At 44.7% G+C, this 72,089-nt stretch overlaps 1 protein-coding gene across 1 annotated transcript; it reads right to left on the reverse strand.

Moving 5' to 3' along the window:
* Positions 1–29,467: 29,467 nt before the first annotated feature.
* On the reverse strand, positions 29,468–51,409 carry LOC120393647 (butyrophilin subfamily 1 member A1-like). Its single transcript, XM_039518242.1, has 5 exons — positions 51,304–51,409; positions 49,403–49,741; positions 32,028–32,054; positions 31,584–31,610; positions 29,468–29,994 (listed from the first exon to the last, which is right to left on the reverse strand). The coding sequence occupies exons 1-5, from the start codon at positions 51,407–51,409 to the stop codon at positions 29,468–29,470; spliced, it is 1,026 nt and encodes a 341-aa protein (XP_039374176.1).
* Positions 51,410–72,089: the final 20,680 nt, after the last annotated feature.

Here is a 72,089-nt window from a genome sequence, read left to right on the forward strand (position 1 = left end):
AGCTCAGCAGTTTCTCTTTGAAGTCTGGTCCTAAAGTTTTTTTGCTGTAGGATGGCCACCTTAAAATCTGCTATTGTGTGGCCAGGGAGGTTGAAGTGTTCTCCTACAGGATTTTGTATATTGCCATTCCTAATGTCTGATTTGTGTCCATTTATCCTTTTCCTTAGAGACTGTCCAGTTTGGCCGATGTACATAGCAGAGGGGCATTGCTGGCATATGATGGCATATATTACATTGGTGGACGTGCAGGTGAATGAACCGGTGATGGTGTGGCTGATCTGGTTAGGTCCTGTGATGGTGTCGCTGGTGTAGATATGTGGGCAGAGTTGGCATCGAGGTTTGTTGCATGGGTTGGTTCCTGAGCTAGAGTTACTATGGTGCGGTGTGCAGTTGTTGGTGAGAATATGCTTCAGGTTGGCAGGTTGTCTGTGGGCGAGGACTGGCCTGCCACCCAAGGCCTGTGAAAGTGTGGGATCATTGTCCAGGATGGGTTGTAGATCCCTGATGATGCATTGGAGGGGTTTGAGCTGGGGACTGTATGTGATGGCCAGTGGAGTCCTGTTGGTTTCTTTCTTGGGTTTGTCTTGCAGTAGGAGGCTTCTGGGTACACATCTGGCTCTGTTGATCTGTTTCCTTATTTCCTCGTGTGGGTACTGTAGTCTTGAGAATGCTTGGTGGAGATTTTCTAGGTGTTGGTCTCTGTCTGCGGGGTTAGAGCAGATACGGTTGTACCTCAGTGCTTGGCTGTAGACAATGGATCTTGTGGTGTGCCCGGGATGGAAGCTGGAGGCATGAAGGTAGGCATAGCGGTCGGTAGGTTTTCGATATAGGGTGGTGTTAATGTGACCACCACTTATTTGCACTGTGGTGTCTAGGAAGTGGACCTCCCATGTAGATAGGTCCAGGCTGAGGTTGATGGAGGGGTGGAAGCTGTTGAAATCATGGTGGAATTTTTCCAGAGTCTCCTTCCCATGGGTCCAGATGATTAAGATGTCATCAATGTAGCGTAGGTAGAGAAGGGGCGTGAGTGGACGGGAGCTGAGGAAGCGTTGTTCCAGGTCAGCCCATAGCGGTGCCCATAGTGGCACCGCTATGGGCACCCGCATGGCATATTGTGGGGCCATGCGGGTGCCCATAGCGGTGCCACTGATCTGGAGATATATATTGTCATTAAATTTGAAATAGTTGTGTGTGAGGATAAAGGCACAGAGCTCAGCAACCAGTTGTGCTGTGGCATCATCAGGGATACTGTTCCTGACAGCTTGTATTCCATCAGTGTGTGGGATGTTTGTGTAGAGAGCCTCTACATCCATGGTGGCTAGGATGGTGTTTTCTGGAAGGTCACCAATGCATTGTAGTTTCCTCAGGAAATCAGTGGTGTCACGGAGATAGCTGGGAGCGCTGGTAACATAGGGTCTGAGTAGAGAGTCCACATATCCAGACAGTCCTTCAGTGAGAGTTCCAATGCCAGAGATGATGGGGCATCCAGGATTTCCGGGTTTGTGGATCTTGGGTAGTAGATAGAATAACCGTGGTCGGGGTTCTAAGGGTATGTTGATTTGTTCCGGTGTTAGTGTAGGGAGTGTCCTGAGTAGATGGTGCAGTTTCTTAGTGTATTCCTCAGTGGGATCTGAGGGAAGTAGCCTGTAAAATTTGGTATTGGAGAGTTGTCTGGTGGCCTCCTTTTGGTAGTCAGACCTGTTCATGATGACAACAGCACCTCCTTTATCAGCCTCTTTGATTATAATGTCAGGATGGTTTCTGAGGCTGTGGATGGCATTGCGTTCTGCACGACTTAGGTTGTGAGGCAAGTGATGTTGTTTTTCCACAATTTCTGCCTGTGCACGTCGGCGGAAGCATTCAATGTATAGGTCCAGACTGTCATTTCGACCCTCAGGAGGAGTCCATGTGGAGTTCTTCTTCTTGTGCTGTTGGTGGGAGGGTAACTGTGTATCAGTGCACTGTTCAGTGTTGTCCTGGAAGTATTCTTTGAATTCAAAGAATACTTCCAGGACAACACAGAACCAGACTAACACAGCTACCCCTCTGATACTAATCATTTTTGTTGCCCTCCGCTGGACTCTCTCCAATTTATCCACATCCTTCTTGTAGTGTGGGGCCCAAAACTGGACACAGTACTCCAAATGAGGCCTCACCAGTGCTGAGTAGAGGGGAATGATCACATCCCTCGATCTGCTGGAAATGCCCCTACTTATACAACCCAAAATGCCATTAGCCTTCTTGGCAACAAGGGCACACTGTTGACTCATATTCAGCTTCTTGTCCACTGTAACCCCTAGGTCCTTTTCTGCAGAACTGCTTCCTAGCCATTCGGTCCCTAGTCTGTAACAGTGAATGGGATTCTTCCGTCCTAAGTGCAGGACTCTGCATTTGTCTTTGTTGAACCTCATCAGATTTCTTTTGTCCCAATCCTCTAATTTGTCTAAGATCCTCTGTATTCTATCCCTACCCTCCAGTGTATCTACCACTCCTCCCAGTCAGTTTAGTGTCGTCTGCAAACTTGCTGAGGGTGCAGTCCACATCATCCTCCAGATCATTAATGAAGATATTGAACAAAACTGACCCTCGGGGCACTCTGCTTGATACCGGCTGCCAACTAGGCACAGAGCCATTGATCACTACCCATTGAGAATGATGATCTAGCCAGCTTTCTATCCACCTTATAATCCATTCATCCAGCCCATACTTCTTTAACATGCTGGCAAGAATACTGTGGGAGACTGTATCAAAAGCTTTGCTAAAGTCAAGTAATAACATGTCCACTGCTTTCCCCTCATCCACAGAGTCTGTTATTTCATCATAGAAGGCAATCCATGCTGACTCTTCCTGATCACTTTCCTCTTCACTAAGTGCTTCAGAATTGATTCCTTGAGGATCTTGAGATGCAATAGAGGTACACTGGTGGGTCTCTGAGGATAGAAGCACATGCAGGCACTGATGGGGGCCAGAGCCACATGGAGGGTATTAGGGGTTTCTCGGGACCAGTCACCTCGTAGAGGACAGGGGGAGTTTGAGGACTCTGGAGTCCTCATCTCCTAATGTGTGCCTCTTTGACAGAGTCGAGGGCCTTCTAGTGGGGTTGGAGCAGAGAGCAGGGGTCTGGAGGACTGAGCAGCTTGGGTGGAGTGGGGTGGAGCTTCTGAGGATCTTCGGGGGCCCAAACTGAGCTGCCTCCCAGGGCTAGGGGGTAAAGTGGGGAGTTGGAGTTTAAGGGGGGGTATTCTGGACAGGGAAATATGACCCAGACATTAGAATTGCCTAGATAAAGGGAAGCCAGGTATAGGAGCAGGAAGGTACTGGTTGGGGTGCTTCCTGGGAAGGATGGGATTTACACGGAACACATGGAAACACCATCTTTCTCCTGGGATTTGTCTGTATCTCCCTTTGAGCTCTACTGATGAAAACCACTCCACAGTAGCTAGGCACTATTGTTATCATTAGAAAGGCAAGACCCCTTGCTCTGCTTTCCTCACTGAGGGTAGTTTGGCTTGGTGTAGGCAACTGGTGAACCACTCCTGTGGGTGATGGGATATGTGCAGGGAATGAGTGAGTGTGAAGTGTTGGGGCTGGCATGTGGATTTCTTCTATTCATTTCTCTGTCCCTCCTCTCCACCCCATTTTATTTCCCAAGTTTTTCTCCCCCACTTCTTCCCTTTCACTCTCTCTTTATTTGGTGCTCGCACTCCTGAGCTATGCCTATCTTCCATCCTTCCAGTTTTCTTTCTTCTGCCTCCTTTCTTCTCCACTTACCCCTGGCCTCTTGCTGCCTCTCCCATTCTGTCTCCTCACTCTTCCTTTTCCATTAAATCTTTTCTCATCATGTGTACCACATACTCCTTTTCTGGAGTAACAGTGGGTGTAGTGAGAGAATTCACTGGGATAGTATGGCTTCTCTGAGACACAGTACCATTTGTATGGGGTTAAGGAACCTATGTGTGGGGATCAGAGATAACACAGTATGTTTAAAGGTCAATGGAAAGAAGCTATAATGTAGGGAGAAAGTGAGAAGAAGGGAGATAAAAGGATGAGTGAAAGCAAGGAAATCCAGCAGTCAGGAAGGGATGGTGTCATGTGGGCAGTCAGATAAATTGCAGGCTGAAATAGTTCATCCAGAGACTGGTATAAAGAAAGGAAAGACACTGAATAGGGTAGAAATGATGGGACAGAAATTGTAGAAGCTTCCACTGGAGAGTGTAAAGATTTTCTTAAAGAAACTGGTGGGAATTTGACCAGAACATGAGAGAGGTACATAATTCAATCATGAGGAGGAGGTAGATTTGGTTATCCAAAAAGATGATAGAACTGATGGAAATGTGGCCCCAAGATATTCTACAAAAGAGCTCAGGGGGCTGGAGCAAAGAAAGTGGGTGTGAGGAGTGAGCCAGAGCTGAGGAATGAGGGCATGACTAGAACTGTGAGATAGGGAAGTAAAGGAGAGCAGTGCAGAGGAGAGGGGGGACTAAAGGCAGAGAGCGTGTTCAGCTGCTAAGGAGACTTTAACTCTCATTTTCCATAAGAACATGAAAAAAGTAAGAACATCCATACTGGGTCAGACCAATGATCCACCTAGCCCAGTATCCTGTCTTCGAACAGTGCCAATGCCAGATGCTTCAGAGGGAATGAACAGAACAGGACAATTATCAAGTGATCCATCCCATGTTGTCTAGTCCCAGCTTCTGGCAATCAGAGGCAAGGGACTCCCAGAGCATAGGGTTGCATCCCTAACCATCCTGGCTAATAGCCATTGATGGACCAGAGCTAGGGTGATCATACATCCTGTTTTGGCCAGGACAATCCCCCTTTTTTAAGCGTTATCCCGGACGTCCTGACTTTTTTGGCAAAAATGGGCACTTGTCCCATTTGCTCTTGCCAGTTGCAAGTTGCTCTGATCAGTTGGCAGGAGCAATTGGAACATATGCCCAGTTTTGCCAAAAAAGTGGGTTGTGCCCCCTGCGGGGAGCACGGAGGTATGTTTGGGAGGCTAGTGGCAACACAAGGCACTGGGCGGTGGGGCTCGTGCAGTCAGCCCAGGGTGGTGTGGGGCTCAACCAGTTCCAGGTGGCGGGGGGCTTGGGCAAGCTGCAATGCCAGGTGGCTTGGGACAGCCCCGTGTGCGGGAGTGGGGAGTCTCAGGCAAACAGTCATGCCAGGTGGCTCAGGCCAGCTCCACGCCATATCATGATTTCATTTTGATAAATATGGTCACCCTAACCAGATCATGATATAAATGTTACTTTAATCACTATCAATAAATTTGGAGATTTCTGACTTTATTTTCTTAGGTTGTTTTTTGAAGGACACTTTTTTTAAAAAGAGAAAATGTAGTTTTAATATTTGGTTTACAAAATTCTGTCTTCATAACATCAGATCCTCACAAATAGCTGAGTAAATTTTTCTCAAGCTTTCCAGAAACATTCCCCTATAAGGGATGAAATAAGCATGATAAATTGCAGCCCAGGTGTTATTATTTCACTAAGTGATTAAAGGAGTCATATCCAATATCACTAGATTAAGGCATATTTATAGCCGAGAATTTAAGTGCTCAGAACTCAGGAAACGCAAATGTGTGGTTCCTCTGAGACCTGCTTTATAACACAGAGTACAGAATGAGATGATTTTTAAATGTTACATGAATGCAACAATGTCTTAAAATGAGAGCTAGAAAAAGAACTGTGGCTCATTCTGTCCCATAACTGTATCCAAGGGCATTGGAGGGGACTTTAATGAGCCACTCTGCTCTGTGACGCTGACTTTGTGAAGACAGATCTTTGGATCTCTCCAGTGTGACTTTATGTCCTATTGTGTTGGGAGCAAGAATTGGAATACATCCTTGTGTGAGAACTGACACAAGTTCTCTGGCTTTTCACTGGAAACTGATAAGAATGGACTAAATGTAATTCTTTCCCCAGATGCCTCGATTGTGGGACATGGAAGTGGTACAGTAAGTGAGACTATCAAAGTTATTTATATAAATCTTTCTATAGCACATGTCACCAGAAAATTGCAGATCTGAATCCAAATTGGAGTCTGGATTTTGGCTTTTAAATTTGACCAGAAACTGTTAAACTTTTAAATATTTAAAATACTTTTAGCTACTATTATTTGGGGAGGGGGTCATCCCAACAGCAAACACAAAGCTTCAACAATCTTAATCCTTCTCCCTAGCAAAAATAATTGCGACTCATTTTTCTGTGCTGTCTGAGATATCCTGGAGTTTGAATTTTAAACAAGGCCAAATAAATGACAATTGGATAGAATCTGGAATATTTGCTTTAGCTGGATGAACAAAGTCTCCCTCTGTTTTGTTTTTATTTCTGCTACTGTGTTCCTGTTGTTTTTTTAGTTTGGTTTGGGCAGGGGGGTTGTTTGTTTCTTTCCTGGGATTCTGTTCTGTGTTTGTCCCTTCTAAGTTATTTATTATAGCTGTCTCTGAAGAGCAGGAAATACATGGGGGTGCTATAATTAACGTTCACTTATTCCATGGCTGTGGGACTATGTCTTAAATGTACATTTCCAGGCTTTCTAAGATACAGTTGTTTCTTTAGAAGTATATGTTTACAAGGTTTAAAAATATCTATTTGGGTATAGTGCAATACGTTTTAATCTAAATTCAAGCTATCTTAATTAAGTTTTTATGTGTAGGAATTTCCCAGATTTTTACAAATTAAATGAGGCACCCTGAAAGTTAAACTCTATCTGGCATGAAATTCTTTACAGGCTGGATGCATGAAGTTGTTCTGGGATCCAAGTTTCTCAAGTTTAAGGGCTAAAGTCTCTTGCAACCAGGTTTCACTGAGTACTGCAGTACTGCCAGGGAGCTAGTTACAATTCCTTAATTCTCTTCCCAAGTGCAGGCCAGGTTAGAGCAGCCATGGGTCTGCTCTAATTTGCATCAGCCAGCTATGGGCTCTAAGGGTAGGACTCTCTATACTGCAGCTGGGAGTGAGCCTCCCAGTCCATGTAGACAGACTTGCACTAGAAGGGCTCAAGCTAGCACACTAAAAATTGTGACCCAGGCTGGAGCTTGGGCTCTCAAGCCAAGATAGTCGGGTGGGCTTCACAGCCTGAACTCCAGCCCGAGCCACAATGTCCACACAGTTATTTTCTGCACACTACTTCAAGCCCCACTTGTATGAATCTGTGTACCCAGGCTGGGAGGCTTGCTTCCAGCTTCAGTGTAGATGTAGCGCTAGGGACAGTCCACAGCTGGGAACTCCCCCATGTTGGGAATATCCTCAGCAGGGAAGTTAAGGGCACACGTCAGGCAGCACAAAGGATGTGAAATAGGCCAATAAACAAGAGGTCCTTGAGCTTTACCAGGCTGCTGTACTGTGTCCAGAATTAGGTGTCAGTAGATTGGGGTGAGAGAACAGGCAGCTTACATAAGAGATTGCCTTGTCAGTGAAGGTCCAAACCCCACAAGTGAAAATGTAACCCGTAAAACTTAAACCCACAAAACTGGGTGTAAAATGTGAATCCTATTTCAGCATTAAGTAAGAGAGAGCTAGGTAGTGTCACTCCTCAAAGAAACTTTCCAATGACTTTTAAATTCTATCAAAAAAAATTCTCATTTGGCTGACAATTTCTATTCCTTTTTAAACCTATGCTGCTTATTGTTTATGGTTCAATTTGTTCTAGATTCTAGAGGGTATTTTTCTTTCTTTTTAAAGACGAATTAAGAAAGAAATCACAAATTATTTTGAGTCATCACTAATTTTGTCCCCTTCTTTATTTATTAATGTATATTCTGACCTTTCTCCCTAGTTGTTTTCCTCTTGATAAATTAATAAATATAATTATTTTCCTTAATATTTTTGGCTGTATTAACTCATTCTGCTTTTAAAAAATATGGCTTATTTTTTTCTCTGTAGACTTTGTATAAATGCATTTTAGAGATGATTGATACCTTTGTTTATTGTTTTAAAGAGTTTTCCAATCAGAAGAGAAGAGTCTGTGATCTATGCACTGTTGACTTTCAAACCAAGGCAGGGAGTGGTTGATCCTCCAGATTCATAAACAGAACAGCCTTTCTTTCATCTCTCTGAGACTAGTAAGCACATCCTACTCCATCAGTTAAATATTGATATCTTCCCATGAATAGAGGATGAATAAGACCTGATCTACAATTAAAATGTTTACCATCATAGTTATGTTGGCCAGGGGAGCTATGGTGTTGCAAGAGTGCTTCTATCTTAGCTAAATGTCATTCAGGGAGGCGATGTTCCTATACCGGAAGAAAAATACCTTCTATTGGTGTATGCTTCATCTATGCTATGGGCCAGATTCACAAATTAACTTAGGCTTGGAGATGCTCTTCATCACCATGCCTAACTTTTAGGTATCTAGAAAATCACTGGGGGGCTGGTCTACACTGCAGAGGTAGATTGGCTTAATTACATCACTCAGGGTTTTGAAAAATTTCCCTCCTTGTGCAATGTAATTAAGCCAACCTAAGCCCCGGAGGTGGATTTACTAGAGCAATGAAAGAACCCCTCCTGTTACTGTTGTAAGTGTCTACTGTTCAGCAGCCCAGCTGCAGCAGTGCCACTGTAGCATTTCTGGTTCATACAGGGAGTCCTCGGACTTACGACACAATTCGTTCCTCAGAATTGCATTGTAAGTCGAAAAGTTGTAAGTCAAAACAGCTTTTCCCGTAATAATCAATGGTATAAAGGGGGTATTGGTTCCTGAACCAAGGCTTGATACACTATTTTCACCACACTAACCCAGATTTTTGTACTAAATGAATTATAGATGACTAACATTGCAACATCAATGTATTTACTCTACCCTGCATTTTGTAAACAGCATTGAAATAAACATATAAACTCACATATACTTTGACTCAGAATGCTGGCAACACGGGCTCAGCAATCCAGGGAGAATGGCACATATGCTGAGCCTCAGACAATCACTGTTCAAGCTTTCTGATTGGCTGGGACTGGAAGCCAATCAAAAACAAGCAGAAACGCTACCTGGCTGCCTTGAAGTCAATCAGAAGCAACCCCTTTCAGCTCCATACCAGTACTGTATAACACGCCCAGGAAGGGATATCAAGCAAACTTTATGCAAATGGCACGTCATAAGGGCAAACCAAGTGTCATGGGGTGAAACAAGCAGGCGATTGAAAAAGCATCATAAGTGGTGTCCGACGTAAGTTGGGCATCGCAAATCCGAGAACTTCCTGTACATACCCTGGGATTCATAGAGCCTGTGTTTGGTGCCCAGGTTCCCCATATTCTTTTCAACTTAGAAAAAGAGATGATTTGGGGGGGATATGATAGAGAGCTATAAAATCATTAACAATGGGGAGAAAGCAAATACAGTTTTATATACCCTTTCCCACAATACAAAAACCAAGGGTCACCCAAATGAATCAATAGGCAGAAGGATTAATACAAAAAGAGGAAGCACTTTTTTCACACAACATACAAGTATCCCATGGAACTCATTGCCATGGGATGTTGTGATGGCCAAAAGTGTAACTAGGTTCAGTAAAGAACTAGATAGGTTCATGGAGGAGGCGAAGTCCATGAATGACTATTAGTGAAGATGGTCAGGGATTTAACCCCATGCTCGGGGCCACACTAAACCTCTGACTACCAGAAGCTGGGTGGGGAAGACAAGGTTGGATGTCTCCATAATTGCCTTGTTCTATTTACTCCCCCTGAAGCTCTGGTACTGGCTATTGTCGGAGACAGGTTACAGGGCTAGAGGAACCATGGTCTGACCCCGAATGGCCATTCTTACAGAATGAATAGGATCCAACAAAGCCAGCATGCTAGGCAGCTCCTCACTTAAACTAGCCAATGGGAGGTGCTGTCCTGAGGGGTGTGTGCTAACCCCTGCCCCTTTCAGGGAGATAGTTGCCTAAATCCAGCACCACTCTGTGCTTGGGATTCCCAATTGCGAATCCGCTCTTGGGGTTTGGCACTTCCACATTTTCAACAAGAAGGTGGAGGAGTGGGTTCTCCCTCATAACTTTAGGGTACTCACCTGGGATGCAGGAGACCCCAATTCATGTCCCCCCCTGTGCCTGAGGGCAAGAAGGGAGAGGAGCAGTCCTAGACCACTTCTCACACGAGTGCCCTAACCTCTACACTCTGAGATATTCCAGTGTGGGGCTCTCTCATTCTCGCCTGCTGAAGCTCTTTCACTGTGGATAGCTAATGAGTTATTGGGTGAGCGAGAATGAGAGCGCATCCACATGCAAGAATGACTGTAGCTTGGTGGTCAGATCATGCACTCAAGACCTCGGCAACCCAAGATCCAGTCCACCTGCTCTGATGACGTTTTTTTCACCAGAGTGGAACAGCTTCAACAGCAGACACTGAGGCCCCCCTGTGAGAGTGCTCCATAGGTCAGTGCTTGGGGCACTCTCCTGAGGGGTGGGAGACTCCTATTCAAATATATTCTCCCTATGAGGTGGGGAGGAGGGGAGGGTCTTTCACATCTTAGGTGAGAGCCCTAACCACTGTGCTAAAAGTTAGGAGGGAGGGCCTCTTTCTCCCCGCACACCACTACCTGCTTTGCATGAGCTCTCTTGCATGGCTATATTCAGTAAGTGGCCATTGAATATGCCTATTACATCAGGTCCTCCACGTGGGTTATGGGGAGGAATATTTATCTTCCCCGGGTCCATGAAAATCTCTGGGGTTTTGAGCATCCAGTGCCTGGCATGGGACTGCAGTGCGCCTGTTCAGAGGCAGAAACATAGGCACCTCGGCAACGGCTACTGCAAAAATTTAGGTGTCGTGTGAGTTTAGGCAACTACAGGGTTTGGTGGTAGTTGAGCAGGGGCTTTGCGAAACCTAATGGTGCCTGATTCTGGGATGTTGGTGCCTAAAGTGGCAATTAGGTGCCTAAAACGTTGTTTGCTAGCATATATTCTATAGGATAGTCATAGTCCCAAATTTGGATTGGGAGCCAAATTTTAATCTGAACTACTCCAAAGTATGGGGAATTTAGCTCTCATTTACATGCCCATTATGAAGATAGGTCTAATTAGAGATGGTCAAAATTTTCTTTTCAAACTTTTACATGTATATAAATGACGTTTTCATCAAAATTAAAATGTTTAGAGAAAATTCATTTTGATTGAATCTTCCAATTTTTCAATGAGAAACTGGAAATTGAAGATGGATAATTTTCATTTTTTTTTAATAAAACAGCTTTTGAAAACTAAATGTTTGGTGGTTTAGTTTAGGCAGCTTCCTGCCCAGCATCCTGGGTTTTGCGAACCCAGTTTCTTGGTGCTTGTTTACCCTCATTCATTCCACAGGGAGCCTAGGTACCTACACATCATAGCTGTGGATTCCACTGGGCAGCTGAGCACCTAAAATTGGATGTTGCAATGCTAGTCCTCTTTGTGGAGCTCTCCCTTCATCGTCAATATAACATTTAACAATCTGTAGGTGATTAAGACACTAATGCTTAAAAACTAAGTGCAGGCAAAAAGGTCACTGCAGATTATGGAGCAAAATTCATCTCATATATATGTAATTATCATTTAAATTAAATATCTGAGGGCATAGATTATTGCAACGAGTCTGCTATGAAGATATGTTTTTTGACAGAGCTAGTTAAAAAAAATTGCATGAAACATTTTCACTTGAAAAATGTGGTTTTGTCAAAATCAAAATTTCCCATGAGAAAAATATCTTCTTTTTATTACTTTTTTAAATTCTTGGTCAGGAAAATGGAAATGATTTTCCCTTTATACATTTAGAAATGTTAATTCAATACAAAAAATTAATTTCAAATTGACATTTTGATGTAAAGTGTCATTTTAAGATGAATTTCTGAATATGCAGTTCGATTACTGTGAATGTTCACTTATATGGTCTATTTTCTCTCTCTCTTCCACCCTGGGTAGGTTCTGGCCTTTGATTAATCTTCTGAGAAAAGACTGGCACTGGATTCTTACCCTTGACACATTTTTGGATTTGCTTTTCTTCTTGAATAGAAGTCCATATGTAACATACTCTCACACTGAACATATTAGACATATTAGAAAAGTATATGAATGATAATTAGGGCCATTCCTGATAAATAGCTAATACATATCTGTTAGATAGACTAGAGCTTTGAAATGTAGACTTGTACTGTTAGAGCATTAGAAGAAGATAGTGATTGTATGTGTTTGTGTTTACGTATATCTTGTGAGATGTTAACAATGTAACCAGACGGTTCCTGTCTGTTACAATATTCTGTTGATTCAGAGATCAAAAGACAATATTAACATTTAGATTAAACTTGTGTGAAAGAGGTGGTTTGTGAATGGTGTGGAGAAAGTGAATAAGGAAGTGTTATTTACTCTTTTGCATAACACAAGAACTAGGGATCACCCAATGAAGTTAATAGGCAGTCAGTTTAAAACAAACTAAAGAATGTACGTCATACAATACACAGTCAGTCTATGAAAGTCGTTGCCACGGGATGTTGTGAAGGCCAAAATTATAATGCAGTTCAAAAAAAGTTTTAGATAAGTTCATGGAGATTAGGACCATCGATGGCTATCAGCCAAGATGATCAGAGATGCAACCCTATGCTGTGGCAGTCCCTAGTCTCTGACTCCCAGAAGCTGAGGCTGGATTACAGGGAATGGATCACTCAATAATTGCCCTTTTGTTCTGGTCATTCTTTCTGAAGCACCTGCCATTGGCCACTGTTGAAAGACAGGATACTGGGCTAGATGGACCATTGGTCTGACCCAGTATGGCTGTTCTTATGTTCTTATATAATGGTAGCACCCGCAAGAGCACAGCAAGTGTCAATTGTTTAGGTTGCCATAAGGAGGACTATGTCCATTTCACAGAGGCCTCTGTGCCTTAATCTGACCATAGATGGCTTCTTAGACTCCAATGAAGTATATGAATTTACACCAGCTGGGAATCTGGCCCATTGACTCCTAAGGGGTTTGCACAGATTTACACTAGTTGGCAATCTGGTTGCATTGACACTCCTGTTCTGCTCTGATTTATACCAATTGATGATGTGGCCCATTAACTCCAGTAGGGTTATGTCAGAGTTCAAGGAGAGGAAGGATTTGCACAGGTGTCTCCTGCCACTACAGTGAGTGCTGAAAACACTGGCCCATGGGATATTCTAATGTGGGGCTCCCTTTCACTCTCTCCTGTTGAGCTGTTACACTGTGTATAAATAACGAAAGAATGATTAGAGCAAGGAGACTCCCAGATCTCAGTGGGGGGAGGGGGCGGGGTTGTGCCCTAACTATCAGGCTATACACTAATTTCCACTTTCTTGCTCAACAGCTATTTATTTAAACACAGTGAAAGAGCTTCAACAAGAGTCATTGATGGAACCACCACCCCATCAGAACAGCCTGTGACCCACTAGCTGGTGCACTCTTCTGAGATACCAGAGATCTCTGCACAAATCCTTTCTCCCTTCAGGGTAGAGAGAGAAACTGAACCTGGGTTATCCACCTCCCAGGCAAGCATTCTAACCAATAGGCTAAGCTGAGCACCCCCTCCATATTCTCTAACAGCAGTGGGATTTTGAATGGGACCTGATCCAGTAGTTGTTTGCAGAGGCTGCCTACTAGATTGAGCCCCACACGGGATTTGGGCAGATGGATGCTTGTCTTTCCCTCTGTTTGTGAATCACTCTGTACTTAGATAGGAGACAGGCATTCAGACACCTAGAGTGAGACAGCAGAACTTTTACCCTAAAAACTTAGGTACTGAGTGAGTTTAGGCACCTATAGCATTCAGCGAGAGTTTTGTGGATTGCAATAGAACCTAAAACTGGGATTTAAGCACTCAAACCCAAGATTTAGCTGCCTGGGTCTGGGGTTTAGGTATCTAAGTAATTTTGTGGATCCCACGTAAGAACCTACATAGGGAACAAATATTTGATAGTGGGCTTTTCAGTCTGGCAGACAAAGGACTAACAAGATCCAATGGCTGGAAGTTGAAGATAGACAAACTCAGATTGGATATAAGGAGTACATTTTTAATGGTGATGGTAATTAACCATTGGAACATCTTACCAAGAGTCATGGTGGATTCTCCATCACTGACAATTTTTAAATAAAGATTGGATTTTTTCTAAATATCTGAGTGGGCTGCAGGCTTGCCGTGATATGGCGAGACAAGAGCAGGAGAGCAGAGTTGCTGCGGAAGCGGTGGATGACGACGGTCATATAGAGGACCTGTGAGGTGGATTCATGGCACCAGGAAAGCAGAGCTGCAGCAGAAGCAGTTGTTTGATGATGACAGTTAGCAGTCCTACTTCACCGTATGCTGAAAGCAGTATGGCATCTTCACGGAAAAAAGGCGTGAAACGATTGTCTGCCATTGCTTTCATGGAAGGAGAGGCGACTGACAACATGTACCCAAAATCAACTGCGACAATGTTTTTGCCCCATCAGACATTGGGAGCTTAATCCAGAATTCCAAGGGGCGACAGAGACTGTGGGAACTGTGGTATAGCTATCCACAGTGTAACACTCCGAAAATCAATGCTATCCACGGTACAGTGGACGCACTCTGCCGACTTAAGGTGCTTAGTGGGGACACACACAATCGACTGTATAAAATCACTTCCTAAAAAATTGACTTCTATAAATTTGACCTAATTTTGTAGTATAGATATACCCTTAGTGGATGTAGGGAAGCAGTAGACATGATAAACTGTGATTTTAGTAAGCCTTTTGACAAAATTCCACATGACATTCTCATAAGTAAATGTCATGGAAAATGTGGTCAAGACGAAACTCCTGTAAGGTGGGTGCACAACTGGTTGAAACACTGTACTCAAAGAGTAGTTATTAATGGTTTACTGTCAAATTGGGAGGATGTATCTAGTGGGGTCCCGCAAAGGTCAATTCTGAGTCAGGTATTATTCAATATTTTCCTTAATGGTTTGGATAATGGGGTGGAGAGTATGCTTATAAAATTTAGAGATGACACCAAGCAGGGAGTGGTTGGAAGCATTTTAGAGGACAGGTTTAAAATTCAAAGTGACCATGACAAATAGGAGAACTGGTCTGAATTCAACAGGATAAGACAAGTGCAAAATACATCTACTAGCAAGGAAAAAATCAAATGCACAATTACAAAATGTGGAATAACTGGCTAAGTGGTAATAGTGTTGAAAAGGTTCTGGGGATTATAGTGATCCACAAATTTTATATGTCAACAATGTGATGCAGCTGCAAAAAAGGCTAACATGATTCTGTTGTGTATGTAAGACACGGGAGGTAACTGTCCCACTCTTCTCAGCACTGGTGAGGCCTCAGTTGTGTCTAGTTCTGGGTGTCACACTTTAGGAAAGCTGTGGACAAATTGAAGAAAGTCCAGAGGAGAACAGAAAAAATTATCAAAGGTTTAGAAAACCTGATGTATGAGGAAAGATTAAAAAAACTGGGCAAGTTTAGTCTTGAGAAAAGAAAATTGAGGAGGGACCTGACAACAGTCTTCCAATATGTTAAAGGCTGTTACAAAGAGGATGGTGAAGGTAGGACAAGAAGTAATGGGCTCATTTGGCAGAAAAAGAGATTTAGATTAGATATTAGGAAAAAGAATAATAGAATCATAGACTCAGAATCATAGAACTGGAATGGACCTCAAGAGGTTATCTAGTCCAGTCCCCTGAACTCAAAACAGGACTAAGTATTATGTAGACCATTCCTGACAGGTGTTTGTCCAACCTGCTCTTAAAAATCCCCAATGATGGAGATTCCACCACCTCCCTAGGCAATTTATTCCACTGCTTAACTGCTCTGACAGATGGTTTTTCCTAATGTCCAACCTAAATCACCCTTGGTGCAAATTAAACCCATTAGTTCTTGTCATATCCTCAGAGGTTAAGAAGAACAATTTTCCTCCCTCCTCCTTTTATGTACTTGAAAACTGTTATCATTTCTCCTCTCAGTCTTCTCTTCTCCAGACTCAACAAACCCAACTTTTTCAATATTCTCTCATATGTCATGTTTTCTAGACCTTTTAAATCATTTTTGTTGCTCTTCTCTGGACTTTCTTCAATTTGTCCAACCTTCCAAGGGAGGTTGTGGAGTCCCCATTATTGGAAGCTTTAAAAAACAAGTTGGATAAACATCTGTCAGGGATGATCTTGGTTTATTTGGTTCTCCCACAACCCAGGTAGCTGGACTTGACTTCTCATTGAGTTTTCTCTGTGGGAATTTGTTTAAAGATTGTATAAATTTCCTTTGAAAATGCACAATTGTTAAATGTGAACAACACAGACATGTCAGTTGCACTGAAAAAAGTCACCTGCCTCTCTGGATAAGTAAGGTGAACTCAATTCTTTTTTTCTGAAGCATGACCTGGGTCCATTGATCTGTTCTTGCCCAATAATCTCTCCCACTCAAATCCAAAGCCCCAAATTCCAATTTAGGGGACAGGGAAATATTTCTTTTTTTCTCTGTATGGATTTTCTGGGCATTCCCAGGTCCCAGTCAGAGATGCTCCCAATCTTAACCTCCCAGAAGTGTTTTTCAGAGGAGAGTACTTCGGAGCCGAAAACACAGATAGACAAGTCACATTCTCTGGATTTGGTGGAACTTTCTGAGGTTGGGCTTCCTGTCTCAAACTCTTCTTATCGCTGGAAATGGAGAGAATATAGGCTTGACTATGTTTGCATCAAGAGCGATGTCAGCTGCAAAGAGAGTTTTCATTCTGAGAATTGCTGGTCTAATGATGGTATGATCTGGGACAGGGGGAAATATTTGGCCCAAGCCTGTAGTTTCACTAGCAGTAGATTTGCTTGCAGGACTTGGTACTTTCACCATGTCTATCATACTGCAGTATGACAATATTTAAGAAATATGGTTGAAATTTAAATACAGTATTTGGCCCATCGCCAAAAACTCATTCATATAAAAACACAGGAGCTAATTATTAAGATGAACTCAAAGGCATATTATTCCGGATTCTACCAAACACTTTAGTCATTATTGTATTACTTTCATGATCCCTACATTATTAGAGATTGTGCCTAGAAGTCTCAAAACAGCCCATTGAGCTGAGAGCTGTAGAAGCAGAGGTGAACAAAGTCCCTACTTAAACCTGAATAGAGAAAGAAAACAAACTGAAAGAAACTGATGATATCAAATGAAAGTTAGAAGTTCAATTATTGTGGTTCAAAACCTCCTCCTCATGTGTCCCAGTTTCCACCAAAGCCTCACACCCACTGCTGACCTCACATGCACCTTTTCTACTCCAAAAAAACCCAATAGTATTTTAATTGTTTGTAATCACCTGTTGTTATTATAGCTGGTTATCCCCCACTATCTCACTTTTCACTGTATTTCCTGCCTAATGTCATTTTAATCCTAAACAGTAGATAGCCCAATCCCACTCCCCATCACATTTTCACTAATCATTTCAGCTTCAAGTTCTGCTGGCAGTGCCTGGTTTTAAATCAGTGCTTCTCAAACTTTTTCTATTGACGACCCCTTTCACACAGCAAGCCTCTGAGTGCAACCTCTCCCCCCCACACCCACCCCCATGCCGTATGAATTAAAACCACTATTTTAATATATATTTAACACTATTTTAAATGCTGGAGGAAAAGCAGTGTTGGGGGTGGTGCTGGGCTAGTGGAGCTCTGGCTGTCAGCCCCCATAGTCATAGTTTGGGGGACAATGCTTCTGTGTCCCATGGCTCTGGACTTGCATCCCTGCTTTGGGCTTTGCAACCAGTCACACAGAGTCACAGCACCCCTCAAGTTTAGCCTACTTGACCCTCTGTCTTCAGGATGGAGGGTTGGGCGGGCCAAACCTGAGCTGTGCTACAACCCTGCATCCCAGTTTGCAACTCCTGGAGCAGGAGTGTTACACTTTGATGCACTCCAGAACAGCAAGCCCAAAACACAAGGAAATCAAAGCAAGACACACAGATAGATGGTCAATAATCACAAACCAGTTAAGTCTGCCTAGAGTGACCAGATGTCCTGATTTTATAGGGACAGTCCCGATTTTTGAGTCTTTTTCTTATATAGGCTCCTATTACCCCCTATCCTGTCCCGATTTTTCACATTTGCTCTCTGGTCACCCTTAGTCAGCCACAGTCTGAACAAAACATAACACTCCAGGTGGCAGATATGTAGCAGCAGGACATGAGTAACTGCACACATCGAATTCTATGTACACACACACACACACACACACACGTCACCACAATTTCCTTCTCTTTTCCCAAAAAGTTCAGCTGTACCTTGCCAGAGGTACCAGGTGATCCCAGGGCCATAGGTTATACTGTAGGCGTTGGATGGGGGACACATGCGGGGTCAAGTGCACCCCCAGATTTTGGCAAGTCCCAAGCTTCCCTTGAAGTGCTTGCTCTGTTTAGCCTGCCATTGGGGGAGAGCAGCTCTCTCCTTCTCCTGCTGTGCCTCTCCCCTGGCACTTCCAGCTCACTCAGCCCCGCCCCCCATCAGCTGGGCCCAGGCAGGGAGCTGAAGAGGGTCGGACGGAGCCGCTTCTCTCGCCAGCTGAGTCCTCTGAAGGTTGGTGTTTGGGAGAGAACCCAGCTGGGGAGTCATTTTTCAGTCTTAGTCTTTCACGGAACCCTTAGACACAATACATGGAGAAGGACAAGAGCCTAAGAACAGGATTTTCAAAAGCCAGAATGCTGCACAGTGAGACTCCTAAAGTAGCCAATAGCAAATGCCAATGAGAGGGGAGTGTCCTAATCCCCACCCCAATCTGTGATTTAGGCACCTTAATTCAAGATTAAGGGAACACCTATCTCTGCTTGGGATCCACCACCATGAACCCGTTCCTGGGGTAAGGTGTCCCAGCCATTTTTTTTATTTTTTTTTTAGAAAATAACAGGGAGAGGTGAAGTGCAAAAGGCAGAGGCCCCATTACAACCTTTAGGCCAGTGGTTCCAGTTCACTTCTCCCCTCTCCTGGAAAAGGGATTTAAACAAGGATCTACCACCTCTTTTGTGAGGGCCCTAACCCCTGGGGTATGGCTTATTCTGAGGCAGAGCTCTCTCCAACTCTCCTGTGGAGGCTGTTCAGTGTGTAGCCATAATTCAGTGTGTAATGGGCCAAAGAGAATGTCAGAGTGACTGCATAGACCAGCGCACTTACATGAGAGGTGGGAAACCCCTTCTCCATAGCAGGTAGAGGAAGGAACTGAACACTCCCATCCCAAGCAATTGCCCTCATCACTGGACTAATAGTTATAAGTGAGCAGCTCTACTGAAATGGGTCACTGTAGCGGGCCAGGGTGGCTCCCCTCTTCCCTGGAGAGGGTTGAGCCCCGGACACAGGAAGAGGCGGGGCTACAGAGTGGTGAGCCCGCCCCTCAGAGGGTCAGGCGGTGACCCGGAAGGATAAAAGCCAGCCCCTCCAGCTCAGTCAGTGCCCAGCCACCGTGGGGAGCAGACCTGCCTGAGGGAGCTCCTGACGGGGAAGCCACTGGAGCCCAGAGCCCTTGCCCGGACTGGCCGGAGATACCCCTGACTCGCTACTGGGAAGACCTGCCAGAGCTTCCCCGCGCCACCTACGAAGAGGAGCCTCTAGGAACATCCCCACCACCGTGCTGTTACCCCGAGGAACCCCCGGAGCAGAATTGGCCGGACTTCCCCGAGGACTTACCAGATCTATCCCCCAGCCTGGGGGGTGAGGAACCCTTGCAGTGGGACTTCCCGGGACTGGACGCCGTGGACCAGGTAGGACCCGAGGGGGATATTGGAAGTGGCCCGGGGGCAGCCGACCTCAGCCAGGCTGCTGACCAGACAATGCCCATGTCAGTGTGTTGCGGTCAGGATCCCCACTGACCGTCAGTGGTAGCAACCGCTGTTTAGGGCCCCGGGCCGGGACACAGTGGAGTGGGTGGGCCTGTGTCCCCCCTGCCACCCCACTCACGGGTGGAAGTTATCCCCCTCACCTTACTGCTCAGCCCTGCTGCAAGAGGCCTGAGCCTTCCTTGTACTGTTTAGTGCTCAGCCCTGCTACAAGAGGCCTGAGCCTTCCTTGAACTGTGTATTGCTCAGCCCTGCTGCAAGAGGCCTGAGCTCCCTTGTACTGTTTAGTGCTCAGCCCTGCTACAAAAGGCCTGAGCCCTCCTTGAATGGTTTATTGCTCAGCCCTGCTGCAAGAGGCCTGAGCTTCCGCCTGTACTGTGTATTGCTCAGCACGGCTACAAGAAGCCTGAGCCTTCCTTATACTGTTTATTGCTCGGCCCTGCCACCAGGGACTTGAGCCCTCCGTCTATGGTTTACGGCCCCACCTTGTAGTCCAAGGCCGGAGCCCCGGAGACTCTGACGCTGTTGCCTAGCCTTAAAGGGACAGGACAGAGCCCCCGTGAGACCAGCGGGCCGGTATGGCTCCCCTCCTCCCCTCAGAGGGTTGAGCCCCGGACCCACCTGTTACAGTCCCACAGGCAAGAGAGCAGGGAAACTTCAAATTTCAGCTGTTTTGAGAATCTTGCTGCGGCTTAGGTGTTCAGGAGCCTGTCTGAGGTGCAGTGCACATGCTTCACAGGCAAAAATTTAAGCATCTAGGGGACATTTGTAGCAAAAATCTAGGTGTCCATGGCATTTCAGGCATCTGCAGGGACAGCTGCTGCTGAGTGAGGGTTTTACGAATCTCAGTGATGCCTAATGGAGACCTCGGGAATGAATAAACAAAATGCACAACTTCAAAATGGGGAAATAACTGCCCAAGCAGTCACACTGCAGCAAAGGATCTGAGGGGCGGGGTATAGTGGATCACAAAATGAATGTCAACTGTGTGATGCTGTTGTGAAAAAGACCAATGTTATTCTGATATGTATAAACAGGGGTGTCATATGTAAGACATGGGGGATAATTGCCCTGCTATACTCAGCATGGCTTCAGCTGGGTTACCGCGTACAGTTGTGCATCCCACACTTTAGGAAAAATGTGCACAAATTGGAGATAATCCAAAGGAGAGCAACAAAAATGATAAGAGGTTTAAACCATCTGACCTTTGAGGACAGGGTGAAAAAAACTGGACATGTTTAGTCAAAAAAAGACTGAGGGGGATCTGCTAACAGTCTTCAAATATGTAAGAGATTGTTATAAAGAAGACAGTATCAATTTTGCTCCATGTCCATGGAGGGTAGGACAAGAAATAATTGGTTTAATTAGCAGCAAGGGAGATTTACTTAGAATATGAGGAAAAGCTTTCTAACTATAAGGATAGTGAAGCTTGGAACAGATTACCACAGCAGGTTGTGAAATCTCCATCACTGGAGGCTTTTAAGAGCAGGTTAGACAAACACCTGTCAGGGATGGTCTAGGTATGTTTGATCCTGCCTCATTGTAGGAGGAAGGACTAGATGACCTCTGAAGTTACCCGCCAGCCCTATGTTTATATTATTCTATTCTGTGGAATTTGGTTGGATTTTTATATAATGTGGTCTCACCACATTCCTTTGGATACCCCTGACATTTCAATATACAAATGGGAACAGAAATAAAATATCGTAAAAGTACCATTAAAAGGAAAATCCTGGGGCTGTCTTAGCTTTCAGCAACTCACAATAGAGAAACAGGATGAATTTCAGTTAGTAATAGTCTTAGTGGTGTGATGTCACCAGGTTGCTAATTAATGGACATGTAGGACTGGAGCGTATTTTCCTCAGTAATATTTACACACTGATTTCCAGAAACATTCTGACAATAGGGATCATATTCTTCATGTGCTTAAAGTTAAGCACATGCTTAAGTGTTTTGCTGAGTTGAGGTCTTGGGGAAGGGGTGTCACGAAGATGGCTGAACACCACCTTTGATCTACCCAATTCCTTGGAACTGTGTGGGGGTCCTCTGGTCCCAAGCATACATGAAACAGCCTGTAGTGAGGCGGCCTGGCTCCCAGCTGCACCTGAGGGGGCCGAGCCAGCACAGCCGCTGAAGTGGGCGGAGTCACCGCCACCTATCCCCGCCCCCCAGAAGTCAAGGGGCGGGACAGGAAGTATAAAGGCCCAGCCCCAACGCTCAGTTGACCGCCGGCCGCTGGAGACGACAGACGCTGGTGCTCGAGCTCCTGCTGGACCGAGCCTTCCCCGAGCCCGGTACCCAGAGGAGGACTGGCTGAGCCTTCCCTGAGCCCGGTACCCAGAGGAGGACTGGCCGAGCCTGCCCCGCTCCCGCTACCCAGAGGAGGAGTCGAGCACACCCGTGCACCTGTATCCTGAGGGGCTGATGCTGGTGGACCCCCCTGCCGAAGCCACGATGACACAGGTACCAATGGGGGAGATTGGAAGTGGCCCGGGGATAGCCGACCCCAGTCTGGCTGCAGCAGACCCTGAGCCTATGTCAGTGTGCTGTGGCCAGGATCCCCACTGACTGCAGCGGATCCACGCCGCTGCTAGGGCCCTGGGCTGGGACGCAGTGGAGTGGGTGGGCCTGCATCCCCCCTGCCACCCACCTCATGGGTGGCAGTCTCCCCCTCCCCCCAATGTTCAGGCGTCAAAGTCTGGACTTACTAGTTCCTGCTCAGCCCTGCCTGAGGGTCTGAGCCTTGTACTGTGTCTGCTGCCCCGCCCTGAGCTAGGGCTTGGGCTTTAGAGATGTGACCTGAACTGCTGCTCAGCCCTGCCTGAGGGCTGAGCCCTGCACCGGAGTTTGTTGCCCGCCCTGAGCTGGGGCGTGGGCTTTGTGGGTACCCAGGCTGTACTACCCATGTGTAGTGGGGCGGCCTGGTCCCTAGCCGCCCAGAGGGCGAAGAGCGACCCCTCGCTTGACGGGGGGGGCTGTTACACAGCCCCATGACTTCTTTAGTTGACACCTATTGTTCATGGCCCTATAGGGAACAAAGGAAAACTGGAGTGCAGCAGTACTCTAGCCATATTCCCCTCCCTCTAGGCACATCTCTGTAGGGGGGGTCTACACTAGGAGATGACATGGCATTGCTGATGTTGGCTCTTCACCAGACAGAGATTTCACCACAGGAATTTCCTCCTGCAGCCCCTTTGTTCCAGGAGGAGCAGGTATTTGTATTTGCATCTGTCTTTGTGTATTTGCATCTGTCTTTGTAGTGCTTGTATCTATCCGTAGGGGCAGACTGCTGAGCGGGCAGCCGAGCCCTGAGAAGGGGGCGGGGCTAGGCTGAGGAGGGGCCTATAAAAGCGGCCGCCCAGCCAGGCAGCGGCACGGGAGCTGGCGAACAGGGCTGCTAACAGGGGAGTTTGAGTGGGAGAGTTCCCATTGGAGGAGCAGGTATTTGTATTTGCATCTGTCTTTGTGTATTTGCATCTGTCTCTGTAGTGCTTGTATCTATCCATAGGGGCAGACTGCTGAGCGGGCAGCTGAGCCCTGAGCAGGGGGTGGAGCTAGGCTGAGGAGGGGCCTATAAAAGCGGCCGCCCAGCCAGGCAGCGGCACAGCTGCGAGCAGCGGCACGGGAGCCGGCGAACAGGGCTGCTACCAGGGGAGTTTGCGTGGGAGTTCCCATTGGAGGAGCAGATATTTGTATTTGCATCTGTCTTTGTGTATTTGCATCTGTCTTTGTAGTGCTTGTATCTATCCGTAGGGGCAGACTGCTGAGCGGGCAGCCGAACCCTGATTAGGGGGCGGAGGTAGGCTGAGGAGGGGCCTATAAAAGCGGCCGCCCAGCCAGGCAGCGGCACAGCTGCGAGCAGCGGCACGGGAGCCGGCGAACAGGGCTGCTACCAGGGGAGTTTGAGTGGGAGTTTACAGGGGGAGTCGGAAGGGGCAGGGGGTGTGGTGCTGCGTGTGCTGTGTTCCCCAGGTGAGAAGGCTGATAGAGGCAGAGACAACAGCAGCCATGAGCCAAGCAGCAGAGGATACAATGAGGATGATTGCATGCAGCAGCTGCAGTATGTACATGGTCCTAGTGGGGGCACCGGAACAGAGGTATGTATGCATGAAGTGCCGCCTAATAGAGCTGATGGAAGAAAAGATCCTAGGTCTAGAGATGCAGGTAGAAACCCTGGTAGAGATTAGAAGGGGGCTTGAGCAGCTGATGGAGCAAAGGCAAGCTGTGGCTGAAGGGGAATGCTCAGAGGTACAGGGGGAAGCAGGGGCTAAGGCCTGTGAGGGGGGAATGCTGGATGGGGAAAATAGGCAGTGGAAGCATGTGACCGTGAGAAGCAGGCAGGGGAAAAGGAGGGCCAGTGAAGGAGAAATAGAGCTAAGGAACAGGTTTGAAGGTTTGGAGAATGAGGAAGGGGTACAGCAGGTGGTAGCTGACGCTGGGAGGGCAAGGAAGAAGAAAATAGCAGCTAGTCCGATAGAAGGAGGGGAGGAGTCGATGGAGACAGCACCAACTTTGGGCCCTGGGAGGATGCAGGATGGCTTAAGGGGGACTACAAGGGATGATAGGAATGGAAGGAGCTTGCAACCAGAGAGAACGGGGGATAGGTTAGCAGACCGCACTGTCACCAGGCAAAGGCAGGTCTAAGTGATTGGGGATTCCATACTGAGAAGGTTGGACAGGCCTGTGACCAGGGCCAATCCAGAGAACAGAAGGGTGTGCTGTCTACCGGGCGCTAAAATACGGGATGTGGACCTGAAGTTGAAAAGGATCCTAAAAGGAGCAGGTAAGAACCTGTTGATCATCCTTCATGTAGGAACGAATGACATGGCTAGATTCTCGCTGGAGAGAATCAAGGGAGACTATGCCAGGCTGGGTAAGACGCTCAAGGAAATTGAGGCTCAGGTGATCTTCAGTGGGATTCTACCTGTCCCTAGGGAAGGGTGACAAAGGGGTGACAGGATTGAGATGATAAATAGTTGGCTCAGGGAGTGGTGCTATAAGGAGGGCTTTGGGATGTATGGGCACTGGGAGGCTTTCGGGGACAGAGAACTGTTCTCACGGGATGGGCTCCACCTGAGTAGGGAAGGAAATAGACTTCTAGGAGGGAGGCTGGCTCATCTGATCAAAAGAGCTTTAAACTAGGAATTGTGGGGAGAGGGTTGGGAGATGTCCAGGCACTCTCCACGCCAAATTTAAACATTGAGAGGGAGGACAACAGGATAAGAACGGATATAGCCAGAGGGAGGTGTTTGGATGTAAGGAAGGGGGGGGGGATGAATACTAGACCAATAGGTCATACTGGTGGTACTGTGTCCCTATCAAATTGGGTGCCAAAGGTGAGAGAAGCCAAACAGCAAAAATTAGGATGGTTGTTCACCAATGCGAGAAGCCTAGGTAACAAAATGGAGGAATTGGAGCTCCTGGTCCGAGAATTGAAACCGGATATCGTAGGAATAACAGAAACATGGTGGAACGGTAGCCATGACTGGAGTACAGGTATGGAAGGGTATGTGCTGTTTAGGAAAGACCGAAACAAAGGTAAAGGTGGGGGAGTAGCACTGTACGTCAATAATGAGGTAAACTGTAATGAAATAACTAGTAATGGAATGGATAATACGGAGTCTGTTTGGGCAATGGTCACATTAGGGAAGAAAACTACTAGAGCCTCCCCTGGGATAGTGATTGGGGTGTGCTATAGACCGCCGGGATCTAGCCTGGATATGGATAGAGAACTCTTTAATGTTTTTAAGGAGGTAAATACTAATAGGAACTGTATGATCATGGGAGACTTTAACTTCCCGGATATAGATTGGGGAACAAATGCTAGTAATAATAATAGGGCTCAGCTTTTCCTAGACGTGATAGCTGATGAATTCCTTCTTCAAGTAGTAGCTGAACCGACGAGGGGGGATGCCATTTTAGATTTGGTTTTGGTGAGTAGTGAGGACCTTGTTGAGGAAATGGTTGTAGGGGACAACCTTGGCTCGAGTGATCATGAGCTAATTCGGTTCAAAATAAATGGAAGGATAAACAAAATTGCATCTGAGACTAAGGTTTACGATTTCAAAAGGGCTAACCTTACTAAATTAAGGTGACTAATTAGGGAAGTGGATTGGATTAACATATTTAGGAATCTAAAGGCGGAAGACGCCTGGGATTATTTCAGGCTGAAGTTGCAGGAGCTGTCAGAGGCCTGTATCCCGAGAAAGGGAAAATGGTCCTTAGGTAGCAGTTTTAGACCGAGCTGGATGAGCAAGCGTCTCAGGGGGGTGATTAAGAAAAAACAGAAAGCGTACAAGGAGTGGAAGATGGGAGGGATCAGCAAAGAAACCTACCTTATTGAGATCAGAGGGTGTAGGGATGCAGTGAGAAAGGCCAAAAGCCGGGTAGAGATGGACCTTGAGAAGGGAATTAAAACCAATAGTAAAAGGTTTTTTAGCCATATAAATAGGAAGAAAACCAAGAAAGAAGAAGTGGGACCGCTTAAAACTGTAAACGGAGTGGAGATTAAGGATAAGCTAGGCATGGCACAATATCTAAACGAATATTTTGCCTCGGTCTTTAATGAGGCTAATGAAGGGCTTAGGAATAGTGGCAGAGTGACTGATGGGAATGAAGGTGCGGGGTTGGAAATTACAGTATCCGAGGTAGAAGCCAAACTTGAACAGCTTAACAGTAGTAAATCAGGCGGCCCGGATAATCTTCATCCTAGAATATTAAAGGAATTGGCGAGTGAAATTGCAAGCCCATTAGCGATATTTTTTAACAAATCTCTAAACTCGGGGGTTGTACCATTTGACTGGAGATTAGCTAAAATAGTTCCTATTTTCAAGAAGGGGAAAAAAAGTGACCCGGGTAACTACAGGCCTGTTAGTTTAACATCTGTAGTATGTAAAGTCATGGAAAAATATTAAAGGAGAGTAGTTACAGACCTTGAGGTCAATGGCAATTGGGACAAATTACAATATGGTTTTACGAAAGGTAGATCGTGCCAAACCAACCTGATCTCCTTCTTTGAGAAAGTAACAAATTTTTTAGACAAGGGAAATGCGGTGGATCTAATATATCTTGATTTCAGTAAGGCGTTTGATGCGGTACTGCATGAAGAATTACTGGTTAAATTGGAAAAGATGGGGATCGAAATGAAAATCCAGAGGTGGATAAGGAACTGGTTAAAGGGGAGACTGCAGCGGGTCGTATTGAAAGGTGATCTGTCGGATTGGAGGGAGGTTACCAGTGGAGTTCCTCAAGGATCAGTTTGGGGTCCGATCTTATTCAATCTATTTATCACTGACCTCGGAACCAAAATTAGGAGTGGGCTGATAAAGTTTGCGGATGACACGAAGTTGGGAGGTATTGCCAATTCGGAGAAGGATCGGGATATCCTCCAGGGAGATTTGGATGACCTTGTAAACTGGAGTATTAGTAATAGGATGAAATTCAATAGTGAGAAGTGTAAGGTTATGCATTTAGGGATGACTAACAGGAATTTTAGTTATAAGCTGGGGACGCACCAGTTGGAAGTAACGGAAGAGGAGAAGAACCTCGGAGTCCTGGTTGATCGCAGGATGACTATGAGTCGGCAATGTGATGTGGCCATTAAAAAAGCTAATGCGGTCTTGGGATGCATTAGGCGAGGTATTTCTAGTAGAGATAAGGAGGTGCTAGTCCCGTTATACAAGGCGTTGGTGAGACCTCATTTAGAGTACTGTGTGCAGTTTTGGTCTCCCATGTTTAAGAAGGATGAATTCAAACTGGAACGGGTACAAAGAAGGGCCACTAGAATGATCCGAGGAATGGAAAGCCTGTCGTATGAAAGGAGACTTGAGGAGCTTGGTTTGTTTTCCTTAACCAAAAGAAGGTTGAGAGGAGATATGATTGCTCTCTTTAAATATATCAGAGGGATAAATACCAGGGAGGGAGAGGAATTATTTCAGCTCAGTACTAATGTGGACACGAGAACAAATGGATATAAATTGGCAGTCGGGAAGTTTAGGCTTGAAATTAGATGAAGGTTTCTAACCATCAGGGGAGTGAAATTCTGGAACAACCTACCGAGGGAAACAGTGGGGTCGAAGGACCTCTCTGGCTTTAAGATTAAGCTTGATAAGTTTATGGAGGGAATGGTTTGATAGGAGAACATGATTTAGTCAATAGGTCAATAACGTGCCACCACTGGTAATTAGTACCGAGGGTCAATGTTGGGATATTGAAAGTCTTTTTCCTGAGTCTCTGGCTGGAGAATCTTGCCCGCATGCTCGGGGTTCAGCTGATCACCATATTTGGGGTCGGGAAGGAATTTTCCTCCAGGGTAGATTGGCAGTGGCCCTGGAGGTTTTTTGCCTTCCTCCGCAGCATGGGGCAGGGGTCGCTTGCTGGAGGATTATCTGCTACTTGAAGTCTTTAAATCAGGATTTGGGGACTTCAGCAGATGAGTCAAGGGAGAGAATTATTTCAGGAGTGGGTGGGTCAGCTTTTGTGGCCTGCATCTTGCGGGAGGTCAGACTAGATGATCATAATGGTCCCTTTGGATCTTAAGTTCTATGATTCTATAACAGGATGCAAAGGGACTGTAGTCCACTGTCCTGCAGTCAATACATTGTAAAATAAATAAATAAAGCACGTTATTCCGCTTCTTTACATCAATTTTTACTGCCAGGAAAATTTCAAAGATACACCAGTAAAACAAGAGTAGTGATACCAGTGTGAGACAAAGGCCTATATATGAAAAGTGGACCTAAAATTATGATTTTTAAGGTAAAAGACCTTTTATCCTGATAGTGTTAAAGTCTAAGCTTTCACTCAGAGTTTGATGTTAAAGCAACTGCTCAAAGTTAGGCAGTTAACAGCACCAATCAATAAATTGATACATCTGCCCACAAAATATAGTTACATTTTTGTTTTAGTTTTAATATTGAGGAACTTTCCTTTCTGTGTATGGCTAAATGATTATGAGTGATCGTTTTCCTGCTAGAAATTAGCTGGAAATCTAAGAAATTGTCATCTTTATTTATAATTGTGTGCTTGTTAAATATAACAAGGACCATTACCCTAGATTATTTGAAAGATTCCATATTGATTAAGGATTAATGTAGGATTAATATAACGTATGCACTGAAATCTTGGCGGCAGCTCATTGTCAACATTTAATCCAACGAAGTGAGTATTCACCCACGAAAGCTCATGCTCCAAAACATCTGTTAGTCTATAAGGGTGCCACAGGATTCTTTGCTGCTTTTACAGAACCAGACTAACACGGCTACCCCTCTGATACTTAACATTTAATCTGTGTTTCAAACATCAGCTTTATCTTTTGGTCTGGTTTGCTCCCCTTGCCTTTGGCTGGAGTACAAGCTTCGACCTAACTGGACAAAGTCCAAATAGTTTTGGCTTGTTAGGGTATATAGAGGAGTTATTTGATATAGTTTTGAATTGATTAACCTGATAACTGTATTGATAAAATAATTTTGTTTGAACTCATTTTATTTTAGCTATATTTGTATCTTTTTTATTAGTTTCTCTTCCCCTTCCCCCATTACTTAATTTAGTTAATACATTATATAAAAATGGAAAACTGAGTGGTTCAAATATTTCTTCCCCAGATATCAGGGATCCGGGGGATCAAAATTATTTATGAGGTTTCCTAGTGGTTCATGGACTTTATCCTTCTCTTCTGTAGTTCTCACCACATTTTAAAACGTTTAATCTTCTTTTATAGAACAAATTCTCATTGTTGTTTCTTTGTGAGAATTCTTAAAGAACGGATAAACCTCGTCTGAGAATGAACAATCATTAAATGTGAACAAGACAGACATGTCAGCTACATTGAAAAAGGTCACCTGCCCCTCTTGGTAACTAAGGTAAACTCCAATTTTCTTGGGCTTTTTCTGCACCAGGACCCGGGTCCATGGATCTGTTTTTGCCCAATAATCTCTCCCACTCTGACTTAGAGCCCAGAATCCCTCTTTAGCAGACAGGGAAAGTTTTCCTTTTCTCTGTATTGATTTCCTGGCCACCCCCAGGTCCCAGTCAGTGCTGCTCCCAATATCCACCTCCCAGTAGTGCTTTCCAGAGGAGAATCCTTCAAAGCCCAACACACACACAGTCGAATCAAACCTCCCTGGGTTTGATGGAACTTTTTCAGGTTGGGCTTCAAGTTTCAAATTCTTCTTATTCCCAAAAATGCAGAGGTTGGGGTGGGCTGTGTCTGCATCAAGAGTGATGTCATCTGCAAAAAGAGAGTTTTAATTCTGAGAATCACCGGTATAATGGCAGCTTGAGCTGGAAAAAGGGGAAATATTGGGCCTAATCCTGCAGTTTCAATAGCATTTTCTCCTAAATTAGGTTTGCAGGACTTAGTCCTTTCATCTTGTACAATGGACAATTTAGTGTAGAGTTAAAACATTTTAGAAATTTGTTTGAAGTTTACGTAGAGTATTTGACCCATAACTCAGAACTAGGATGTGATGTTCATTTAAAACACAAGAGCTGATTATTTAAATGAATTCAAAGGACACATTGTTGCAAACTCCCTCAAAACTTACTATTGTTACTTATGTATTACTGTCATGATCCCTGTATTATCAGTAGTTGTGCCCAAAGGCCTCAGAACAGATCCGTGCACATTGTGCTGAGCGCTGCACGGGCAAAGGTGGACACAGTCCCTGATAAAAGAGCTCACAAGCTGAATAGACAAGGAAGACAGACTGAAAGAGACAGATAATGTCAAGCAAAGGGTGAGAAATTCAGTTCTTGTGCCACATAAGCCTCCCCTCATCAGCCCAGATCTTCACAGTTGGTTAGGAAAGATTACACCCTTACTGACCAACTGTACCCCTTTTCTGTTCAACCCAACAGTATTTTAATTATTTCTAACACGCACTTCCCATTATAGCTGGTTACCCCCACTTTTCCCTGCATTTCTTGCCAAAATCATTTAAATCCTAAACAGCTCCAAGCCTACTGCCCATCACACTTTCACTAATTGTTCCATTTTAAATGTCTGCTGGTGTTGCCTAGTTCTAAATGGTCTTGAGCCTCTCACGGCCTAACCCCAGTCCCCACCCTGGTGCTGCTCCAGATGTGGCTGCTTCTCTTAGGAGAGCAAGGACTTGTTGGGACCTCTTCAAGGAAGGAGGCTGGAGGGCTGTGCTTACGTGTGCATAGGGGGCATAGAGACCTCAGAGTACCTCAGACTGAAAGTCTAGGTCACTGGGGGACTCAGAATTCACTGGAATTACACCAGTGTGAAGCTGCTGAGAGGTCAGAGTCAGGCCCTAAAATAAATGGAAGATTTTCTGAAGTGAGGGACAAAGCAAGTGGTGGCCTCAGGATGTGGCTAGGATGTCTAGGATGACAACAGTTTGTGACCCAGATGCTGAACTGCAGGTGAAGTCTGTGTGTCTGACCTCTCCGAATTCTTGGGATATCTGTCATTGGCCCATATGTTAGAGCAGCCTCTAGGTTAGTCTAAAGTACAACAGCTGTGCAAGATCCAGGTGGCTGCCCTGAAGCTGGGGATCACTATGACACAGGAGGACCCTTTTTATCAACTGTACCAGCCACATGCTGTATCTGAAACCAGAAGGGAGGTGGCAAAGAATTGGTGTGGATGCCATGTACTGGGGGAATCATGCAGGGGCCAAGCTGGCTTTGAGGCTGCTTTGAGTAATTAAAACAATCCAAGGAAGTCTGATTGCACTAGAGGATCTGGACCTAAATTTACAGTAGTATTATCTTCATTCCTTATTCTCTTCAGGGTATCACACTGCACTCATCAGTGTAGTAACTGGGTGTGTTCTATGTGTATTCTGTTACCTGCATTGTTGCGAGCCCTTCTCCAATCTGAAATCAAAATAAGAAACAAACATTGACTGAGAAGATGCACATACAACATATTTTTCTCATTCTAGCTGAAGGAATCTTTCAGACTGAGGGTAAAGGAGGATGTCAGACAAAGCATGGGACAATTTACTGGTGCAACATGGAAATTGCAGAAATTAAAACTCTCAGAAATGATGCTTACATGTTCACATACACCCCACAACCAATATGCATGCACATTAAGAACACAGGAATTGCCAGACTGGGTGGTCCATCTAATCTTGTATTCTGTCACCAATAGTAGCTAGTACCAGCTGCTTCAGATGAAGGTACATTTTCCATCTTTCCCTGCACTGTTCACTGCTGTATTGACTATGATCTAATACACAATTACTAGAGCATGGTTTACTTTATTTACTGAAAATGCATTTTTCTTACCTAATTCAATTCTTAGTTTTTCCATTTCTGAAAGAGAGAGAGTGAAAAGGTCAGAAAAACTGAATTGATACATGAGTTTTCTGGTTCACAGTTAAGTCAATGGAAACAGTAAGGCCTTGTCTACACAGGGGAAAATTCCCAACATAGCAATATTAAAATAACAATTCCATAATAGCTATTCCAGTAACATTTAGCTATTCCAGAATAACACCTACACGTGGCCACTCTATTCCAAAACAAAAATTATTTCATTTTAGAATAATTACTCAACTTCCATAGCAGAGTAATTATGCTGGAATAAAGACATTTGTGTTTTGGAACAGAGCATCCATAGCGGGAGTTATTCTGGAACAGCTATAGCAGAATGGTTATTGCACTATAGCTTTGTATGTCAGTTCCCCCATGTAGACAAGCCCTCAGAGCCATTATTGAGGCCCAAGGAACTGCAGGATCTAAGAACACAAGAGGAACCTTCTCCCACACTGGGGACTCTTGACACAAACTGGAATTTCCCTAGAGGATTTAATGATACTGCAAGTTGCATGCTGTCCTGTAGCACCCATGTCAGTAACATGTTTAGTAATGCTGACAAAGCTATCTAATCAGTGTGTATGTGTGTGTGTGCATGTGTGTGCATTAATCACTTTTTTACAATTAATAATAACTCATTTTACTGCCATTTGAAAACTAGCAACACAGATACAATTTCTATTTTCCTTAGGATTGACATGGTTTCTGCAAAACAAACAAACAAACAAAAATAGCCAAAACAAAACATCACACAACACCACCACATTTAAAGCTGCTTCTTCCCCTACAGTAGCAGATAGTCATGTGACTTCTCATCTGTTTTTTGTCACTATGCAGTGAGAGACTTGACCCTCATTTGGTACTTTGGTGTAGATATAGGAAATCTTATCTGTTTCAAAATAGCCCCTGCTGGGAGTGGGGGTAACTGCCTGGGGGTTCTTGCCTCCCTGTTCCCCACCAGGAGTGTGGTGGGGGGAAAAGCTGTCTGGGGCTTCTTGCCCCTTGGGAATTGAGTCCAGCTGCCCCGGGTTGTCTCCCTCTTCCCACCCCAGCCACTCATTCCAGGTTGTCAATTCCGAAGCTCCATCACTGAAACATGAAATTGACAAGACAGCCAAGGTTTCCATCTGGGAGCAGGGGTTGGGGGAGAAGCCTGCTGGGCTTCTCACCCTGGCTTCCAGCTGGGAGTGGGGTCCAGCCACCCAACTCTCCAGGGCAGCAGGGGGCAGGCGGGCTCTAGCTGCTGGCTTGTTTGTTAATTTCAAAGCTCCTACCATGAAATTTACAAGGCAGCCAACAGCCCAATGTAAGTAATGCAGTGTCTACACAGACAAGGCGTTGCCCTAACTACCCCAACATAAGCTCTACACTTCTCGTGGAGATGCAGTTATGATGTCAGAGTAACAGGGCACTTATATGGGGAGGAGGAAGGCTGTAGTCTAGACATTAAGACTATGTCTACACTGCACTTTTGTTGGTAAAACTTTTGTAATCCAGGGGTGTGAAAAAACCACTCCCTGGCAGACAAAAGTTTTACTGATGAAAAGTGCCAATGTGGACTGTGCTTCATCAGTGGTAGATACCACCTATACAACTGATGGGGAGAGAGAAAGATGCCTGAGAATGGCATCCACAGAAGTCAGGACACTAGGCAGGGAACTATCTAAGCAAGCCAATGTGAGATGGTGACAAGAAGGGGTGCCCCTCTCATGGTGTTTGGTATCGAAACTTATGGGGCAAGGAGGCCTCTGTCTCTAGTGGTGACCTGCAACCAGAAACCTGCTCCTGCAGTCAGGTTGCTTAGGTCATTTTTTGCATGAATGGCTTAGGAACCTACCTAAACCCACACAGAATGGTGGGGAGAGGGGAAGGAGGAGACAGCGTCCCTTATAAACTTTAGTACAGTGGCTAAGGAACCCGCACAGAATGGTAGAGACCCTGGTTTAATTCCTCACCCAATGAGTTCCCGAAACCTGGGACTATAGATTTAGTCTTTCAGTTCTTTCTCCATGGCTCAATGCAAATATTAATGTGCAATGGCTTCAACAGGAGAGACTATCCCATTGGTTGGGGATTCGCCTGAGAGATGAGAAACTCCTGTTCAAATCCTTTCCCATCAAGCCAAGGGGGGAACTGAACCAGGGCCTCTCACAGCCTGAGTTGTTTCTCTCCCTAGTGAGGTAAAGGTTAAATGGGAAGCTGCCTCCTCCATGCCTCAGGCCCTGGGCATGCCTAGCAGAGTGAGCCCCATGGACTGCAGACCACCTATCTTCACCTGGTCTGAGGATTACACTGGATCTTTAGACATGAGACAGGCATCTGGGTGCCCAGAGTAAAGCAGCATCTTCATGCCCAGAGACAGAAGGCTATATTTACAGCATGAAAGAGGGATGTGTTTCCCCGCTCACATAGGCTTGTAAGTACTCTAAAATCTGAACAGTTACTCAGCTTATTTTGAAAATGGGTGTGTCTGAAGGAGGTCTGGGGTCAAATTAGTGGTCCAAATTCAGGTCATTTGACCATGGTATTCCCAAATTACATTTCCCCACCCCCCAAAAAAGATCCCAATCTGTTTCTTTTTGTTGCTTTGTACTGTTAAACTGAGAGGTACTAATAACTGAATGAATCACAGATATCATTGAGATTGATGGCTGTAAACACATCCTTCAATTAACATAACTAAGGATAAATTATCACAAGGTCCCAGCTAAGACAAAAGGAGTTCTTGGACTGAGTGGATGTAGGTTGCTACAATGTGTGAGTCATGGATAGTAATTTCATTTTGATGGTGGTGATGGTAATAAAATATTTGGGAAACAAATTAGACATGTGAAAGCTTCCTGGGAGGGGAGGGGCATTAGGGATGAAGGAGTGGGACACTGGGAAGAGAGATGAATGTCAGGAGACTTGGGGGAGAATAGGGGCAAGGGCATATATCAGCCCATTTCCATCCTCCCCTTGGGTGTGCCCACATATTGGGGGGGGGGGGATATTGCTCCTCTGGTGCTGTCTAAGTCCTTCTCATTGCCCCATGTGTGTGCCAGGATCTGGGGTGGGCATACCCATCTTAAGGGGTTGACCCTGCCATCTCCAATATGTGGTGGATTCCAAGGGGGGCTTGCCCTCTGAGTGGTTTTGAGGACTCCTCCAGTCCCCCTCTGTGAAAAGGATCTTGGGAGATTGAGTGCTCTTGTGCCTTATAGCACAAGGCAGCCACAGTCTTTCCAACTTCGTCTGTCTAATGTCATGTTTCTTACTTCACTACACTCTGTTTCCATGCCAGTGATATCTTCAAGGGTTTTCTTATATGCCAGTGCCTGCTGGAATGCAATGCACATCCCTCCCCTCCCCTCAGTGTCTCCACTGCCTCATTTTCTTCCACTGACAACCCAGAAAACCATGGCAGGAGTCTGAGAAAGAGGAGAAGGTGGACAGGAAGTGTGAGTAGGTAGAATTATCTCAAAGGACTCTGGTCACAAGTAAGTAACCTCCATTACTTCTTAGAGTGGCTTGGCAAATTCCCACTTAAGGGTAGTTTGACAAGCAGTGCTAAAAATCCCAGAAGTGGGAACAAAGTCCCAATGAACAATGATTATAACACTGCTTGGCCAAATGTGACATCCACTCCAGAAGCAAGATCCAGTACATAATGTTTAGTGAATTTGTGCACTGACTTTCAGCTAGCAGCTTTGCAAATTTCCTTAAATACAATCATGTTGAAATGAAGCAAAAGATGCTCCTTCAGTTCTAACAGAATAAGACCATACAATAGGAGTTTCAGGAAATTGAACTAACCCAGGGGTCTCAAACTCAAATGACCCCGAGGGCCGCATGAGGACTAGTGCATTGGCCCGAGGGCCGCATCACTGACACGCCCCCTTGCTGCCCCTGGCCCCACCCCCAATCCACCCCTTCCATGAGGCCCCGCCCCTGCCCTGTCTCTTCTCCACCTCCTCCCCGGCGGCTCCCGCTTCCCCCCCACCTTACCCGAGCGCGTCTCCGGCGAGGCCTGAGCTTCGTCCCGCTCAGAGCCGCGTGGTGAGGGGGCGGGGCTGTGAGCTCCACACCGAGCGCAGCGCTCAGCCCAGAGCTCCCAGCCCCGCCCCCTCCCCACGTGGCTCGGATCGGGGCGGAGCTCAGGCGCTCGGACAGAGAGGGGGCGGAGGCGGGAGCCTCCGCTTTTCTCTTGGGGGCCCCTGCGGAGCCCGGGGCAAATTGCCCCCTTTGCCCCCCCCTCTGGGCGGCCCTGCTCCGCCGCGGGTCTTTGGGGCACTTAGGCGGCGGGTCCCGGAACGGAAGGGGCCCCCCGCCGCCGAAGACCGGGCTGCGCTTCGGCGGCGGCGGGTCCCTCTTTTCCCCACCCCGGCCAGTCCCGCTTCCCACCCCGGCCCCGGCGGGTCTCGCTTCCCTCCCCCACCCCCCGGCCCGGCCCGGCCCCGGCGGGTCTCGCTTCCCTTCCCCCGGCCCGGCCCGGCCCCGGCAGGTCCCGCTTCCCTTCCCCCCTTACCCGAGCGCATCTCCGGCGAGGCCTGAGCTTCGTCCCGCTCTGAGCCGCGTGGTGAGGGGTCGGGGCTGTGAGCTCCATGCCGAGCGCAGCGCTCAGCCCAGAGCTCCCAGCCCTGCCCCCTCCCCACGCGGCTCGGATCGGGGCGGGGCTCAGGCGCTCGGACGGAGAATTGGTGCTCTATGCGCCGAGGCTCCAGCAGAGGGGCGGAGGCGGGAGCCTCCGCTTTTCTCTTGGGGGCCCGGGGCAAATTGCCCCCTTTGCCCCCCCCCTCTGGGCGGCCCTGGAGAGCTCCGCGGGCCGCAGGGAAGAGCTCCGCGGGCTGCATGCGGCCCGCGGGCCGCATGTTTGAGACCCCTGAACTAACCTGTAATATTACACAATGCATTATTTAACTCATCTGGAAGCAATTGAAGCAGACACATTATGACCCATATTATTCTTAGCATAAGAAACAAACCATCTAATACTCTCAGTTCTGTGTAAGTCATAAGCCAGAGCTCTCTTAACATCTAAAATATGTAACACAGACTCCACTTTATTAGCACAAAGTTTGGCAAAAAAATCCTGTACTTTAATAGTCTGATTGATGCTAAACTCAGACACTATTTTTGGTAGAAACCTGAGATTAGGCCTAAGAACAATTTTATCTTTGTTTAAATTAGTAAATGGCAGGTCAGTCATCAGAATGTGCAATTTTGGATGATGTAAAAGCAGTGATGAAGGCAACTTTAACAATTAAATAAAATATTGAACACTCCACCCTGGGTTCAAAGGGTTATCTCACACACATAGCATAATGGGATCCCCAGGGTGCAACCTGAGACTCTGGGGCTGCTGTTCCCCCTTAACTCACTATTCTGGGTTGTCTCTCACAATGCCTTACTGGTTACAAGTCGCAAACCCTTCAGGTGCTGTTACCACTCAGTATAAGCACATATAGAGCCCCATGCACAGCCTGATTGCATGAATGCTCCCAGAGACACTCATGAATCACACAGAGAAAGGCACCAGCTAAATCCCACCAGCTCAAGATCCTTTCTTGAGAAATGCAAGTTTATTAATTGATTCACCATTTCACCAATGGAAAGTGGACACACGCCAGCCTTTGCAACATGAGCAGATTTACTCAGTCAAACTCACTGGTAAGGATAAACATTACAATAAGTGTATTGATTACAAAAGATAGACTTTAAGTGATTATAAGTGATAGGGAAAAAGTCAGAGTAATTACAAAAAGAAAATAAAAGATAAACATGCAGTCTAAATTCTTAACCTCATTAAACTGGCCAATATCTAGACTAAGCAGTTTTTCTCACCCTACAGGATACTGCAAATTAGTTACAATCTTTCATACACAGGCTCTTTCTGTTAGCCTGGGGACCAGTCTCCTCAGCTCCAGCGTACTCACTGCCTTCAGCATGGGTGCAGGAGGAGAAAGAACAAACCATGCGGCCTCTGGCTCATACCCTCAGTCCATGTGCTTGGAGAACACAAGTCCAGGCATGGCTGGTGGGCATTGCTGAGTCACCAGGCAAGGTTGAGCAATTCCCCTGGTGTGGCCTTGTGCAAGTGAGTCATTGAATTGTAATGCCCTTGCTGGACAAAGGCTGTCCATGGTTGACTCTCTTATTCTTGTCTCTGGGAGCTAATATCTGGGTGATTCCCAAACTCACAGCATATTTTATTGACAAAAACACAACACAATCTCATAACTTTGTATGCACTAATGACATACATATTTAGATAAACAATCGGATTCAGCAGATCATAATCTTTCCCATGATACCCTACATGGCATGTTTTACATGAAATATTACAATTATATACAAAGGATAAATATGGGGGTTACAGGGTGATCCCCCGAGGTATAGAGTGTCACATATAGATAATAGCAAATTAAGATCCAAAGATAGGACAGGATATCCCCAAAAGGAGGATATATGTTGGATAACCCATTTATAAGCCTTCTGACAGAATTATGTACAACTAAAGATCTATCCTTCACCAATTTTTTGATAAACTGAAATAGTAGCCAGGTGAACTCCTAAAGAAGAATTAGACAATCTTTCAGATTTCAAGTACATTAAAAACTCCAGATTACTGGGTTGAGAAACTGCCACTGGAGATTCAGATTTTCCTTCCATCCAAGCAGCAAATCCAGCCCATTTTGAAACAATTGGAAACAATTTCTTGTTGGTATTTGTCTAGAACTGAGCAGTATATTCAGTATCAAATAAAAAGTAATGACAGCGTGGGCCATTGGGCTTTGACTAGTCTTCAGCTGTTACATTCCTGAGGGAGTTAGTTAAACAGAAATTAAAAGGTACAGTGCCAAAAGTGAAATTCCTGCAAGCTGCATGAAAACTTTTTAAAAGACACCATTCTAGATGTTAAATGTAAATGTATACCTCAAACTATAGTAAGAGAACCAAAAAAGTGCCACTGTGGCTAAACAACAAAGTAAAAGAAGCAGTTAGAGGCAAAAAGGCATCCTTTAAAAAATGGAAGTTAAATTCTATTGAGGAAGCTAGGAGCATAAACTCTAGCAAATGAAGTGTAAAAATATTATTAAGAAGCCTAAGAAACATTTTCAAGAACAGCTAGCCAAAGAGTCTAAAAATAAGAGCAAAAAAATTACTAAGTACCTCAGAAGCAGGAATCCTGCTAAACAACCAGTGGGGACACTAGACAATCAAGATGCTAAAGGAGCACTAAAGGACTATCGAGCCATTGCAGAGAAAATAAATGAATTCTTTGAATCAGTCTTCATGGCTGAGGATATGGGGGAAATTCCTAAACCTGATCCATTCTTTTTAGGTGAGAAATGTGAGGAACTATCCCAAATTTAGGTGTCATTAGAGGAGGTTTTGGAACAGATTGATAAATTAAACAGTAATAAGTAACCAGGACCAGATGATATTCACCCAAGAGTTCTGAAGGCAATCAAATGTGAAATTGCAGAACTACTAACTGTAGTAGTTATCATTAAAATAATTAAAATCAGCTTCTGTACCAGATGACTAGAAGCTAGCTATTTTCATGCCAATTTTTTTAAATAGGCTCCAAAGGCAATCCCAGCAATTACAGGCTAGCAGCAAAGAGTCCTGTGGCACCTTATAGACTAACAGATGTTTTGGAGCATGAGCTTTCATGAGTGTTAGTCTATAGACTCTTTGCTGCTTTTACAGATCCAGACTAACACGGGTACCCCTCTGATAATTACAGGCTAGTAAGCCTAACTTCAATACCAGATTGGTTGAAACGATAGTAAACAACAGAATGATGAGATACATAGATTAACATGAATTATGGAGGAAGAGTCAAATGCTTTTTTGTAAAAGGAAATAATGCCTCACCAATCTATTTGAATTTTTGAGGGGGGTCAACAAGCATGTGTACAAGGGGGATACAGTGGATATAATGTACTTAGATTTTCAGAATGCCTTTGACAAGGTCCCCCACCAAAGGCTCTTAAGCAAAGTAAACTGCCAGTGGATAAGAGGTAAGGTCCTCTCATGCATCAGTAACTGGTTAAAAGATAGGAAACAAAGGGTAGGAATAAATTCAGAGTTTTCAGAATGGAAAGAGGTAACTAGGGTCTGTACTGTTCTCAGTCCTGTTTACCATATTCATAAATTATCTGGAAAAAGGGTAAACAGTGAGGAGGGAAAATTTGCAGATGATACAAAACAACTCAAGATAGTTAAGTCCAAAGCAGACTGTGAAGAGTTACAAAGGGATCTCACAAATCTGTGTGAATGGGCAACAAAATGGTAGATGAAATTCAGTGTTGATAAATGCAAAGTCTTGTTGGCAGCTAGTTTCAAGCGGAGTGCCTCAGGGGTCGGTCCTGAGGCTGGTTTTGTTTAATATCTTCATTAAAGATCTGGAGGATGGCATGGACTGCACTCTCAGCAAGTTTGCAGATGGCACTAAACTGGGATGAGTGGTAGATACGCTGGAGGGTAGGGATCGGATACAGAGGGAACTAGACAAATTAGAGGATTGGCCCAAAAGAAACTTGATAAGGTTCAACAAGGACATGTGCAGAGTCCTGCATTTAGGACGGAAGAATCCTATGCACTGCTACAGACTAGGGACCAAATGGCTAGGCAGCAATTCTGCAGAAAAGGACCTAGAGGTTACAGTGGACAAGAAGCTGGATATGAGTCGACAGTGTGCTCTTGTTGCCAAGAAGGCTAATGGCATTGTGGGCTGTATAAGTAGGGGCATTGCCAGCAGATCAAGGGATGTGATAATTTCCCTCTATTCGACATTGGTGAGGCCTCATCTAGAGTACTGTGTCCAGGTTTGGGCCCCACACTATAAGGAGGATGTGGAAAAATTGGAAAGAGTCCAGCGGAGGACAACAAAACTGATTAGGGGGCTGGAGCACATGACTTATGAGGAAAGGCTGAGAGAACTGGGATTGTTTAGTCTACAGAAGAGAAGAATGAGGGGGGATTTGATAGCTGCTTTAAACTACATGAAAGAGAGTTCCAAAGAGGATGGATCTAGCCTGTTCTCAGTGGTACCAGAAGACAGAACAAGGAGTAATGGTCTCAAATTGCAGTGGGGGAGGTTTAGGTTGGATATTAGGAAAAACTTTTTCACTAGGAGTGTGGTGAAACACTGGAATGGGTTACCTAGGGAGGTAGTGGAATCTCCTTCCTTAGAGGTTTTTAAGGTCAGGCTTGACAAAGCCCTGTCTGGGATGATTTAGTTGGGAATTGGTCCTGCTTTGAGCAGGGGATTGGACTAGATGACCTCCTGAGGTCCCTTCCAACCCTGATATTCTATGATTCTGTGATTCTATGAAAGTAATGCACACTGGAAAACATAATCCCAACTATACACATGAAATGATGGGGCAGTAATTAGCTGTTACCAATCAAGAAAGAAATCTTGGAGTCATTGTAGACAGTTCTCTGAAAACATCCACTCAATGTGCAACAACAGTCAACAAAGCTAACAGAATGCTGGGAATCATTAAGAAAGGGATAGATAATAAGACAGAAAATATCATATTGCCGCTATCTAAATCCGTGGTAAACCCACATCTTGAATACTGCATGCAGACGTGGTCACCCCATCTCAAAAAAGATATATTGGAATTGGAAACAGTACGGTACAGGAAAAGGCAACAAAAATTATTAGTATCAGAGGGGTAGCCATGTTAGTCTGGTTCTGTAGAAGCAGCAAAGAATCCTGTGGCACCTTATAGACTAACAGACGTTTTGCAGCACGAGCTTTTGTGGGTGAATACCCGCTTGCATCCAAAGAAGTGGGTATTCACCCACGAAAGCTCATGCTTCAAAACGTCTGTTAGTCTATAAGGTGCCACAGGATTCTTTGCTGCTTCTAAAAATTATTAGGGGTATGAAAGAGCTTCTATAGGAGGAGAGATTAATAAGATTGGGACTTTTCAGCTTGGAAAGGAAACGTTTAAGGGGGGATATGATAGAGGTCTATAAAATCATGATTGATATGGAGAAAGTAAATAAGGAGGTGTTATTTACTTCTCATAACACAAGAACTAGGGGTCACCAAATGAAATTAATATGCATCAGGTTTAAAGGCAGCAAAAGGAAGTATTTCCTCATACAACACATTGTCAACCTGTGGAACTCTTTGCTAGAGGATGTTATGAATGCCAAAACTAACAGGGTTCAAAAAATAACTAAATAAATTAATGGAGATTAGATCCATCAATGGCTACTGGTCAGGATGCGCAGGGATGGTATCCCTAGCCTCTGTATCTCTGAAGCTGGGAAAGGGCGACAGACGATGGATCACTTGATAATTAATTGAAGCACCTGGCATTGCCCACTAAAGGAAGACAGGATACTGGGCTATATGGATCATTGGTCTGAACCAGTATAGCAGTTCTTATTTTCTTATGAAGAGATTGTGAATCTACTGTGACAAAATATCTGGAGATAGTGGAAGGTGCATATATCATCCATCTGACAACTGCAAGAAGCATCTGTACCATTGCTGTCTCACCCAAACTGGAGCAATCAAGATTTTTTGCCCTTTCCTACTGAATCGTCACCACTTTCTGAATTAATGGAAAGAGTGAAAGCATACAGTTCTCCCTTTCCCAATGTAGAAAGAAGGTATCAGAAAGGGACTGAGGGTCCCTCCCAACACTTGAATAGAAGATAGGACACTTTAAAAAAAATCCCTTGCAAACAGGTCTACCTTGGGTTGACACCAAAGGGAAAAGATGTCTTGAAATATTTCATGCTTCAAGGCCCACCTGTGAATTTGAGAACTCTAACTGATGAGATGGTCTACAAGCACAATTCTTTCCCCTGCTAAATGCAAGCTCACCAAATAGATGATATGAAGAATACACAAATCTTGTAATCTGCCTTTGGCACATAAGTCAAATGAGTGAGCATCCCCTTGCTGGTTCATGTAATATATATTGTCCATTTCCACCTGTGCAATGTTCCCTCGTAGATAAGGGAGGGATGATCTCAGAGCCAGATGGCTCCTAATTCCAACATATTGCAATGTGAGCTCTTCTATTGGAAAACCCAATGACCAATTAAGAAAAATGGGCTCCCCATTATGTGTTGAATGCATCTGCTGTTATTGTCATGGATGGGACAGGGGGAATGAATAGTACACCTTGGAGAACATTCAATCTGTTCATCCACCACCTCAGTGAATGCAGAATGTCCTGGGGCATGGTGATAAACAAATGAAGATTGTCTCAACTGGGTGTGTAAACTGGCAACATACAATGCTGCATTGTTCACATTCTGAGAAGAGCTGAAAGCGTTACATAGATGGTAGTTCCTATCAACCTCCTGAATCCCAAAGAGACAATGATCTTCTGGTATTGAGAGGCTTGAATTTGAGAAATCACTTGTTGAAGTCTACACTACAAAATTTGGTCTATTTTGTAGAAGTCGATTTTTAGAAATCGATTTTATAGAGTCAATTGCATATGTTCACACTAAGTGCATTAAGTCGGTGGAGTGCGTCCTCACTACCATGGCTAGCATCGACTTATGGAGCAGTGAACTGTGGGTAGCTATCCCACAGTTCCCGCAGTCTCTGCCACCCATTGGAATTCAGGGTTAAGCTCCCAATGCATCATGGGACAAAAACATTGTTGCAGGTAGTTTTGGGTACATGTCGTCATTTGCCCCTCCTTCCATGAAAGCAACGTCAGACAATCATTTTGCGTCTTTTTTCCATGCAGGCATCATACCATGGCAAGCGTGCAGCCCACTCAGCTCAGCTCACCGACACTGCCGCTATTGTGTCCTGGGTGCTGCTGTCAGCAGACGGTGCAGTAGGACTGCAAACCATCATCATACAGCGCTTCCACTGCAACTCTGCTCTGCGGCTCTTGTCTCAGTAGTGAATTTCTCTATGTTGTCTGTCATGTGCTCTTGGGTACACATGTTCTTCCTCAGGAAATGAGTGGGGTGCTAACCATAGTCCTCCACTGCTTCCGCTGCAACTCTACTCTCCTGCTCTTGTCTTAATAGTGACTTTCTCCATGTTGTCTCTCAAGGGTACCTGGGTATGAGTGAAGTATTAGAGGGGTAGCCGTGTTAGTCTGGTTCTGTAGAAGCAGCAAAGAATCCTGTGGCACCTTATAGACTAACAGACGTTTTGGAGCATGAGCATTCGTGGGTGAATACCCACTTCGTTGGATTAAATGTTGACAATGAGCTGCCGCCAAGATTTCAGTGCATACGTTATATTAATCCTATATTAATCCTTAATCAATATGGAATCTTTCAAATAATCTAGGGTAATGGTCCTTGTTATATTTAACAAGCACACAATTATAAATAAAGATGACAATTTCTTAGATTTCCAGCTAATTTCTAGCAGGAAAACGATCACTCATAAACATTTAGCCATACACAGAAAGGAAAGTTCCTCAATATTAAAACTAAAACAAAAATGTAACTATATTTTGTGGGCAGATGTATCAATTTATTGATTGGTGCTGTTAACTGCCTAACTTTGAGCAGTTGCTTTAACATCAAACTCTGAGTGAAAGCTTAGACTTTAACACTATCAGGATAAAAGGTCTTTTACCTTAAAAATCATAATTTTAGGTCCACTTTTCATATATAGGACTTTGTCTCACACTGGTATCACTACTCTTGTTTTACTGGTGTATCTTTGAAATTTTCTTGGCAGTAAAAATTGATGTAAAGAAGCGGAATAACGTGCTTTATTTATTTATTTTACAATGTATTGACTGCAGTCATATCTCGTACTTAAAGTTCTTTGAAGGACAGCGGACTACAGTCCCTTTGCATCCTGTTATAGAATCATAGAACTTAAGATCAGAAGGGACCATTATGATCATCTAGTCTGACCTCCCGCAAGATGCAGGCCACAAAAGCTGACCCACCCACTCCTGAAATAATTCTCTCCCTTGACTCAGCTGTTGAAGTCCCCAAATCCTGATTTAAAGACTTCAAGTAGCAGATAATCCTCCAGCAAGCGACCCCTGCCCCATGCTGCGGAGGAAGGCGAAAAACCTCCAGGGCCACTGCCAATCTACCCTGGAAGAAAATTCCTTCCCGACCCCAAATATGGCGATCAGCTGAACCCCGAGCATGCGGGCAAGACTCTCCAGCCAGACACTCTGGAAAAAGACTTTCAATATCCCAACATTGACCCTCGGTACTAATTACCAGTGGTCGCACGTTATTGACCTATTGACTAAAACACGTTCTCCTATCAAACCATTCCCTCCATAAACTTATCAAGCTTAATCTTAAAGCCAGAGAGGTCCTTCGCCCCCACTGTTTCCCTCGGTAGGCTGTTCCAGAATTTCACTCCCCTGATGGTTAGAAACCTTCGTCTAATTTCAAGCCTAAACTTCCCGACTGCCAATTTATATCCATTTGTTCTCGTGTCCACATTAGTACTGAGCTGAAATAATTCCTCTCCCTCCCTGGTATTTATCCCTCTGATATATTTAAAGAGAGCAATCATATCTCCTCTCAACCTTCTTTTGCTTAAGGAAAACAAACCAAGCTCCTCAAGTCTCCTTTCATACGACAGGCTTTCCATTCCTCGGATCATTCTAGTGGCCCTTCTTTGTACCCGTTCCAGTTTGAATTCATCCTTCTTAAACATGGGAGACCAAAACTGCACACAGTACTCTAAATGAGGTCTCACCAACGCCTTGTATAACGGGACTAGCACCTCCTTATCTCTACTAGAAATACCTCGCCTAATGCATCCCAAGACCGCATTAGCTTTTTTAACGGCCACATCATATTGCCGACTCATAGTCATCCTGCGATCAACCAGGACTCTGAGGTCCTTCTCCTCTTCCATTACTTCCAACTGGTGCGTCCCCAGCTTATAACTAAAATTCCTGTTAGTCATCCCTAAATGCATAACCTTACACTTCTCACTAATGAATTTCATCCTATTACTAATACTCCAGTTTACAAGGTCATCCAAATCTCCCTGGAGGATATCCCGATCCTTCTCCGAATTGACAATACCTCCCAACTTCATGTCACCCGCAAACTTTATCAGCCCACTCCTACTTTTGGTTCCAAGGTCAGTGATAAATAGATTGAATAAGATCGGACCCAAAACCGAACCTTGAGGAACTCCACTGGTAACCTCCCTCCAACCCAACAGATCACCTTTCAATACGACCCGCTGCAGTCTCCCCTTTAACCAGTTCCTTATCCACCTCTGGATTTTCATTTCGATCCCCATATTTTCCAATTTAACCAGTAATTCTTCATGCGGTACCGTATCAAACGTCTTACTGATATCAATATATATTAGATCTACCGCATTTCCCTTGTCTAAAAAATCTGTTACTTTCTCAAAGAAGGAGATCAGGTTGGTTTGGCACGATCTACCTTTCGTAAAACCATGTTGTAATTTGTCCCAATTGCCATTGACCTCAAGGTCCGTAACTACTCTCTCCTTTAATATTTTTTCCATGACTTTACATACTACAGATGTTAAACTAACAGGCCTGTAGTTACCCGGGTCACTTTTTTTCCCCTTCTTGAAAATAGGAACTATATTAGCTAATCTCCAGTCAAACGGTACAACCCCCGAGTTTAGAGATTCGTTAAAAATTATCGCTAACGGGCTTGCAATTTCACTCGCCAATTCCTTCAATATTCTAGGATGAAGATTATCCGGGCCGCCTGATTTACTACTGTTAAGCTGTTCAAGTTTGGCTTCTACCTCGGATACTGTAATTTCCAACCCCGCACCTTCATTCCCATCAGTCACTCTGCCACTATTCCTAAGCCCTTCATTAGCCTCATTAAAGACCGAGGCAAAATATTCGTTTAGATATTGTGCCATGCCTAGCTTATCCTTAATCTCCACTCCGTTTACAGTTTTAAGCGGTCCCACTTCTTCTTTCTTGGTTTTCTTCCTATTTATATGGCTAAAAAACCTTTTACTATTGGTTTTAATTCCCTTCTCAAGGTCCATCTCTACCCGGCTTTTGGCCTTTCTCACTGCATCCCTACACCCTCTGACCTCAATAAGGTAGGTTTCTTTGCTGATCCCTCCCATCTTCCACTCCTTGTACGCTTTCTGTTTTTTCTTAATCACCCCCCTGAGACGCTTGCTCATCCAGCTCGGTCTAAAACTGCTACCTAAGGACCGTTTTCCCTTTCTCGGGATACAGGCCTCTGACAGCTCCTGCAACTTCAACCTGAAATAATCCCAGGTGTCTTCCGCCTTTAGATCCCTAAATATGTTAGTCCAATCCACTTCCCTAACTTGTCGCTTTAATTTAGTAAAGTTAGCCCTTTTGAAATTGGAAACCTTAGTCTCAGATGCAATTTTGTTTATCCTTCCATTTATTTTGAACCGAATTAGCTCATGATCACTCGAGCCAAGGTTGTCCCCTACAACCATTTCCTCAACAAGGTCCTCACTACTCACCACAACCAAATCTAAAATGTTATCCCCCCTCGTCGGTTCAGCTACTACTTGATGAAGGAATTCATCAGCTATCACGTCTAGGAAAAGCTGAGCCCTATTATTATTACTAGCATTTGTTCCCCAATCTATATCTGGGAAGTTAAAGTCTCCCATGATCATACATTCCTATTAGTATTTACCTCCTTAAAAACATTAAAGAGTTCTCTATCCATATCCAGACTAGATCCCGGCGGTCTATAGCACACCCCAATCACTATCCCAGGGGAGGCTCTAGTAGTTTTCTTCCCTAATGTGACCATTGCCCAAACAGACTCCGTATTATCCATTCCATTACTAGTTATTTCATTACAGTTTACCTCATTATTGACATACAATGCTACTCCCCCACCTTTACCTTTGTTTCGGTCTTTCCTAAATAGCACATACCTTTCCGTACCTGTACTCCAGTCATGACTACCGTTCCACCATGTTTCAGTTATTCCTACGATATCCGGTTTCAATTCTCGGACCAGGAGCTCCAATTCCTCCATTTTGTTACCTAGGCTTCTCACATTGGTGAACAAACATCCTAATTTTTGCTGTTTGGCTTCTCTCACCTTTGGTACCCAATTTGGTAGGGACACAGTATCACCAGTATGACCTATTGGTCTAGTATCCATCCCCCCCCCCCCTCCTTACGTCCAAACTCCTCCCTCTGGCTATATCCGTTCTAATCTAATCCGTTCCATCTAATCCGTTCCATCTAATACTGTTAAAGGACAGAAAGGGACAGGGAAGGGTTTCTCATGTCACCTGCCTTCTACCGTCTTCAAACAATACCTCAAAATATTTATACTGAGTCTTTGTCTACACTACACAGCTTTTAGCCACATGGCCATTTCAACAGAGCCCTGTTGCTAAAAGTCAGGCAGGGCAAATGCTGTTTGTTAGCTCTTTTGCCAACAAAATACTTCCACCCCCAAAAAGCAAACTATATTTTATATATGTTGTACCATGGGTACCGTGCAATATGATTGATTATGTTTGGCTATATACATTGTATGTTTTACAGTAAAGATTGTTTAAGATATTAGAATAAATGAATAGGATAGTTGATACTAGTATTAGCCATTTTCTTTTTATTCATGCCTTGTCTATGTCTATGTTTAGATTACAGGAATTCCAGAGGCCCAGGCCCCAATGTAGGAAAAGATAGCTACAAGATTTAGTAAGGTCTAATTTATGATGCCTTTCTTGTTCAACATAAAACACTGTTATTTGTTTCCTTTTGAAGGTATCTGTAAAGAACTGTTTGTGTGAATGAGGAATGTATGCATCAGGAAAAGATAAGGTGTGAAGGCCATTGTTAGAGCCAGATGGTCAAGGGAGGAGGAGTGAAGTACTTAACGATGCCATCAAGGCACATCCATGATTGAGGAAGGGCAGCTTGATGACCCTGAGGTGGAGGCTATCACCCTTAAACACAAGATAATTGATTAAATCGAAACCAAGACAGGTTTCTCAGAGGTGTTTTGGAATGTAAGAAGACATCAAGAGATAACAACAATTAAGGTAACCAGTCATAAAATGACACAGCAAAATCCATAGACTTCAACTAAAAGAAAGGACTATAAGAACAGGGTGCTTCTCCATGGAACTTTGGGTTCATCTTGCCAACAACTCCAGGAGCATCAGATTGCAAGCAACAGAGACCGGCTCCCCTTTGCAACCAATCTGGCTGGCCACTAGATTGATCCAGACTCTGGGCTGGTAACTATAACATTAGCTGGTGGAACTGTGTGCATGGCATATGTATATGACTGAAAAACATATGCTTACTGCTGTATTCTCAATAAATGCAGTGTATTGCCTTCTCCCCTATAAAAGATCTCATATGCTTTATATATATATAAAATTTGTCTTGTCTTACCTGGATTCTCTAGCTGTTCTAATTTCTTCTCCAGAGTGGGCTGTGAAGTTGAAAGTTTCTTCTCTGTGCAATCTTTCCATTGCTGCAGCTCATTTCTGCTGGCAAACTGCATGTTGTGTATAGTTTGGAGCTTTTTTTCTATTTCCTGGGAAACTTTTTGATCAATGGAGGACAACTGATTAGTCAGCTGTTTAATCTGTGTTTCCAGACCCGAGAGGGGATTTTGTAGCAAGGCTTCTAACTGTGTTTGGACACTTCCTAACTTCTCATCCAATAATATCTCGGTTGCCCCCAGACTGTTTTTGATCTCCGCTTTCAACTGCTCTTCCATTTTCTTTTCTAATAATAAGGAAGAGAATAATTTTTAAAAATTAGTTTCTTTCAATTAATTACAGATGCCTGTTAGAGGTTAATTTTTTTGTTGAGATGAGGAGGAGAATAACCCAGGGCTTTTATGAACAATATAATTCTGAAGGCAGTATCTTTCCAATTGTAAATAATGTAGCTCATCACATCTCCTGCCCATGTGAGCTGGAAAGAGAAAACAATTAATTCCAAATTACTTGCTGGATATGTGGGGAAAATTAATAGGGGCCACCAGATAGATATAATGAAGAACACACCAACCATACAGTTGGAAGGGACCTCAGGAGGGCATCAAGACTAACCCCCTGCTCAAAGCAGCACCAATACCCAAACAGATTGTTACCCCACTTCCCTAAATGGCCCTCTCAAGGATTGAACTCATAATGCTGGGTTTAGCAAGCCAATTAGTTAAACCACAGAGCTATCCCTCCTCACCCCAATCCTCTTGTCTGACCCCTTTGGAATATAAGTGGAATGAGTGAACGTCCCCTTGTATGAAGCTTATGCTCCAATACATCTGTTAGTCTATAAGGTGCTACAGAACTCTTTGTTGCTTTTTACAGATCCAGACTAACACAGCTACCCCCCTGATACTTGTATGTTCATGTTATTTATAAGGGTTACACTGTCCATTACCAATGGCACAAAGTTCCCTTGTACATGGGAGAGGAACTATCTCAGAGCCAGATGGCTCCTAATTCCAACAAATTGCACTGTGAGCTATTTTCTTGGAAACCCAGTGACCCAAGCAGTAGATCTAGTCGCCTTTAAGTTTTCCAAGAGCTCATCCATCTTGGAACTAAAAATACCTCAGACTGCTTGGTCCTCCACATGAAATCTCATATCTGAATCCAGTGGTGATGACCAGAGCCAAGTATGCCTCCTCCAGGAAACTGTCGATGACAAAACTCTGGCAGACGGGTCTGAGGCTTTGAATGATGCCTAAAGTACATGCTTGGTCACTTTCTGTCCTTTTGTGAGAAGAGCATTAACCAATCTTCATTTGTCCTCTGGCAAGTGTTGGACAAATACAGTCATCTTTTCCCTCAGGTGGAAATGATAACAGGCTATTACTGCCTGATAATTAGTGAACCAGCAGCAGCAGCAAAACACCTTTCTCCTTGGTGTTTAAATCTTTCTTCATTCTCTATCATTCAGGATGGAGTGAGCCTGGCCAGATCTAATGTTGTTACTAGCAGCAGCAACAAGTAGCAAGTTTGTTATAGGATGGGTATGAAAATACAGAAAATACTTCCTTTGGCACCTGATAAAGTTTGTTTGCTTTCTTTGAGACAGGGTGATAGCAGGCAGGAGATAATCAAATAGTCTTTGCAGACTGCAAAACTGGGAAGCAACCCCCTATTCCTGGAGATAGCTCTCAAAATGTCAAATACAGAGTGTGTGTGTGTTGGGGGAGGAGGCAGTTCTCCCAAGTCACCACAATTAAATTCATTGTGGCTACTAAATGATCTTCAAGGTCATGGAACTGTAATGCATCCTCAGAAGAGAAGGTGGCTGAAGCCACACCCACTTGCTCATCAAGTGATCGACATCTGTGTCCAATTGCTCCTGTTCATAAGCAGGAGCCAGTTTGTCATCATCTTCTTCAAAGAGGTTATCCCGTACCACTGTCAGCACCATCGAATCAGGACAAGACGGATCTGAGGACTTATCAACCACTTATTAACCACTGGATCCTGATCAGAGGAAACATCACCCCTCCATCTAAAAGAAGGATAATCAAAAAACTGTTGTGGTTGGACCTCGTAGAGTCCAAAAAGTCATTGGCTGCCACTCTCTCCACTTGGTGACATCCAGGATCATAAGCGATGAAGACATTGATTGGCATAACCCCAGAGAAGCAGGTCTCACGATTCTTCCTTTATCCCCTCTACAGCCATATCTGGCCTTCAATTATTCAGAGACACTAACGCAGGGGTGCACAAACTACGTGCATCCAGCCCTTCAGACGTTTTAATCTGGCCCTCGAGCTCCTGCAGGGGAGTTGAGTCCAGGGCATCCTGCTCCGGTGCTCCAGCCGAGGAATGGGGTCGGGAGCTTGCCCTGTTCTGTATGTGCTATGATGCTGCACAGCTCCTGGAAGCAGCGGCATGTTCCCCCACCAGCTCCTACACAAAGGAGCAGCCATGGGGCTCTACACACTGCCTCCGCCCCAAACCACCACCTCTGCAGCTCCCATTGGCTGGGAACCAAGGCCAATGAGAACTGCAGGGGCGGTGCCTGTGGACATCTGGAGCCTGCACCCTTGACCTCCTCCCATGCCCCAACCACCTGCCCCAGCCCTAATCTCCCTCCCGCCCTCCGAACCCCTTAGTCCCAGACTGGAGCACCTTCCTGCACCTCCAACCCCTCATCCTCATTCCCACCCCAAAGCCCGCACCCCCAGCAGGAGCCGTATCCCCCACCCTGCACCCCAACCCCCAATTTCATGAGCAATCATGTCCTGCCATACAATTTTCATATGCAGATGTGACCCTTGGCCAAAAAGTTTGTCCATCTCTGCACTAAGGGGACAGGTGGGAGAGGGCAAACATGCGCTCCAGCAGACACAGCTTAGTGGCAGAGCTCTAGGGCCAAGGATACAGTCTACTGAGCCTTTTTCATCATAAGCCAGCAAGGAGGTTGCTGAGAGAACTCCCACAGTCTCTGTTGCTCCGACAGCCTCATACCAAGGGGCCTGACTTCCCCTCCCAGGAGATGTTCCTGTAGCGGTGGGTTGTGGGGAACCTGGGCCTGCCCTCTACTCCAGGTTCCAGCCCAGGGACCCTAATGGTAGCAGCTGTTGGCAGCCAAACTATCACTGACAGAGTTGCTACATTTCCCTGGGCCACTTCCCTACAGCTCTCTTGCTTCTCCCTTCTTCACCCTTACCTCAGGGCTCCCTTACCAATGACTTGAGGGTGTCTTCATTAACCAGCCCTTCACCTGCACTGCCTCTCCTCTGGTTCCCTGACTCTCCTCAGCCTGACTGGAGTGAGCCCTTTCATAGTATCAAAAAGGGCCTTAATTAGAGTCAGGTGTTCACATTACCTTAATGGCCTCACCTGACTCTTTGCAGGTTAATTGGAGTCAGGTGTTCTCATTAGCCTGGAGCAGCCCCTGCTCTGGTCACTCAGGGAACAGAAAACTGTTAATCCAATGGCCAATATATCTGCCTTTTATTAATCTGCTGTATCCAACTGGCCTGGGTCTGTCACATATCCCTCCCCCCTGCTCAACACCAAGGGGTTGGGCAGCTTGGGATGCCAGACAGTGTATGTGTGATAAGCCATCAGCGTTGCCATGGCAATTCCCTGCTCTGTGCTGCATGCAAAACCGGAAAGGTTGGAGGGATAAGAACCACCTGGTTACCCTTGTGTTCTTTTCCTTGTTCCCTTGCATCCACTGGAGAGGGACATGGTCGGTCACAAGGACAAATCTGCTCCCCAGCAGGTAGTAACAAAACGTTTCCATGGCCCATTTTACAGCAAGGCACTCTCTCTTTCTACCACTACATATTTTTGTTCCCTTGGAAGGAGTTTCCTACTAAGGTACAGAATTGGGTGTTCCTCTTCCCCAACCATCTGCAACAGGATGGCCCCTAACCCCACCTCAGATGCATCTGTCTGTAGGATTAATTATTTGGTGAAATCCGGGGCTATCAATACGAGGTTACTGCAGAGGGCAGTCTGTAGGTCCGCTGTAAGACTTTCTCCGCTGTGTCAGACCAGCTGACTGGATCAGGACCACAGGCCTTCACTAAGATATTTGGCCTCCCTGAACCCCACGGCACACTTAACAGCATTTGCCATAAGGCTAGCTCGCCTGAAGGTGTCAAGGAACACCCCTACTTTCTTCAAGTGGGTTTCCCAGTCTGACGTATGAATCACCACATCATCCAAGTAGTCTGCTGGCACCTGATAGGGCCTCATAGTTACTCTGGCCCCAGAGTTTGTGACAATGTGGTGATATGTCCCGGTTGTGTGATCTGGCTTTGGCGAGAATGCATCTTGATATTGAGCAACCATCTCAGTTATCTCTTTCTTCTGGGCTATCGTTAGATCTGGAGACACCCTCACTTGTTTGGGATTTTTGTTCCCTGTCGGGCATGTCAGGATTTCAGAAGGTTGATGTGGTATATCTGCTCTAGTTTTTGACGTCCCGGTTGTCGCACCTTGTAATTTACTTCCCCCACAGGTTTGGCTATTTCGTAGGGCCCTTGCCACTGGGCCAACAGCTTACTTTTGGCCGTGGGTACCAGTACCATTACTCTGTCACCAGGTTGAAACCTGATGAACCTCAGCTTGATGGTTGTAGTAGGTTCTCTGGGCTTCTTGGGCCTTCTCTAGGTGCTCCCTCACTATGGGAGTGACCCAGGCTATCCAATTCCTCATCTGTAGCACATGCTCTATTATGTTCTTCCCCTCATAGAATCATAGAATATCAGGGTTGGAAGGGACCTCAGTAGATCATCTAGTCAAATCCCCTGCTCAAAGCAGGACCAATCCCCAGACAGATTTTTGCCCAGATCCCTAAATGGATCCCTCAGGGATTGATCTCACAGCCCTGGGTTTAGCAAGCCAATGTTCAAACCACTGAGCTGTCCCTCCCACCCTTCACTGGGTTCCTCCTCCCAAATTTCCTTGGCTATGTCCAGGATGCCTCGAGGGTTGTGTCCATACATCAGCTCAAAGGGGGAGAATCCAGTGGAAGCCTGGGGGACCTCACAGATGGCAAACATGAGGTATGGGAGTAGGTTGTCCCAATCTTTCCTATCCTTGCTTACAACCTTTCTTATCATGGCCTTGAGGGTCCAGTTAAATCTTTCCACCAGACCATCGATTTGTGGATGGTAAACCAAGGTCTGCAGGGTCTGGACATGGAGCAGGGAACACAGGTCCTTCATCAACTTGGACATGAATGGTGTCCCCGGTCCACGAGGATTTCTTTTGGTAGCCCTACCCAGGCGAAGATTGCCACTAATTCTTTGGCAATGCTCTTGGAGGCTGTGTTTCATAAGGGGACAGCTTCTGGGTATCTGGTTGCATAGTCCAGGATGACAAGCACATACTGGTGGTCTCGGGTCATTTTCTCTAGCGGCACCACAAGATCCATAGCGATCCGCTCGAACGGAACTTCGATGATCAGCAAGGGTACCAAAGGGGCTCTTGAATGTGGACGAGGGCCCTGCAGTTGACATTCATGGCAGGAGGCACAGTACCGGCCAGAAGAACCTGCGTAAGATTCACGCCTGGGTTTTCTCCACTCCCAGGTGCCCTCCAAAAAGGTGACTATGAGCTAGGCTTAATAGAACCTTCTGGTGTTTCCAGGGTATGAGGAGCTGGTGTACCTCTTGCTCCTGCATTTGCATGACCAGGTATAGGAGATTCCTCTTGATCACAAAATAAGGCCCTGGTCCCCAGGCTTTTCCCGCTATAGGTACCCTATCTATCTCAGCCACCGCCTTTCTGGCATTCTAGTACCTTGGGTCTTCCACCTGGCCCCGTCTAAAAGTCTCTCTCCCGGGGCTTATCAGCCTGAACTCTGAGGGCTCTGTCTCTGCCTTCTTGGCCAGCTCTGTGAGGCTGGGGTTGGAACCAGTCTCTGACTCCTCCTCTGTCTTGAGGCCCTCCCCTTCAGTTGCCTGTGTACGTCTGCCTACACAGGTGGCCCTCTGTCCTTGTATCAGGATTTGGGTACCCAAAGCCTTGGCCGCCCTTCTTTCTCTTTTGGTCTTCCTACTTTCCCCAGGACAGGGAATAGTTCCTGAGACATTTTCATGAAAAATGAGAGGTGACCTTCTGCCATGGAAGCCACCTGAAGTTCAGGGAGCTCCCTTCCCTCCAATCCCTCCAGTGGGAGCAAGTTTCCAAACCGGGGGAAATCTCTACTTATGAGCACGGGGTATGGGAGATTTGGGACTACCCCTGCTTTCACCTTGGTGACATTTCCCTGAATTTCAATTTTCACTGGTATTATGGGGTAGTATCTAACAGTCCCATGGACACAGGTTACCCCGTACACTTAGCCTGCATTAAGTGGCTGCGCTTCACTAATTTACCTGAAATTAGGGTGATAGCACTCCCCGAGTCTATGAGTGCCATGGTTTCTACCCCATTCAACTTTACCTGTCTTGTATATTTATGTGGGGTGACTGTGACCCCTACATATTGAGTAGGCTGCATGGGTCTGTCCTGTCCCCCAGGTTACACTGCATTGGCTCTAGGACATTGGGGGACTGGGCAGCTATGTGCCTCAACTCCCCACACCCATAACACCTGTAATTGCTTCTAGTCACTCCCCTATCATGTGGGTTAGGGGGGTTAATCCCAGGGTTCCCCCCATTCAGTCCTTCCCCTTCTTTCTGGGTTCCTGACTGGTTTTTGGCCTCCCTCTTCTTCCACCTAGGACTTCCCTGGGGTTTGGCCACCTGACCCTCTATGGTCAGAGTCGAGTATTTGATTCATGAGGGGTCTTCCTTGGGTAGTTGGGTTAATTCCCTGGCTGTGATCCATCTTTCCATTAATGTGATCATTTCGTCGTAAGTGGATGGATCGTTCTGGCAGACCCATTTTTGGAGATCTGGCGGCAGTCCCCGCATGTAATGGTCCATGACCAAAGTCTCTAATATCTCCTCCGGGCTGCATGCCTCAGGCTGTAACCACTTCCAAGCAAGGTGTATGAGGTCGAATAGTTGGAACCTCGAAGATTTGTTCTCCCTGTATTTCCACTCCTGGAACCTCTGGGCCCATACCGCTGCCATCACCCCTCACCGTGCTAGGATCTCTGCACTCAGCCAGGAATTGTCAGTGCCATTCCCAGTGGACAGATCAAAGGAGGCCTCTCCACACAAAAAAGGGGCAAGAATGCTGGCCCACTGCTCCTGGGGCCACACTTCACACTGAGCAGTCCTTTCAAATGAGAGGAGATACGTCTCTACATCATTGTCTTCTGTCATCTTTGGCAGACAACCGTTGGCCCTGAGGATTCACGTCCCATCAGACCCCCGGGCCTGAGTGGTGAAGATCTTCAGCTGGTCCACAACCTCGTACAGGAGGGCTTGATCTTGGGTCACCTGGCTCATTAATAATTGGTTGGTTTCCTGCTGTAACCTCATGGATTCTTGTTGCGCCATCACCTGAGCCCGGGTTGCCTCCTGCTGGGCCACTGTGGCTTGCACCAGCTCTCTCACCATTGCCTCCATTGTGGTACAAACAAAACCCCAAAACCAAAAACCCCAGTGCACTTTTTTGTATAAAAGCCTCTTTATTCAGCCACGTTGTGAACAATCATGATCCCACCCCTGACACCAGTTGTGACAGAGTTCCAACCTTGTCCTCATGGGTCCCGCACTTCCAGAAGTTTACGCTAGCTTCCGAGGCTCACTGCAACCCTCCACGTAGCCCTTCTCTCTCTAGGGCCAGGGATACAGTCTACTGAGCCCTTTTCATCATAAGCCAGCAAGGAGGTTGGTGAGAGAACTCCCACCATCTCTGTTGCTCCTATGGCATCATACCAAAATAGTTTAGTCTCCTGTCCTGGCAGGGGCCTGTCTTCCCCTCCCAGGAGATGTTCCTGTAGTGGTGGGTTGGGGGGAACCTGGGCCCGCCCTCTACTCCGGGTTCTGGCCCAGGGACCCTACTGGTAGCAGCTGTTGACAGCTGACCTTTCACTGCCAGAGTGGCTACATTTCCCTGGGCCACTTCCCGACAGCTCTCCTGCTTCTCCCTTCTTCACCGTTACCTCAGGGCTCCCTTACCAATGACTTGAGGGTGTCTTCATTAACCAGCCCTTCAGCTGCACTTCCTCTCCTCTGACTCCCTGACTTCCCTGCCTGACTGGAGTGAGCCCTTTCATAGTATCAAAAAGGGCCTTAAATAGAGTCAGGTGTTCACATTATCTTAATGGCCTCACCTGACTCTTTGCAGGTTAATTGGAGTCAGGTGTTCTCATTAGCCTGGAGCAGCCCCTGCTCTGGTCACTCAGGGAACAGAAAACTGCTAATCCAGTGGCTAGTATATCTGCCTTCTACTACTCTGCTGTACAACTGGCCTGGGTCTATCACAATACTGGCCCTCAGCCTGTAAGTTTCCCCCATTCAGGAATTCTGTGCATTAGGATGTATCTACTAATCCATGTATCAGAGGGGTAGCCATGTTAGTCTGGTTCTGTAGAAGCAGCAAAGAATCCTGTGGCACCTTATAGACTAACAGATGTTTTGCAGCATGAGCTTTCGTGGGTGAATACCCACTTCTTCGGATGCAAGCAGTGTATCTGAATAAGTGGGTATTCACCCACGAAAGCTCATGCTGCAAAACATCTGTTAGTCTATAAGGTGCCACAGGATTCTTTGCTGCTTCTACTAATCCATGGCTCCTCCATGTCTATAGAACTCCAGGTATTCATGGAAACCACACCCTTACATAAGCATATATAAAACTGGGAGATTGATGAAGGATGTATATTATGGCAGATGTTTCCTACTGGGGAATCAACAGGAAAGAAAGATTATGGTGGGAAGAAGACCCACTGAATGATATTATCTTGAGAAATTGTTGGTGCTTTCAGCTGTAAACAATCATGACTTCATCGATCAATCCGTTAAACTGAGAATGTACATATATTAACAGAAATCACATCGGAACATATGCTTCTCTGAGAATATTCTTGGCAAAGATGGGTGTCTTTGTCTATATAATGACAGAAGTTTTGTAGCATAGTTGTGACATGAAAGTGTACATCCCACCAGCTAAAGTGAAGAAGAAACACATAGCCAGCTCTTTACCTTACATTAAAAGTAGTAATGTAGCTTTTCTGTCTTTATTCTGTATAGTGCTGTACTAATCTCCAATTGATAATCTTTGATTAAACAATTCCAACTGAGTCTGTTATTTGACAATCTAAAATCAGCAGTAACTTCTGCCAGGCAACATTTGTATACCAAGGAGTGAGAACTGCAGGGAAGTGTGTTCCCTGCTAACAGGGTGGGGAGGGGAGGAGGAGGGCTTGGTACACTAGTGGTCCAGGATGGAGTGGGGATGGGAAGATGGAGTGAATAGGTTAGGGGCATGGCTGAGAAGGTGTGCCCAAGAATGGCTGGTGGGCCTCACCTCTGTGGGTGGGCTGGGAGTGGGGAAGGGACTGAGTGGCTGAGTATGCAACTAGCTGTACATTGTATTTACAAGTGCATAAATGACTAACAATTCCAACATCTCTATTCTGGTTCGAAGAACTGGGGGATTGAATAACACAAAATTATGTTAATACAGAATTAAGGTTGCTTGGTGGCATGTTGTCCCCTTGCAGAACATTTGAGTTGAGCAAAACTCAAACTTTTGAAAACCAGAAATGCACAATTGAAGTTATACATACAACTGTGACACTGATCTCTTTTAGCAATGCTCTAGTATGCTCTGTTATACATATATACATACATAGATACCTTTAGTCTGCCAGACCCACAGATGCTGAAACATAAAAGCTCTTCACCTCTTTTTACAACCCGTTCCCTCTCACCCATATGATTCCATCTAATATTGTTAAAAGATAAAAGGGAGGGGGGGCGGTGTTTCTCGTGCCACCTGCCCTCTACTGTCTTAACAATACCTCAAAATATTTATACTGAGGCTTTGTCTACACTATACAGCTTTTAGTCACACGACCATTTCGACACAGCCCTGTCGCTAAAAGTCTGGCGGTGCAAACGCCCGAAGAGCAGCGATCACATTATTTACAGGAGAGCACTCCTGCCCACAAGGCGCTGTTTACATAATCATTTGCGGCAGCAAAACTTGTCATTCTGGGAAAGGGGATTAACACCTCTGAATGACAAAAGTTTTGTCGTTCAATTGCCAGTGTAGGCATAGCCTGACTGTCAGCATTATAAGATGCAGGAGATGCCAGATCCTGGTGTATTCTCAAACACTGAGGGTACGTCTACACTACGGGATTATTCCGATTTTACATAAACCAGTTTAGCAAAACAGATTGTATAAAATCGAGTGCGTGCGGTCACACTAAACACATTAAATTGGTGGTGTGCGTCCACGGTCCGAGGCTAGTGTCGACTTCTGGTGCGTTGCACTGTGGGTTGCTATTCCGTAGCTATCCCATAGTTCCCGCAGCCTCCCCTGCCCCTTGGAATTTCCGGGTTGAGATCCCAGTGCCTGATGGGGCAAAAATCATTGTCGCGGGTGGTTCTGGGTAAATGTCGTCAGTCACTCCTTCCTCTGGGAAAGCAACGGCAGTCAAGCATTTTGCGCCTTTTTTCCCTGGATTGCCCCGGCAGATGCCATAGCATGGCAATCATGGAGCCTGTTTTGCCTTTTGTGACTGTCACCGTATGTGTACTAGATGCCGCTGACAGAGGCGATTCAGCAGCGCTACACAGCAGCATGCTTTTGCTTTTGCATGACAGCAGAGATGGTTACCAGCCATACTGTACCATCTACCTAAATCTACATAAATTGGTAATAAGATGATCATGGTTACCAGTCCTTTTGCACTGCACCATTTGCTGCTCTCATAAGCAAAACTCAAACTTTTGAAAACCAGAAATGCACAATTGCATTTCTGCAAATGCAAAAGCCAAAATTGGGAATGACTCCCTGAGTCAATCCCTCCTTTTTGGTATCTAAAAATAGAATCAGTCCTGCCTAGAATATGGGCAAGTGTACTAGAGAACCACTGTATCATAGAACCAGAGAGCACAGCTGCTCTGTGTCAGATCCAGCAGAAATTATGAGCTGTATGCTATTCTCAGGGGGTGCTCCTGCAACAACCCCACCTGTTGATTCCATTCTTCCCCCAGCCTTCCTGGGCTACCGTAGCAGTGTCCCCCCCACTTGTGTGATGAAGTAATAAAGAATGCAGGAATAAGACACAGTGACTTGTTAGTGAGAAATGAGTGGAAGGTAGCCTCCAGCTGCTATGATAGTCCAGACAGGACATTAAGCAGTGTGGAGAAGAGGAGCCCAGCATCCCTCTGCTAGTCCAGGGACAATTGAATCTGTTATTTACACATGAAGGGCGGGGGCTGATGGAGCTCAGCCCCCTGTTGCTATGATGAAGACGGTTACCAGTCATACTGCACCATCTACCAGGAAAAATCAGGAGCTTTTTACACAGGCGCCCATGATAGACCTCACTGAATGCTAGTCGGCATGGTTACCAGTCCTTTTGCACTGCCCCATGTGCCAATAGGCTGATGATGATGGATATCAGCCATATTGCACCATCAGCCACCCATGGCGGGGGGGGGGGAGCGAGGATGTCGGTGTTGACTGCTGCAGCATCGCGTCTATCTGCAGCATTCAGTAAAGATAGGGTGACATGTAAAAGGGTCAAGAGAGGATTGTTTTCCCTTTCACTTCTGGGGGTGGGATGGGGGGGTGCGTAAATTGCCGAGCTATGCTCTGAACCACCGCGGACACTGTGTTTGACGCTAGAAGCATTTGGAGCTCAGCCAAGAATGCAAATGCTTTTCGGAGACTGCAGGCACTGTGGGATTGCTTGAGTCCTCCAGTCCCCGCTCCAGTCCCCCCTCCATGAGCGTCCATTTGATTCTTTGGCTTTCCGTTACGCTTGTCACGCAGCAGTGCACTGAGTCCCTGCTATGGCGTCTGTGTGGAGATTTTTTAAAAATGATTTTGAATTTCGTCTTCTGTAACGGAGCGCTGATAGAACAGATTTGCCTGCCCTTACAGCGATCACATCCGCATGGTCCATGCTGGAGCTCTTTTTTTATTTTGATTTCGGACTGCATCGCCACCCGTGCTGATCAGAGCTCCACGCTGGGTAAACAGGAAATATTCAAAAGTTCGCGGGGCTTTTCCTGTCTACCTGGCCACTGCATCCGAGTTCAGATTGCTGTCCAGAGCGGTCAGTGGTGCACTGTGGGATACCACCCGGAGGCCAATACCGTCGATCTGCGGCCACACTAACCCTAATCCGATATGGTAATTCCGATACTAGCGCTACTCCTCTCGTTAGGGAGGAGTACAGAAACCGGTTTAAACAGCCCTTTATATCGATATAAAGGGCCTCTTAGTGTGGACGGGTGTGGCGTTAAATCGTTTTCACGCTCCTTAAACCGGTTTAAACGCGTAGTGTAGACCAGGCCTTAGCCATAAACACATTGGCATATTGGGTCATTGCTGAAAGAGGACAGAGGGAAGTTTGCAAGGGCTACCTTACTTTTGCTTTCCTACATTCTGCAAGGGAATGGCATACCACTACACAACCATACCTCTGCGATAACATAGTTTTTGTGCCATTGAGTAATACACAAAGGGAGGAAGGGACATTAAGATTGTCTTTATACTTCAAAAGTATAAAGACAGGCCCAACAGGGAAAATAACATAACCCCACTGGCCATCATATGCAGCCCCCCAAACTGAAGCAAATACTCACCAGCAACTACAGATCACATCATAGAAACACTAACCTAGGAACCAATCCCTGTAAAAACCCTCACTGCCTACTCTGTCTCCATATCTACTCTAGTGACATCAGAGGACCCAACCACATCAGCCAGATAGATAGATAGATAATTGTCTTCTCTTACCTGAGTTCTCTAGCTGTTCTAATTTCTTCTCCAAATGACTGGTTTCCAGAGTGGGCTGTGAAGCTGAGAGTTTCTTCTCTAGGAGATCTTTCCATTGCTGCAGCTCATCTCTGGTGGCAAACTGCATGCTGTCTACAGTTTTGAGCTTTTTTTCTATTTCCTGGGAAACTTTTTGATCAACGGACAACTGATTAGTCAGCTGTTTAATCTGTGTTTCCAGACCTGATAGAGGATTTTGTAGCCGGGCTTCTGATAGTGTTTGGACACTTCCTAATTTCTCATCCAATAACTTCTCAATTGCCCCCAGACTGCTTTTGATCTCTGCCTTCAACTGCTCTTCCATCTTCTTTTCTAATAATAAGGGAGAATATAATTTAAAAAAATAGTTTCTTTCAATTATTTACAGGTGTCTCTTAGAGGTTAATTTTTTAATTGTGATGGAAAGGAGAATAACCTGGAACTTTTATGAACAGCACAATATTTAAGGCAGTATCTTTTCATTTGTAAATAATGTAGCTCATCACATCTCCTGCCCAAGTGAGCTGGAAAGAGAAAACAATTCATGCAATATTCCAAATTGTTTACTGGATATGTGGGGGAAATGAACAGGAGCTTCCAAAAAGTGGATTTTATCAGCTATTCGCTTAACTAAAGGCACAGTTGAATTCTTAAAGTCTATCTTTCTCCATAACATTATTTAGTCTGAGAAATTGAGTAGGTCTTAACAAACACAAGTGAACAACCAAAAATGAAGATTTAGAAAGAATCTGACTATAATTCTCTCCCTCTCTCAAAAGACGAACTTTCAGGAATAGAGCTGGGTGAAATTTTGATTTCCAAATAATTTATTTACAGAAAAAAACAAACAGTTTCAGGGCAGCCAAAAGTATTTGAAAATTCATGACAAATTTGGTGAAAACAGTTCATCTTAGCATTTCCAAAATACTTAGTAGAGTATAAGGCCAGAAGGAACCATTGTGGTCACCTAGACTGATCTCCTGTCTAACACAGGCCATAGAAAGTCCAAAAGTAGTTCCTGCTTGAACTGAAGCAGATATTTTAAAAACAAAACAAAATCAAAAAAATCCAATCTTGATTTTAAAATGGTCAGTGATGAAGAATCCATTATGATCCTTGGTAGATTAATCACTAGAACAATTACCTTCACTGTGAAAAATTTAAGCCTTATTTCCATTATGAATAGCTCTAGCTTGATCTTCTAGGCACTGCAGCTATGTATACCTTTGTCTGCTAGCCTCAAGAGTCCATCATCAAATATTTGTTTCCCATGTAGGGACTTACAGACTGTGATCAAGTCACCCCTAAACCTTCTTTTTGTTCATCTAAATATATAGCTTCAATGAGCTCTAGCACTAGAAGGCATATTTTCTAATTCTTTGATCATTCTCATGGCTCTTCTCTGAACCCTCTCCAATTTATCAACCGCCTTCTTGATTTGTGGGCACCAGAAATGAACACAGGATTCCAGCTGTTGTCACACAATTGTCACATTCAGAGGTAAAATAACCTCTATACTCCTACTCGAGATGCCCAGTTTATGCATCAAAAGATCACATTAGCCATTTTGGCCACAGCCTCACAATAGAGGCTCATGTTCCTCTGATTATCCACCATGACCCCAAAATATTTTTCAGACTCCCTCATCATATAAGGATGGCCCACACTCTTTGTCTTAGGTGTATGCATTTGCATTTAGCCATATTAAAACACATACAGTTTGTATCTGCTGAACGTACCAAGTGATCCAGATTGCTTTATATTAATGACCTGGCCACTTTGCTATTTACAATTCCCTCAATTTTTGTGTACTCTGAAAACATTATCAGTGATGTTTTTAATGTCTTCTGCCATGTCACTGATAAAAAAAAAAGTTAAATAGTGTGGGGCCAAGGATCAATCCTTCTCTGACCACATTAGAAACACATCTACCAAAAGATAATTTCCTATTTACAATTACTTTTTGAGACCTATCATTTAGCCAGTTATTAATCATTTAATGTGTGCCATGTTAACTGTATGCCATTCTAGTTTCCCAATCAAAGTGTTATGCAGGCCCAGGTCAACTGCCTTACAGAAGTCGAAGTATATAACATCAACACAATTACCTTCATCAATTAAATTGATAATCTCATCAAAAAGATATTAAGTATCACAGGATTTATTTTCCATACACCAGTGTAGATTGACTTATTACCATCCTTTAAGTCTTTATTAATTGAGTCTTGTAGAAGCTGTTCCATTATTTTGCCATGCTCAGTCTCAAATAGACAGGCTTATAATTACTTGGGTCATCTCATTTACCCTTTCTAAATATTAGCACAACACTGGCTTTCTTCCAGTCTTCTGGAACTTCCCTAGTGTTCCAAGACTTATTGAAAATCAACATGAATGGTTGATCAAGCTCCTCAGCAAGCTCTTTCAAAACTCTTGGATGCCGGTTATCAGGACCTGCTGATTTTGAAATGTCTAACTTTAGTATCTGCTGTAGTAAAAACAGAGAGCCTGAGAAATGAGGCCTTGTATCAGAGTCCCGGTATGAGGCCTGAGGCCTGAACTAAAGTATTGGTCAAGCCTTTCTAATATAAAACAAAGTCAGCAAAAGAGGCTGTGAGTAGAAGCCAGTCCCTGATATAAAATGTGCCTGCTTGCAGTTCACAGAACCTGGCAAGAACAGGACTGGTATTGCAAAACCACACACATTCCTGAGAAGTACTAGGCACAGGACACTCATGCAAACACATTCCAGAAGGATTGTACCATAACACCTCAAAGATGATACAAGGAGACCCCCTCTTAAAGATAAAGTCACATGACAAACTGATGCATAGAGATGTTTTGATCGAACCAACATGTACAAGGTAAAGGATGGTAACCAGTATGTCAGAGGGGCAATACATAACTTGTTTGTATTGGTGTTAGGGCTGTCAAGTGATTAAAAAAATAATTGTGATTAATCACGTGATAAAAAAAATTAATGTAGATTAATCACGCGATTAATCACACTGTTAAACAATAATAGAATACCATTTATTTAAATATTTTTGGATGTTTTCTACATTTTCAAATATATTGATTTCAATTACAACAGAGAATACAAAGTGTACAGTGCTCACTTTATATTTATTTTTATTATAAATATTTGCATGGTAAAAAAAACAAAAGAAATAGTATTTTGAATTCACCTAATATAAGTACTGTAGTGAAATCTTTTTATCATGAAAGTTGAACTGACAAATGTCAAATTATGTACAAAAAAATAACTGCATTCAAAAATAACACAATGTAAAACTTTAGAACCTACAAGTCACTCAGCCCTATTTCAGCCAATCTCTATGACAAACACGTTTGGTTACATTTGCAGGAGATAATGCTGCCCACTTCTTGTTTACATTGTCACCTGAAAATGAGAACAGGTGTTTGCATGGCACTGTTTAAACCGGCGTTGCAAGATATTTACATGCCAGATGCTCTAAAGATTCATATGTTCCTTCATGCTTTGACCACTAGTCCAGAGGACATGTGTCCATGCTGATGATTGGTTCTGCTCGATAATGATCCAAACAAGAGTGGACCGATGCATGTTCATTTTCATCATCTGAGTCAGATGCCACCAGCAGAAGGTTGATTTTCTTTTTTGGTGTTTCAGGTTCTGTAGTTTCTGCATCTGACTTTTAAGACTTCTGAAAGCATGCTCCACACCTCGTCCCTCTCAGATTTTGGATGGCACTTCAGATTCTTAAACCATGTCTTGAGTGCTGAAGCTATTTTTAGAAATCTCACATTGGCATCTTCTTTGCATTTTGTCAAATCTGCACTGACAGTGTGCATAAATCAAACTATGTGTGCTGGGACATCATCCGAATCTGCTATAACATGAAATATATGGCAGAATGCAGGTAAAACAGAGCAGGGGACATACAATTCACCCCCAAGGAGTTTAGTCACAAATTTCATTAACATACTATTTTTTAATGAACATCATCAGCATGGAAGCATGTCCTCCAGAATAGTGGCTGAAACATGAAGGAGCATACAAATGTTTAGCATATCTGGCATGTAAATACCTTGCAATGCCAGCTACAAAAGTGCCATGTGAAGACCAGTTCTCACCTTCAGATGACATTGTAAATAAGAAATGGGCAGCATTATCTCCTGTAAATGTAAACAAACTTGTTTGTCTTAGCGATTGGCTGAAGAAGAAGTAGGACTGAGTGGACTTGTAGGCTCTAAAGTTTTACATTGTTTTGTTTTTGAGTGCAGTTATATAACAACAAAAAAATCTACATTTGTAAGTTACACTTTCACAATAGAGATTGCACTATGGTACTTGTATGAGGTAAATTCAAAAATACTATTTCTTTTGTTTATGATTTTTACAGTGCAAATATTTTTAAATAAAAAATAATATAAAGTGAACTCTGTACACTTTGTATTCTGTGTTGTAATTGAAATCAATATATTTGAAAATGTAGGAAAACATCCAAAAATATTTAATATATCTCATTTGGTTTTCTATTGTTTAACAGTGTGATTAATCACAATTAGTTTTTTTAATTGCAGTTAATTTTTTTGAGTTAATCGCATGAGTTAACTGTGATTAACCAACAGCCCTAATTGGGTCTCAGAGGGAGTGTCTTTGGCTGGCCTCAGGGCAATGGAAAGTCCTGCCACTAACTGAGCTGCTCCATTGTTACAGGAGTACATGTATTAGTGATCCAGTAGAGCCTTTGGGATACTAGTACTCTGGTTTGTCAATAATAAACCTGGATGGGTGCCTTCGCTACTGAAATGGGTCTATTTATGCTTATCGCAGGAGTATCAAATGGAGACACCAGCTCACAGAACTCCTCTGGGTGGAAATTCCATTGCTTCTGGTTTTGTCGTGGATGCAAAGCACTCATAGCAATGAAAGGATGTTTTCTGCACCCCAAATAGCATGTTTTGGATCCATTTCTACAGAGGTTTTTTAAAGTCCAGTTCCACCCCATTTACTCTTAAGGGTTTTACCAAGAGGAAGAGAATCAGTTAGAGATCCTTCTACAAATAAGGGAGCAGTTCTGTTTTCCTAATCTGCGGAAGGTGCTGATGACCCCTATCACATACCTCAGAGTCAGCTGATTGAAGAAGGTTGGGGAGGAGAGAAATCTGTGTTTAAATACTAGGAAACTCTAAAGTGTAGCTCCTTCTGATGCTGTTTAGCATCCATCTGTACAAGGTGGTCAGGAGTCACTAAAGAGTAAGCAATAGAAGCTGATCCCAGTCTTGGTGTTCTCCTTGGACCAGTCAAAGGGATAGTCATGCTGCTTACTTTGAAGGAGTGGTGAGTGCCATGGGACTCTCCTGTCAAATTAACACTGCTAGATTTGTTCAACCTTTCCCTGAAACCCTGAGAAGCTATTCTATTTACTCTATAGGGAGATATGAAAGCAGCACCTGGATTTCCTGTAATCCCTTCCTATACCTCTTGTCAAGAGTGAGAAACTTCTTGGATGGTTGGTTTCAGCCATGACCTTATCCAAAGGCTCAACAAAAATATGGCTACTGGAGTTCTTGAAAGGGCAATGAGCTTATTGCTCAGGGCTTCATCCCTCCTGTCTTGGGGAGACATGTACATGTGATAAAACCGAGCTCTGCCTCATTACTCAAATAACAATCTGAGACCAGCTATGGAGTGGTGCAAGATAAATGCTTAACATGAGGCAGAGCCAGGGATAACGCCAACCTGCTGATGGTTTTCTGAAACAGGAAGCACCCAGGATTGGCGTTGGTCCTCTGTATGGGTCCCTGTAATGAGGGAGCCAGAGAAAATGTCTGGGAAAGCTAGGCAGAGGATGGGGAAAGGCAGGAGGCCCAACCAGAGAAAGATGTTAGAGGAAGTGGCTCTAGAAAATAGTGGATCAGAGCAGCCTTGAGTTTAGGCCACTTGACTGCCTCACAGTTTGGATCCAAGGGCTGGTAAATGTTGCCAAGGAAGGACACAGCAACACTAATGATTTCGCAACAAGAAGTTGCATAGAAACCTCTGCAGTGAGAGTAAAGGAATATAAAATCCTGAAATAGGGACTGAAATCAGCCCCTGATGCAAGTGGACAAAGGGATCCCTGCTTTGAGAGATGAAGGACAATTCAGCTTGAGGAGGCCAAAAGATCCTTAGCCCTGCCAGAGTATGAGGAAAGGATTTTTGGTAGTTTTTGTTGTTGTTGTTTGTTTGAATTTTTGTCCTGCTATGGAAGGGGCGGACTTACAATTTGGTTGAAAGGAAAACTCACTTTACCAGTACAGGGAAGCCTGCCTCCAAAGGAGAAAAATTGATGTACGGATGCTTCTGAAAGGCAGAAAGGTACTCCACACCTTTATATGTGGTACTATCCGTGAGGGAGAGTAGAGCAATACAAGCATAAGACACCTTTGCAAAGAGGCATAACTTTACATAACTGCTGCCACTGTTCAACTAATGCATACATTTTTAATGGTGAGAGTAAGGTTACAAAAATACCATTTTTTATTCTTGAAATTTGAAAATTATTTTTATGTGCCATGCACAAAACTACTCAAGACAGTAACCCTTGTTGTCTTCTCCTATTGTAGGACACTAAACCTTTGGGGCAGAGGTTCTCAACCAGGGTACACATATTCCTTGAGGTATGCAGAGGTATGCCCTATTCCTGCCTATGAGAAATGGGAATGTAGGTCAGCACCCATGAGAGAGGATACGGGAGAAACTCATTTGCTGTCTCACAGTGATGTGGGGAGGCAAAATAGTGTTGGCCAATATGTTTTGAAGATGCAAACAGCCCATAACCTCCCACGGAGATAGGAATGGAAAATGCTCAACCTCTGTCCCACTGGGAAAGGGGAAGGAAAGACCTCTAAAGAGACCTTTAGGAATAAGGGGAGAAATGATCAAAAGAGTCCCAGAGGCAGAAAGAAGGTGCAGACATACATGTCTTGTGCTCTGGGATGACCCTTGACAATGCAGGGAGAGAGTTCATACAATTGAAAAGTTGAGCATGTGGAAAAGAAGTGCCGGTTCCGGGACTGAGAAGTAAGGAGCAGAAAAGGGACGCTATAGTGTTAAACACATGGGGTTTCCCAGGGTAATATCTCAAGCAACACAGTAGAAATAGCAAAGGGAAACACAGCTTCTTATTGCTGGAGGAGTAGGGGGAAATGTTCCAACTGCATAGGTCTGTGATGGAGGAGGAAATGCCTCAAACAGAAATATGGGACTCAGGGGATTGAAACACTCTAGTGCTGAACTCTGAGGATGCAGAAGACATAGTTCAGCAATAACTACTGTGGTTAAAACAGGAGAATAGCCTCACATAGGGATGGAGTAAAAAAGCCTCTGTCCTACCCTGTGGGTCTGTAAGAGACTTCCCTACTGCCACTTTTGGGGAAAATACTCTAGTGCTGACCAATGGGGGTGGTGAAGTGGGGAGAACCCAGCACCGCCCTTCCAATAATCTTAAATGGGGCCCTCCTTTTCCAGCATTTGAAGAAGAACTCTGCACTTTCTAGACTCTTTTGTCTCTCCTGGAGTCTGTCAAAACTGGGTTAGGAATCCTCACAGGTATCCAGAGAGCTAACACAACTTGTCGCCCATGAACAAACACTTCAGCATTGACCTGGGGGGGGACAGGGAATGGGACATGTAACTTAAGGTGATATGCTCCAAGACACTTACCTAGGTTTTCAAGATTTATTTTCTGGCCTTGAACTAAGCTGTCTGGCACATATATGTCATGCACTTTTCCTTCACCTGAAACAACAACAAAAAAATCTTTACTTCATTTTCATCTTCATCATCTCTATCAATCACTGATCTAACAGAACAAAGACCTGCTTTACAGACTGCTTCAGCTGCTGTAATTCCCTCTGTAATTGATGGGAGGTGCAACCTCTCAGCACCTCTCTCATCAGGCTGTAAGATTTTCACTGTTGGGCAAATGCCTAGCTTTTAAATCTGGTCTCTGACCTCCAGGTACAGCAATGTGAGGCTCTAGTCTGTCCTTAAGGAAGGTACATTTGACTCTTGAATTCAGTGAGAGAAGGACTGATACCTTTTTGAAATATTATTGGATTCAGGGAAGTGTAGCATTACAAGATGTTTTACAAATATTCACCACTGACCTTCCAGAGTCCCATCTTTCCTTTCACTGCAAGAGGAAAGACGGAATTATGCAAGGTGAGTGATGAATTAGAATGAACTCAGAATTAATGGCCTTCTTTTTCCTATTATCCCCACTGGGTATATCTACACTGAAATGTTTCAGAGTAGCAGCCGTGTTAGTCTGTATCCGCAAAAAAACCAGGAATACTTGTGGCACCTTAGAGACTAACAAATGAATTTCAGCATGAGCTTTCGTGAGCTACAGCTCAGTTCTTCGGATGCATAGAATGGAACACACAGAAAGGAGATATTTATACGTACATGTTCTCTGTATGTATAAATAAATAAATATATATGTATAAATATCTGCTGTATGTGCGTTCCATTCTATGCATCCGAAGAAGTGAGCTGTAGCTCACGAAAGCTCATGCTGAAATAAATTTGTTAATCTCTAAGGTGCAACAAGTACTCCTGGTTTTTTTTACACTGAAATATAAGCCAGTGTTCAGACTGAGGCTCAAGTTCTAACTCCTGTTGCATCTACACACAAATGACTCTGGCTCAGAACTAGGGTCCTAGGACCCTGTGAGGGTGGAGGGCCTAAGACCAAATCAAGTAAAGGACCCAGATTTCAAGCTCCATTGTTCTGCAGTGTTGATGTAGCGCCCCCTCCCCCTTGCTTCTGGAAATCCACCACCACTTACTCCAGCTGAAAAATGAAAGCAACCCCTTTGTTCTACTACAGCAGCTCAGCATTTAACCCTTCCATTTTATTCTGACTGCCAATCAGCAAACAAACCTTCAGAGAACTTTCTGCATTTCAAAAGGATACTCCCCAGAAGAAGTCCTTTAAGGGTTTGCTATATCAAGGTCATGGAAGCACAGCCGGATTTTGGTTGATCTCTGGTGCAAGGCCAGCAAAACAGTTCGTTTTAGTAAGAGCACCAGGAATGACATACACAGGTGCAAATAACCAAGAAGGTTGTGGTGATAGAAATTTACTGCACTGGCAAGTGTAGCAGGGAGCACATTAAGAAATTCAAGATCTAGTACTGGAAAACCAGAGCCCAGATCCCTCTCTAAGATGGGACACATTTTATGATGAGTTTGGCCAGGTGCTAGGGACTGCACCAAGCCACCAGCAGCGCACAATGACCTGGTCAGCAAAGGTAGTGACCTGATAGCCCCAGACCCCACCATACAAACTGATGGGAGCCAGAAACGGGCACTGACTGGGGCACATCAAGTGACGCTCCTGATGAAACTGGTCTCAGAGGAGGCCTTGCGGCGTGAGCAGCTGCAGAAAGAAGTCTTGGGGCTATTCTTGGAGAAGGTTTTTGATGCTACTCTGTGGCAAAAAAACCCACCATGGGACCAGCAACAGAAACAGAAGAGAGAGAAACTGCTCTGGAGCCTGGTAAGTTTCTGACATCACTTTTGTGTTTATTATTGTAGGAATTGGAGAGATTTCTGCTCTGTGAACTAATGCATAAGATATTACAAGACTGACCATGTAATATCATGTCTCTGTTAATGGCAGATTATAGGCCAAACCCTTGGTGACCTCTCACTCCCCTCCGCCAGCACCATCACCACCACCACCAACACCACATAGAGTTCA

Source organism: Mauremys reevesii, unplaced genomic scaffold (genome assembly GCF_016161935.1).
Source record: "Mauremys reevesii isolate NIE-2019 unplaced genomic scaffold, ASM1616193v1 Contig28, whole genome shotgun sequence".
Taxonomy (NCBI): domain Eukaryota; kingdom Metazoa; phylum Chordata; order Testudines; family Geoemydidae; genus Mauremys; species Mauremys reevesii.

Bases quoted from the DNA above. Each gene is read 5' to 3' on its own strand.
- LOC120393647 (XM_039518242.1), bottom strand. From the start codon at position 51,409: ATGGTGCTGACAGTGGTACGGGATAACCTCTTTGAAGAAGATGATGAC. The intron at 31,611-32,027 runs GTAAGAAAAATG...TTTTGATTTCAG, and splicing joins AAAACTAAGAATTGAATTAG to ATTGGAGAAGGGCTCGCAAC. The intron at 29,995-31,583 runs GTAACAGAATAC...CTCTTTTTGCAG, and splicing joins AAGGGCTCGCAACAATGCAG to ATGACATCACTCTTGATGCA.